The sequence below is a fragment of the Myripristis murdjan genome, chromosome 21 (genome assembly GCF_902150065.1).
Source record: "Myripristis murdjan chromosome 21, fMyrMur1.1, whole genome shotgun sequence".
Taxonomy (NCBI): Eukaryota; Metazoa; Chordata; class Actinopteri; order Holocentriformes; family Holocentridae; genus Myripristis; species Myripristis murdjan.
In genome coordinates this window covers 26,601,433-26,672,637 of record NC_044000.1, presented here as the reverse complement: position 1 = coordinate 26,672,637, position 71,205 = coordinate 26,601,433, and the positions used below count along the sequence as shown (strand labels likewise).

General features: G+C 42.4%; 7 protein-coding genes across 7 annotated transcripts; 3 read left to right on the top strand and 4 right to left on the bottom strand.

The window, feature by feature from the left end:
- Positions 1-8,766: 8,766 nt before the first annotated feature.
- Positions 8,767-10,656, bottom strand: LOC115380263 (trace amine-associated receptor 13c-like). The gene is made up of 2 exons (XM_030081356.1): positions 10,646-10,656; positions 8,767-9,586 (listed from the first exon to the last, which is right to left on the bottom strand). Exons 1-2 carry the CDS (start codon positions 10,654-10,656, stop codon positions 8,767-8,769), a joined length of 831 nt encoding a protein of 276 aa, XP_029937216.1.
- Positions 10,657-23,619: 12,963 nt separating this feature from the next.
- LOC115380076 (trace amine-associated receptor 6-like) lies at positions 23,620-24,844 on the bottom strand. The gene is made up of 2 exons (XM_030081128.1): positions 24,672-24,844; positions 23,620-24,439 (listed from the first exon to the last, which is right to left on the bottom strand). The coding sequence occupies exons 1-2, from the start codon at positions 24,842-24,844 to the stop codon at positions 23,620-23,622; spliced, it is 993 nt and encodes a 330-aa protein (XP_029936988.1).
- Positions 24,845-29,698: 4,854 nt separating this feature from the next.
- Positions 29,699-30,929, bottom strand: LOC115380260 (trace amine-associated receptor 13c-like). Its single transcript, XM_030081352.1, has 2 exons — positions 30,757-30,929; positions 29,699-30,518 (listed from the first exon to the last, which is right to left on the bottom strand). Exons 1-2 carry the CDS (start codon positions 30,927-30,929, stop codon positions 29,699-29,701), a joined length of 993 nt encoding a protein of 330 aa, XP_029937212.1.
- Positions 30,930-42,499: 11,570 nt separating this feature from the next.
- LOC115380050 (trace amine-associated receptor 1-like) lies at positions 42,500-43,726 on the bottom strand. Its single transcript, XM_030081093.1, has 2 exons — positions 43,554-43,726; positions 42,500-43,319 (listed from the first exon to the last, which is right to left on the bottom strand). Exons 1-2 carry the CDS (start codon positions 43,724-43,726, stop codon positions 42,500-42,502), a joined length of 993 nt encoding a protein of 330 aa, XP_029936953.1.
- A 2,693-nt stretch (positions 43,727-46,419) lies between these two features.
- Positions 46,420-48,714, top strand: LOC115380259 (trace amine-associated receptor 1-like). Its single transcript, XM_030081351.1, has 3 exons — positions 46,420-46,655; positions 47,548-47,661; positions 47,895-48,714. The coding sequence occupies exons 1-3, from the start codon at positions 46,420-46,422 to the stop codon at positions 48,712-48,714; spliced, it is 1,170 nt and encodes a 389-aa protein (XP_029937211.1).
- Positions 48,715-56,283: 7,569 nt separating this feature from the next.
- On the top strand, positions 56,284-57,599 carry LOC115380258 (trace amine-associated receptor 13c-like). The gene is made up of 2 exons (XM_030081349.1): positions 56,284-56,546; positions 56,780-57,599. The coding sequence occupies exons 1-2, from the start codon at positions 56,284-56,286 to the stop codon at positions 57,597-57,599; spliced, it is 1,083 nt and encodes a 360-aa protein (XP_029937209.1).
- A 10,430-nt stretch (positions 57,600-68,029) lies between these two features.
- Positions 68,030-69,231, top strand: LOC115380080 (trace amine-associated receptor 13c-like). The gene is made up of 2 exons (XM_030081131.1): positions 68,030-68,202; positions 68,412-69,231. The coding sequence occupies exons 1-2, from the start codon at positions 68,030-68,032 to the stop codon at positions 69,229-69,231; spliced, it is 993 nt and encodes a 330-aa protein (XP_029936991.1).
- The last annotated feature ends 1,974 nt before the right edge of the window (positions 69,232-71,205 follow it).

Genomic DNA, 71,205 nt, shown 5'->3' with positions numbered 1-71,205 from the left:
TGAGCTCTGGCATCTGGGCCTGGGCTGCCACATAAGCACAGAGATCTGGGGAGGCTCTGGGACTGCAGCAGCCACTCTGGCACGAGTAATTGGATGCTGAGCCACAACACTGGCTTGGGGAACAGTGACGAGACCTGCCACGCAGGCTCATGAACATAGGACTTTGGCAGCAGCACAGGCTTGAGGGACTGGAACTGAGGCAGCAGCTCAAGGAACTGGTACTGGGGCAGCAGCATGATGAACTCTGACCAGGTGGGATGATGCTGCAACATTGAAGATGAGGGCTGGTAGCTATGTTGCTGAATAGCATGCTGCAGGCTAGCTGGCTGGAGAGCAGGCTGGAAATTAACAGATGGGCTGCTAGCATACTGATGACTAGCTGAGACTGGAGCTGGGCTAGAGTTTAGGTGATATACAACAGAGTCCAGAAAGACTGCCTCTCCTCAGATCTTGGCTCTGCCATGGGGAGAGGAAAAGAAGGAGGTAACAAACCTGCAAAAACCAATAACTTTTGACATGTTGAGAGGGTGAATTGCTGGGTCCAGTTATAGTCAGTTCATTCTATTATAAGGAGCAGGCTAAAGTGGATATAAACCCAGCAGCAGAGGCAGGTTGCATTGAATACAAATTTTTAATAACAAATGGTGAGTCATGGACTTTGCCAGGGCTGCCCCTTGTCTCCAATTCTGTTCCTGATCTTCACAGACAGGATTTTAAGGCTCAGTCTAGGAGGTGGTGTAGGTTCATTATGTCCTAAGTAGATTACCACAACGTTTTCTTTTTACGGACACTTTTTTTTTCAGTCTAGGAGCCGAAGGTGTCCACTTTGGTGATGACAGGATCGCGTCCCTGCTTTTTGCAGATGATGTGATCCTTCTGGCTTCATCAGGCTGTAACGTTCAGCAGTCACTGGGGCAGTTTGCAGCTGAGTGTGAAGTGCTTGGGATGAGGATCAGTACTTCTAAGTCCGAGGCCATGGTTCTCTGCTGGAAAAAGGTGGTTTGGACTTCGTTTCCCTCTCTCCTTCGGAAGACGACTTGTTCGACTGGAATCAGGACGATCAGGCCCAGAGTTTTAATCAGCCCTTCTCCGCGGTTCCAGCACCAGACGAAAAGCATCTCTCCGCCACTTCGGTGCCCGAGACCCCGCTTCCGCCATCCAAAATCCGGTCAGTCCAGCCAACACAGTTTCCTTCATAAGTGTGCATTCCACCCAGTTCATGTCTCCTAAATATCCAAAATCATTTCAGCCCATTATCATTGTCGGACGATTCCTCCACGTCCCCAAGCCTTCCTCCTCCATTATCTCCGCCACCGCTCTCCCACTCTATCGCCCCGAAGACATCTCAAATTCCCCGCCATCGAGGAAACAGCTCTGCATCAGAACACGTAGCAAGTTGCACCGTTACCACGCTCCACGTTTGTTTGCTCCAGAAATATGGCCAGTTTCCCTCAGAAATCTCCGCTGGGACCGTAGCAGCTCTTAACAAAACACTTAAATTTAAGGAATTGCATTTCACAGAGCTGACAAAAAACAAAACAAAACTTTGTATTACTGCTCGCCTCCACAACACAAACAGCCGCCTTCCGGTTTACATCACCGCGTCCACCACGTCCCGTCCTAACGTCACCGCCCCCGCCACAGTTAAAAGAACAGTGCACCGACACCCTCCAGCTCAAAGTCAGCAGAAAGAGGCACTCCAGTAGAAAGAATACATTACAGTATATTAAAAATAAATAAATAAATTAAAATGTAATAATAATAATAACAACAACAATAATAATAATTAAAAAAAAAAAAAAAAAAAAGTCCCCTTCTTCATCCAGAAAAGATAACCACGGCATGTCGCACCCCCGGAGCCTATTCCAGCCACAGCAGCAGCTACCTCCAGCTCAGGATTCTGGCACCGAGATGCCAGGTGCCCTCCACAGCTCTATTCCAGCAACAGCAGCAGCTATCTCCAGCACATGCTTCTGGCACTGAGATGCCAGGGGCCTTCCACAGCTCTATTCCAGCAACAGCAGCAGTTCCCTCCAGCAGGGGCTTCTGGCACTGGGATGCCAGGGGCCTTCCAGATAGATAGATAGATAGATAGATAGATACTTTATTCATCCCGCAGGAAATTCGCAGTTTTTCAGCAGTATCCACAGATTACAGATTAAATAAATAAATAAATAAATAAAAAATAAAGAATAAGATCTAAGTACAACAGAATAAGATCTGAGTACAACAGAATAAGATCTAACCACAGCTCTATCCCAGCAATAGCAGCCGCTTCCTCCAGCAGGGGCTTCTGGCACTGGGACGCCAGGGCCTTCCACAGCTCTATTACAGCAACAGCAGCAGCTTCCTCCAGCAGTAGCTTCTGGCACCAGGACGCCAGGGGCCTTCCACAGCCCTATCACAGCAATAGCAGCAGCTTCTTCCAGCAGTGGCTTCTGGCACCGGGACACCAGGGTCCTTCCACAGCTCTATCACAGCAACAGCAGCAGCTTCTTCCAGCAGTGGCTTCTGGCACCGGGATGCCAGGGTCCTTCCACAGCTCTATTACAGCAACAGCAGCGGCTTCCTCCAGCAGTGGCCTCTGGCACCGGGATGCCAGGGTCCTTCCACAGCTCTATTCCAGCAACAGCAGCGGCTTCCTCCAGGAGTGGCTTCTGGCACGGGGATGCCAGGGTCCTTCCACAGTTCTATTCCAGCAACAGCAGCAGCTTCCTCTAGCACAGGTTTCCAGCACCAGGATGCCAACACCCTCCGCAGCTCTAATTCAGCAACAGCACCAGCTTCCTCCAGCACAGGCTTCTGGCACTGGGATGCCAACACCGTCTGCAGCTCTAATTCAGCAACAACAGCAGTTTCCTCCATTCAGGGCTCCTGGCACCAGGATGTCAGCACCCTCCGCAGCTCTATTCCAGCAACAGCAGCAGTTTCCTCTATTCGGGACTCCTAGCACCAGGATGCCAGCACCCTCCTCAGCTCTATTCCAGCAACAGCAGCAGTTTCCTCTATTCGGGACTCCTGGCACTGGGATGCCAGCACCCTCCGCAGCTCTAATTCAGCAACAACAGCAGTTTCCGTCATTCGGGGCTCCTGGCACCGGGATGCCAGCGCCACCTGCCACTTACATCAAGCAGTCGCGGCAACTTGCAATAGCTGAGGTTCATGGCACCATGACGCCAGGCCCCCTACTGGCTACCAGCATTCTCATGGAAGAATTCTCATGATATTCTGGAATATCACGTCCATTTTGCTTCCGACGCAGCAGCCTGACTTCATCAGTTCAACAAAGATACTGGGGCACACTTGATAAGGAAATCTATTGCCGCATCTTCGCCGCTGTGCAGCCCTTCCATGCTCCCCATGTGGAGCGCCTTCCTACCCAGCCTCCTCCTGCTCTATCCCCGCTCATCCCAAGTCATTTCATCCATTCCAGAGCCAAAGAGTCTCTGCTTTCTAATCACAAAATTACGTATCTCGTCCATCTCTTGGATGATTTCTCATAATTTCGCAACCCTCATCACCACCAGCTTTGGGTTTGGCTACACTCACTGAAGTCTTCTCTGACCTAGGAGTGCCTCCGTCTGCCGAGAAAACAGAGGGCCCCTTCACATCTCTGGAATTTCTCGGTGTCACACTGGACACAAACCAGCTGCAAGCTTCTCTTCCAGTCTCTTCCCTCCTCCTCAGCCCTCACTGCACCAAACGCCATCTTCTTTCTCTCTTAGGCCACCTCTACTTCGCCACACGTATCATTCCTCAGGGGCAAGCCTTCATCTCCCACTTGCTATCCATCGCTGCTTCTGTTCTGTCCCTGCTGGACATCTCACAGTTCCAGTCAGGCTGACCTCCGTCTGTGGCTCAATCTCCTCTCAAACTGGAATGGGATTATCTTCTTTTACGCTGACCATCTGACTCACCCTCACGACATTAACTTGTATACCGAAGCTCCATCTGCCGGTTTTGGGGGTTTGTACAATCAAAGATGGTTGGCAACAGAATGGCCCTCAGAGCTTGCTAGTGAGTGCAAGATGACATCTTCAGCGCTCTTCGAAATATACCCCATCATAGTCGCTGCAATCCTTCGGGGCCATGAATAGTCTTGCAAGTCTGTCCTCCTCTACTCCGATAACCTGGCATTCATTGACATCATCAACAAAGGTCGTTCCAATTCCTTATCTATCATGCCGTTCATGGATCATCTAAGCTGGCACTCTGTCACTCACCAGTACATCCTCCAAGCTGCTCATGTCACATCAATGCCATTGCAGACTCTGCAGTCAGCTACCCAACAACGGTCCCTCCATATTCGGCTCCAACGTTCAACCTGTAAACCCCGCCTTAATACCACTGATCATCGAATCCAGGAACTCCATCATCAACAGTCTATCACGCTCTACACTCTCACCTTATTGGACTGCTTGGAAGTGCTTCCATCTCTTCCACTATCACTACAACTCCATCATTGAATCCAGGAACTCCATCATCAGCAGTATCACTTCAATTTAATCTTCCCATCATTCGACATCGTCACCTTGACCAGTTTCATCACCATGCCCACTCCTCATTGTCATCAGAACTCTCACCATCAAAATATATCTTAGCAACATAAGCTTTTGTCCAAGCTACCAAGTGGCACCCCAGATCTAGCCTCCAGCCATCCTCAAATAGCATCCCTCTTTAGAGGCCACCGACATCAGGAGCCTGCGCAAAACTCTCATCATCTTCCCTTTTACTGCTGACCTTCTATTCATCAATATCCAGACCATTCAATCTGGATACAGTTCTCCCAACGTGGCCGAACCCTGGAAGACATGTTCTTGCTTGCCTTTTCGAGTTCCTCAGATGCTCCGAATTCACCGCCTCCTCCCAGCACTTCAACCCTCATCGCCATGCTTGCATCTCCGACTTATCGTATTTTTCAGATGACACCATAGTGTACTACATTAAGCGAACCAAAACCAATCAATCAGGACAGCTGACACCAGTCTTTTTCTTCAAAGTCCAGTCACCTCCGAATCCTTTCGAGTCTATTTTGAACTACCCGGAATTTCGTAAAGCCCAGAGCCTTTCATCATCAAATCCCCTGTTTGTACCCAAATCTGGACACATAGCCACTCGCTCCTGGTTCCACCAGCACTTTCACCAAATCCTCTCAATTCCTGGCATATCCCCAGTCCGCCACTCTGGACACTCTTCCTCAGCCTCCCGTAATGACATTCCCAAAATCTAATTCAAATCATGGTCCACTGGTCATCTCAAGCATATCACCGCTACATTCATTCAGATCTCAGATCCGCTCAATCCTGTCTCAAGTAATGAAGCTTTTTGGGGGTTCGTCGTGCCCGGGAGCTACGGCGGATTCCCTAAGAAGCTTCCCCACACGCAGCCGAACTACAAGACTGTTAATCAAGTTCACAATTCACTTCGCAATAAATCGTTCAATCGTATCTTGTTGATGGTGTGGTCCTTGCTAGTGAAATTACAATTGAGGTGAGTTCAATTGGCCAGTAGTGGTTTAGTTTTGATGGTTTGGTTTCTTGGGCACCAGTAGGGCAGTGATGCATACCTGTGGAACTCCCAGTAGATGGGATGCATACTGGGAGAGAGGTCCAGGGAACAGTCCGTTAGCACCAGTGCAGGGATACCATCATGACCCCGAGCTTTGCCTGGTTTGCACTGGCTCAGCTGCCATCACACCTCCTCCACTGTGAAGGAAGCAGGGTCTGCTGGCTCCATGATGGGCAGGGTCTCCAGTAGTGCCTTGCATTCCTCTGAGCAGACTATGGTGGAAAACTATGTTTAAAAGGTATTCAAGTCTTAAGTGATTGAGGCAGGGTCGAGTGTTCATGGTGCTAAATTCCTGTTCAAGTTCATCTTTGAGCTTGGCCTTGATGATGTCATTCTTAACTTGTCCGTACATGATTTTGAGTGAAACTCAGCCCTGCTTTTGAAATGCTGTCTGATTTTCCCTTAGCCTGTGGTTAATATGGTGGGTGGAGTATGAATATTTCTTGAAAGTCTTAACTGGTAGTTTCAAGGCAGTGCAAAACTTGTTGTAATCTGTGATAACACAAACATCCCATCTTAATTATCATCCAAATGTTCCAGTCTGTGCAGAACTCTGGCTCATGTTATAGATCTGGGACTTGTGGCCTTTCTGTATCTGTCTGTAATGTGGAAGTAGAAGGATGGTATTGTGATCAGTGAAACAAAACAGTGAATGAGCACGAGAGATGTGCACCATTAGAAATGTTTCCATAAAAAAAGTCCAGAATGGTTCACCCTCTCATCAGAATGTCCAAAAATGGCTGAAATAAAGGCAGAACACTGTCTAGCCTGCAGCTGAGAAAAATCACTAACAATAAACTTTGGGGCCTCTGGATATTTACCCTGCATGTTGTCAACACTGCTAGGCACTAGCTTGGCTTCAGTCTTGTTATTAGCACTGGGTGGGATATAAACACAGTTAATCACAACAGTGGGGAATTCCCTTGGGAGATGAAAGGGGCAAAGAGATAGGGTCAGCATCTCTAGGTTTGGAGTACACACTGCTGTTTACTCCAAACCTGCCTGATGTTTTTACACCACCTGTTATTGATCACCTGCTGACATACATGCAGACTCCCCACCCCTCTCCTTGTTAGACTCCCTCGTTCGGTCTGCCCTGTAGATGGTGAGGTTGTCGAAATGTACCTCAGCATCTAGGACAGCCTCGTGAAGCCAAGTTTTGGTCAAGGCAATGATGCAGGCCTCCTAAAAGTTCCTCTCCACCAGGCATTTTGAGTGAAGTATATCCACTTTGTTCCAGAGAGACCATACATTTGACAGGGTGTTGGAGGTGAGAGGGGCTTTGAAGGGTCACTTTCTCAACCTGGTAAGCACCCTTCCTCAAGTCCCTCCTGTCTTCAGTAGGACTTCTGATGGGAGGGCACAGGATAGTTTGATTCTGCAGAGCACATAAGACTGGGGTGTTATTGGGACTTCACAGGTGTAGGTGACTCCATCATTGCCAAGAAATTGATGCAGTAACATGCAACTATCCTAACTAGACAATAAAGAGACAGTGCACATTAGCTTAGGCAAAACCAGACTAATTGGCACAGTAATTGTGGACATGAGGGGTAGACAGGCGAGGTAGATAGGCATACAGACAGTGTTGTTGCAGCAGAGTATGCACTGTGGTCAGTACTGCCTGTGCTACATGGTTGTCTCACCCCTCCATATATTTCAGAGTTTCTCACCCCCTTCAACATCCGCCTGTATGTACTATGATAATAAGTGCCATTGGAATGTTCTCTACTTCATTTATATTGTCTTTGTATTTTATTGTTTTTGTGAAGTCCTTTGGTGCAAAAGTTGTTTTTATTTTTAAAATGCTACATAAATTAACTTGAAACTTCATGATATGCTATGTGGCTACTAATTACCTTCATCAACGTCCAGCAGGAAGTTACGCGATTGCCCCTCTTTATTGTCTGTCCATGTGTGTCTTAGCAGCATAACTCAAAAAGTACTGGATGGATTTGCACGAAATTGGATTGGAAGGTTGGTCACGGGCCAGCAAAGAAGTGATCGCCTTTTGGTCCAATTGGCTTCAAGAGGGTGTGGTGATGGGCATGGCTTAGCACAAACAGGTTCTCAGTTTCCAGTCACATCCATGTGACATCATGAAATCCTGCCAGGAGTTTGATCATGAGTCAAGACAGCAGGGACCAACTTTCCATGCTAACTGGCCAAAGGAATGTGTCCGATGATAACAACATGATGATAAAACCTGGCTGAAACCACACCAGCATTGCTGGGAGGGGACATGGCTCAGCAAAAACAGGGCTGTAAATGCTAACTGGGAACTTGGTCTTGTTAATATAATATTATTACTATCTTCATTATTTTTAGTAGTAGTAGTAGTAGTAGTAGTAGAATTAGTATTAGTATCATTATAAAATGTCACTAGCAAATCCTGAATAAGAAAAAACAGCAGATCACTGATGAAGATTGATTTCTGGGGTTTTAATTACACATTTATTGTATAAATTGCACATGTATGTGATTTTATTCTTGATGTATTTGCAGAGAGACTGATGAGCAAGTCCATTTAGACATGTAAACACAAGCTTTACATAATACAAATCAATGTAATTTGCAAAACTTAATCTTGTATGTACTTAAAATGTGACAGTGATGGTACCTTGTTTGCTTTTTGTCCAAGATTTTCAAATGCTGATTGTAAAGACACTCTATGGATTTGATTTCTGACTGGCTGGCCTGGGACCACATAGATGAACCACAGGAAAGATGTGAGAAATCACTTGACTTGTGCTTATAAATGATTAAAATAGTCAGAAACCAATTCAGAAAACTAGCACAAGACTAAAGTTCAGCAGACCAGTCGTTGCTACTCGTAAAAAGATGGAAAGGAATCACAGCAGTGGACATCGGAGGCAAGTCAATATGACTAAACACTGACTGACCATGTTTGGCCTTCTTGTAGAAACCTGGCAGGTAACTTCCATTCAAAAACAGAAAAAATGTTTTACTAACAGGTCAATCATGCTGTTGTATGTTTTACAACTCATATGAATGATACAGAATGCACAATTCATAATAATATAGTTTCATACGAATTGATGTGTGTCACCAAAATATATATATATATTTTTTTTTAATCTGTTGGAGCATGTTTGGCCTTTTGAATCCCACACATAAAATGCCTACATTTCTCTACTAATAGAAAACAAAGCTTGGTGCCGTCACTGCACAGCCTCTCTACAGTATGTTGGCCTCACAGGAGTTAGGCTGCAGGATCTTAAGTGTAAGTATGTGCTTAATACATTTTCTGAACCAGGGGTAGAAAAAGGCATAGATCAAAGGATTTACACAGGAGTTACAAAACATCAACCAAACCCCGAAGGACAAATATGAAGGACTAGCTGTGTAATCCTGGCCTGCAAGAGGGGGATAGTAATATGGAGAGAGACATATTAGAAACACAACTATGACAACACCAAGAGTCCTGGCTGCTTTCATCTCAGATTTCTTAGCAGTTCCAGTCCCTGAAGACTGCAGAGTGACAGACACAATGTGAGATCTCATGGCACGAGCCTGAGATACAGCCACCACAAACACTCTGATGTACAGAACTATGATGGCAGTAATGGGAAGAAAAAAGTTTAAGACAAAGTCAATAGTTCCTGTGATGTAGTCAATAACAACCACACACTCACCGTGACAAGACATAAATCTGTTTGGTTGCCTCAGTAAATCTTTTAGAACGTAACACGCAGAGAGAACAGAACCAATCCAACACACACAAACACAGATTTTAGCTTTGCTCTGAGTGACTTTGGTGGGGTAATGCAGAAGGTGACAAATAGCCACATAGCGGTCGACTGATATGAGCACCATGTTTCCTACTGAGGCAATGGTAACAAAAAAGGAGGTACAATAACGCAAAGCACACATGTGTTCCCCCAAAAACCAGCAGACCCATGTGATGAGGATTTTAACTGGTATGACCAGGAGGCCCACAAGGAAGTCTGAGACAGCCAGAGACAGGAGGACAAGGTTGGTGGGGTTGTGCAGCTGCCTGCAGAGAAAAAATTATATTAGCAATGACAGTCTAAAAAGTAATATTACCAGAAGGGCTAATTATAACAGAAGTCATAGCATGTTTAATGCCTGATAATCACTGATGAAATCCATTATTAAAAATTTCAATAATCATAATTCATAATAATTTAGAATATTAAAATTTCTGAATGTATTAATCAATACATCATCTATTCTAATGACATTTCTGTCAGTTAGTGAGCAATATAAAAACATTTAAGGCAAAGCTATTAGAAGCCTTTATCTCTGCCTGTAGTGGGAGATGGAGATGATGACCAGCAGGTTGAGAGCCACAGTGAGCAGAGAGATGGAGGACAGCAGGATGTAGAGTAGCATGACCTCAGAGCTTGGAGGCTTCGGCTTCCTGCAGGAGGTGTTGAGGAGTTGTGGAAAGCAGAGTTCAGCTCCTTCCAGGGTCTCCATCATCAGAGAGAGAGGAGGAGGAGAGAAGCTGCTGAGGTCTGGCAGCTCTCTGAATAAAACTCTTTGTCGTATCTCTTTCTTATCACATTTTCCAGTTTTGTTCCTCCCATCTTTTCTTTCTGTTCCTCCTTCCCTCTCTCCCAAGACACTGATATCTCTCCTCTGTCCTCTTCTGCGCATCATTGTATTCACCTGCATCACTTTTTTTTTGCTGTCCTATGTTCCTCATAATAACACAACAAAAACCAAAACCAAAACAAAACAACTACAACCACATGTACCATAAAGCTGGAATTCGGCTTAGCAAGGTAATTTCAGGGTTAACCCTGGGTTTTCTGTACCATGAAGGTGGTTTACTTTTTATCGGGGTATGTTGCCGTGGTAACATACACTGAACACCTAACCTGCTCCGGAGCAGGTTAAGTTCAGGAAAAGAGCTCAGCAGGTATAAAAGCCCCACCTACTGACCAATCAGTTCTCTTGGAAAATGGCCTGCCCATTTGATGAGAACCCAGTGGATCTAGGTGCACAACTTGTACACCTTTTCCAACATTTCATTAAACATTAAACATGTAACATAGATATACATGCAGACAGACACATTCCTTAGTACATAAGGGCCATGCTTGATCCTCAGCGTCCAGAGTTCAGAATATTTATTGCAACAGGAATGAAGCTGTTTTTAAAGCGGGTTGTTTTGGAGGCAATTGTCCTGTAGCGCCTCCCAGAGGGCAGTAGCTGGAAGGCATAGTGTGCAGGGTGAGTGGGATCAGAGATGATCTTGCGGACTCTGCATAGTGTCCTTTGCGGTGCACTGATTCGAGGGATGGTAAGGGTGAGCCAATGATTTTGGATGCTCTGTTTATGATGCGCTGTAATTTCTTTTGGGAGAGTGTGTCAAGACTGCCGAACCAAACTGTAATGGATGAGGTGAGGATGCTTTCAACGATGGCTGTGTAGAAGCAGAGCAGGAGATGTGGCCTTACTCTGAACTTCTTGAGCTGTCGGCCATGGAAAAGTCTTTGCTGAGCTTTTTTGTGGATGTGGTCTGTGTTTATTTTCCATTTGAGGTTAGGGTGACCACCTGCTAATAAGCCCAATGGGGGACAAGGGGTATGATTCTGAGGGACAATGTGGGACACCGCCCGGCGTGGCGGTGCCCCCACTCGGCGGGCAGACTCACCGATACTGGTTTACCGATTTCTAGCAGATACCACTTAACATGGTATATTAATGTTGCCCTGTTCCCCCAACATATGTAATTGCTGCTGTATGCTCATGAACAGGCCACCCCTTGTTAATGAGCCCTTAGCTTTCAATGTGTTTTTTTCTAAATAAAAGATATTCATAATATTTTAAACATTTCAATTAATTGACAGATGAACTTCCACTTAAGATTTACTTTTTATTTAAAGGGAGTGAATTGCAATGGAAAATATAAATAAAATTAAATAACTTGTAACAGTGTTAATTTCGTCGGCTATTTTTCAATTTAATTTTAGTCTTAGTCTTGTGTCAAATGCCCTTATTAGTTTTAGTCATATTTAGTCAACTTGAATTCTTTTTTGTTTAGTCACATTTTAGTCGATGAAAAGTCTTGGTATTTTAGTCTAGTTTTAGTCGAAGAAAACCCAAAGTATTTTAGTCTAATTTTAGTCGAAGAAAATCCAAAGTATTTTAGTCTAGTTTTAGTTGACTAAATTACAAAGTATTTTAGTCTAGTTTTAGTCAGTAGTCTTTTTTAGTCTTTGACCTGCATCATGTTGGCTTTTTTAATTTAACAATATGTTAATTTATTATTATTATTTTAAAAATGTAAATTGCTTATCAAATAGACCTAACAATTCAGCTACCAATGAATGAGCAGTAGTATGAATGTGATAACACAGATTGAAAAATAAGCCGAAGTGATACCGCTTCTTTGAATAGACAAGCTAAGCCAGTGTGCTGCTGTCAGCCAGTGAACATAGAGCGGAGTGGCAACTCTTCGTTTTATTACACAATCTATGTCAGTGCGCTGCTGTTTTAACTTTGCTCTCGCCACGCTACGCTTCAGACAGCGCGGTGGGTGTGTGCTCCTCAGTCACACACACACACACACACACACACACACACACACACACACACAGCAGCGCAGGAGGAGAAAAACTAACGCGCATCGCCCGATCCCCCGGGCGAATGAGCTTTTTTTTTTTTTTTTTTTTTGAGAGCAAGCATTGATTATGCGGGACATGGTCTCAATTTGCGGGACGCGTGAAATGGGCTTCAAACGCTGTACGTGCACGCGCTACGCGGGACAGGTGGTCACCCTATTTGAGGTTGTTGCTGATGTGGGTTCCAAGGAGTTTAAATGTGTCAGTGATAGAGATGGATTCACCTTTAATGATCACAGGAGTTTTGGGAGATGGCTGGTGTCTTAGGTCAACGATAAGTTCTTTTGTTTTTGTTGTGTTGAGTAAGAGATCATGGTCTGTGCACCAGGTCACTGCTTGGTTGATCTGTGCACGGTATTCAGTTTCTTGGTTGTTGGTGACGAGTCCTATGATGGTCAAATCGTCCGCATACTTGTACAGGTTGACAGAGCTGTGCTGGGATGTGAGCTGGTTTGTGTAGAGGGAGAATAGCCAGGGTGAGAGAACACAGCCTTGGGGTGCGCCTGTACTGAGGAACAGAGGGGGGGATATGTTAACAGAAGATTAGAGAACCAGTTTACAGCCTGATTAGATAAGCCAATCTTCTGGAGCCTATCTGCCAGGATGACATAGTCGACTGTGTCAAATGCCTTTGATAAGTCTATAAAAAGAGCTGCACAATATTTTCGGCCATCTAGCGCCTCTATGATGTCGTTTACCACTTTAACAGCTGCAGTTATTGTACTGTGCTGTTTACGAAAACCTGACTGATATTGTGAGAGAAGACCATGAGCATCTAAAAAGCATTTAAGTTGTTCACTGACCAACTTTTCTAAAATTTTGGAGAGAACACACAATTTGGAGATTGGCCTATAGTTATTAACTACAGAGGGATCACCACCTTTCAGCAGGGGGAAGAACATAAGCAGACTTCCATATTCTCGGAATCTTATTTTCAGAAAGAGTTCAATTAAAAATATGACACAAAGGTTCTGCTATAAAGTCTGCAGCCAACCTCAAAAAGAAAGGCTCAAGATTGTCAGGTCCGGCAGCTTTACTTAGATCCAATTGCTGTAAAGCCCTATGGACCTCGGCTACATCAAAAGGAGTCAGATCAAATCCTGGAGCCATAGCATTAATGGGTGGCGATTGATGTGAGCTTTGTGCCTCTGCATGCAGGTCAAGGTGCCTGAATCCTGCCACCAGGGACTCTTCCCTCAAATGTTGACAGTTGGCATCTGTTTGAACAAGTGTTGAGCCTTCCCATTTGTCGGGTGGGGTCAGGCCTCCCTGCACCCCTGAGTGAAGCTCCGGGTGTCAGGAGGGCTGACATTCGTGGATGTGGTTGTCACAAAAAACAATTGCGTTTACACATCTTGGGCTCCAAAACACACAAGTTCACAAATCAACTTCATGAATGCTCATTTTTAATCACAGCTATCCTGCCAAAAAACTATAATTACCACTTCTACAACTCTGTCTCTTCGCTCATCAGCCACTTATGCAAACCAGTTCAAACCACCACTAAAAACAAGACAAACCATAAGCCACCACACAATCAAAACCTGCAGTACAATTTCATTCATACCTCTGCAACATTTAGTATATAAGCATACACTGAGCTCTGCCTCGGTGGTTTTAGTACCAGGACTCTTAATTTAACTTTACATTTGGATGCAAGTATGCTTTACATTAGGATGCTAAGATCTTTGGAGGAGAGATATTTAACCTTGATCTGGGCAGAATCCTGCACTCAGACACAATCACAATTTGCAGAAAATAATGGCTTTGCTCACCTTAGAATTTGATGGCTACTGGTGTTCTGTAGTGCATGTTGGTCCCCCAGCCCTCAGGTTTCATCCTGGCTGGCTCACCGAAATGAGCTCTGTGCAGATAGGTTTATTTCTGCCAACATTCATCAACAGCAATAACCCTTGAGCAAGCCCCAGGGCTTAACCAACTTGATTGTATTGTACAGTCTCCTTCAGACTGTCTGGAAGGCTCTCCCAGCTTGTCCCATTGGGCTGGGGGATGGCTCTCCTGCTTTTCCTACTATACAGAGCTGGGTGAGAGCTGTAACACAATGCAAGCAGATATCTACAAAGTCTGCGACAGTTTGCTGACCATCACAGATAAGCTGGAGTACCTGGAGGGGCAGACCCGATGCAACAACCTCGTATTTGATGGAGAAGCAGAAACACCCGGAGAAACCTGGGCCGAGACGGAGGAGAAAATCACGAAAATCCTGGCGGAGAAACTACAACTGCAGCACAAGGTGGAGGTGGAGAGGGCACACCGTGCTAGGAAACCCAGCGGAGGTGACAGACCGAGGCCCGTAGTTGTAAAACTCCTCAGGTACAAGGACAGAGAAGCCATATTACAGCGTGCAAAGTCTCTCAGAGGAACAAAAATCTTAATGAACGAGGACTTCAGACGCGGTTAGAAGAAAAAGGAAAGAGTTTATGCCGGAGCTGAGAGCGGCCAGAGTGAGGGGGGACATTGCCTATCTGCGCAACAACAAATTGGTCGTTCATCCACGCACCAGCACGCGTAAACAACCGTAAGATACTGGACAACGGGTATGTTGAACCACAACACTTTCATATGACACTGGACACAACTTCTACACATTCTGAATCAGAACTTTCACTATGAAGAATTTACAAATTTGCACATCCTGAATTAAATACATTTAAATACACTACATATAAGCCACAGGACATTGAAAAAGATATTGATCCAGAAAACAACTTTTTCTTGAACATCAGCAACGACTGCCACTATTACACAGATGAACAGTATAACAGCACTTTCAAGACTGAAAACAAAATCTCAATAATCCACTTCAATAGTAGAAGCCTGTACACCAACTTCAATAACATGAAGGACTATTTAAACCAATTCACACAGCCTTTTAATATAATTCTAATATCGGAAACATGGATTAACAATGAAAGGGGCATGGATTTTGGACTGGAAGGATATGAGCTGATATGTATGAATAGGAGAAATAAAAATGGTGGCAGTGTAACTAAACTATATTACCAAAAGTATTCGCTCACCTGCCTTTACTCATACTATGAACTGAAGTGCCATCCCATTCCTAACCCATAGAGTTCAATATGATGTCGGTCCACCTTTTGCAGCTATTACAGCTTCAACTCTTCTGGGAAGACTGTCCACAAGGTTGAGGAGAGTGTTTATAGGAATTTTTGACCATTCTTCCAAAAGCGCATTGGTGAGGTCACACACTGATGTTGGTCGAGAAGGCCTGGCTCTCAGTCTCCGCTCTAATTCATCCCAAAGGTGTTCTATCGGGTTCAGGTCAGGACTCTGTGCAGGCCAGTCAAGTTCATCCACACCAGACTCTGTCATCCATGTCTTTATGGACCTTGCTTTGTGCACTGGTGCACAGTCATGTTGGAAGAGGAAGGGGCCCGCTCCAAACTGTTCCCACAAGGTTGGGAGCATGGAATTGTCCAAAATGTTTTGGTATCCTGAAGCATTCAAAGTTCCTTTCACTGGAACTAAGGGGCCAAGCCCAGCTCCTGAAAAACAACCCCACACCATAATTCCTCCTCCACCAAATTTCACAGTCGGCGCAATGCAGTCTGAAATGTACCGTTCTCCTGGCAACCTCCAAACCCAGACTCGTCCATCAGATTGCCAGATGGAAAAGCGTGATTCATCACTCCAGAGAACGCGTCTCCACTGCTCTAGAGGCCAGTGGCGGCGTGCTTTACACCATTGCATCCGACGCTTTGCATTGCACTTGGTGATGTGTGGCTTGGCTGCAGCTGCTCGGCCACGGAAACCCATTCCATGAAGCTCTCTGCGTACTGTACTTGGGCTAATCTGAAGGTCACATGAAGTTTGTAGCTCTGTAGCAATTGACTGTGCAGAAAGTCGGCGACCTCTTTGCACTATGCGCTTCAGCATCCACTGACCCCTCTCCGTCACTTTACGTGGCCTACCACTTCGTGGCTGAGTTGCTGTTGTTCCCAAACGCTTCCATTTTGTTATAATAGAGCTGACAGTTGACTGTGGAATATTTAGGAGCGAGGAAATTTCACGACTGGATTTGTTGCACAGGTGGCATCCTATGACAGTTCCACGCTGGAATTCACTGAGCTCCTGAGAGCGGCCCATTCTTTCACAAATGTCTTGTTTCACAGTCTGCATGCCTGAGTGCTTGATTTTATACACCTGTGGCCAGGCCAAGTGATTAGGACACCTGATTCTGATCATTTGAATGGGTGAGCGAATACTTTTGGTAATATAGTGTATGTATGTGGACGTGAATTATAATTATAAGGTGATTGAAAAAATGTCAACTGTGGTAGACAATGTGCTTGAATGTATAACAATAGAAATAAGTAGAGCAAAAAAGAAAAACATCATTGTAAGTTGTATATCTAGAACACCAGGTTCAAATATAGACGCATTTAAAAACTGGATACTTTACAATTACAAATAATAAAGTCATGTTTATTGGCGGGGATATCAATATAGATTTGTTAAATCCAAATAAACATAGGATGACTGATGAATTTATCAACACTCTATACACAGTATTGGCCTATATCCAAAAATGACCAGACCCAGCCAAATCACATCTCATTGTGCAACTTTAATTGATAACATATTTACAAATGAAATGGATAACAATACAGTAAGTGGACTATTAGTAAATGATATCAGTGACCACCTTCCAGTTCTTACAGTCTATAATGATAACCACCTGAAAACCAAACAGGACAAGATACCATTGTACAGAAGGGCTAGGACAGAGGAATCCATGTATGCACTGAAAAGTGAGTTACTGCAACATAATTGGGATTTGATATATAAAGAAAATTATACTGATAAAGCATATGATGAATTTCTAAGGGTATTTAAAATGATATATGATTAAAAAAAAAAGTCCAATTAAACAATACTGTAGAAAACAAAAGTATAAAGGTAATCAATGGATGTCAAGGGTACTGCAGAATGCTTGTAAAAAGAAAAACACATTATATAGAGAATTCATAAAACACAGGACTAAGGAAGCAGAAGATAAATATAAGAAGTATCAAAATAAGTTCAGTAATATCATGAGAAATTGTAAGAAAGATTATTATATTAAATTACTAGAGAATAATAAATATAATATAAAAGGCATATGGAATATATTAGACAGTATAATTAGAAATAAATCTAAATTTACTGCTGTCTATGTTCGAAATAAAGATCTCAATCAGTCAAACCTTTGTTTCTGGCTAGTCCATCTAAAAATTCTTGATTACTTAGGTTATACATTACTTTTGCTGCTATTTATGACTCTAAACTGCTGAGCAGCTGCAACAGCCAATAAGTGTACTTGTACCTCTCAGTGTATATCGGCGTTATGGCCTTGCAGGAAATCATTCCTGCCACAAGCCATCACATGATACAATAACTCACATCTGTCTGACAGAGACTCACAACTCTCTGCTGTTTAGTTTTTGTTCAAACACTGGTCCTCCACTATTCAGCACCTTAACTGCTTATTTATTATTTATATTATTTATATCTTAGTTTTAATATACATTCATTGTTTTAGCTATTGCAACATCTGTATATTTCATATACCATATTTCATATTTACCATCTGTATATTTCATATTGTTGGATGTTTGTATTTTTTACTGTATATAGTCTTTATTTTATATATTTTTGCATTTATTCTATTTATTGTAATCTATCTATCTATCTATCTATCTACTTGAATACCAGTTTAGGTGTAAGTAACATTATTAATTGATTTCCGGCCACTTATCCAGGACCGGGTTGCAGTGGCAGTGGGCTGACGAGGTCCGCATAGGCAGTCTTTTACATAGCCACATCCACCACCCCAGTGAGGGTTGGAACAAAGATTGACCAGTAAATCGAGAGCCTTGCCTTCTGACTTAACTCCTTCACCACAACGTTCCAGTATAGTAACTGCAACTGCATAACTGCTGTCGCTGCCCCGATCTGCCTGTTGATTTCCTGCTCTACTCTACCCTCACTTGTGAACAAGTGAACTTGAACTCCTCCATTTGAGGCAGTAACTCTTCTCCCCACTCGGAGAGGGCAAACCACCTTTTTCCATCAGAGAACCATGGCCTTGGACTTGCTGATCTTCAACGCAACTTCTTCACACTAAGCTGCAAACCACCCCCAGTGCATGCTGAGGCCAGCATGACCAGATCATCTGCAAAAAGCAGGGACGCCGTCCTGTGGTCATCAATCTGGACACCCTGTACACCTTGAAATCTTGTCTATGAGGATCGCAAACAGAATTGGGGACAAGTAGTAGCCCTGGCGGGGTCCAACACCCAACGGAAACAAGCTCAACCCAGTGCCAAGAACAACAGTGAGATGTTGGCAGGTTCAACCTCTTGTGAGATTTGGCAGGAGTCTTTACAACTGGGATAAAATCTCTCTGCTCCTCTAATGGGGTGATCTCAGCAGGAGAAGGTAAGGGGAAGGACATTGTATATGGATAACTGGGGGTTTCACAAAGAGGTTGACATACTTGATTTCAGAATCAGAATCGGAAATAAATCCCAGAGGGGAAATTGGGTCTTTTGTAAACTTTGGTAAACTTGGAGGATTCAATGTGTACATTTCTTTGTATAGGAATGTCATAATCTTAATCAGAATTGCTCTGAGGTGGGATGTTGGTGAACTGTCAATAGGAAGACCAAAAGCCAAATCTAATGGACAAGGAAATTATCCCAGAGTGCTTTGGCAATGGTGCGAGCCGTTTGATTTGGGGTGGGTGTGGCAACTGCATTTGTAAAATGGTCGTTGATAACCATTATATCCTTAGTGTTGCTCCAATCTGGCTCAAGATACAATAAGTTCATGCAAACCAACTCCAATGGTCAGCTGGTTAGGATGATAACTAATGGAGCAGCTCTCTCTGTGTGAGTTTTGCAGTGTACACAGCTGTTGCACGTTTGTATTTTCTTCTCAACCAAGGTTGCCATTTTGGGCCAAAAGAAGTGAGCTTTTACAAGGTCAAGTATACATTCAACTCCCATAGGTCCCATGTCATCATGGAGATTTTGTGATTCAGTGACTGGCAATAAATGGTAGTCATAGTTTACATCAGCCACAATAGTGTTACAGACCAAATGCTTATTATACACAGATCGAACATTAGACTCAGACAAGTGATGTGAAGCGAACTGAAATTCTTCTATTTTCCTTTTGGGGTACCTGGTCATCAGCAAGGTCAACATGGGGATGTCGTGATAAGGTATCAGCATCCACATTCCGTGTACCTGCACGATACTGCTGTTAACATGTGTAGGTGGAAAGAGCAGATAGCCATCGGTGGCTTGTGGCACACAGTTTAGCTGTTGTCAGGATGTAGGTGAGTGGATTATTGTTGGTGCCAACTGTGAAAGGAGTAAGTTGTCACTGAATTTATCAGTGAAAGCCAACTTTCACTTCTATGATGAAAAACTCTGACTTGTGTGCTCGATACTTGGACTCACTGTGAGATACTCCTCAGATGGTAAAAGCAATAGCAGTCTTAGGTGGTAGTGTTATGCGCCCGCGCTACCCGCTATACATTATGCCGACTCCGTTATTTGCGCCTGGAGGTGTGCCCGTGGGCGTGTTTTATGTGCTATCCCTAAAATTGCTATCTTGAGCACACACTTTAGGAAAGCGGATAGCGGGTGGTTAACAAGAGTGCGCCCAGGCGGCTTCAATGTGCGCCCCGACGTTGCCATGCCACGCAGGGGTCGGACTGAGACTGGGTTGCTGTCGGAATGGACTGAGTATATTAATCATATAGACTGTGTAGAGGAAAGACTGTTTTAACTTGGACACTTATCAGTGTGTTTTATTGTTTTATCATAAGCCAGCAGCTGTGCTATATTTTTATTCTTAATATTTTATTTGCCCAATCTACCTTGTCAATAAATTAGTTTACACATAGTTTCACCTCTGCCTCTTGTGTCTGTGTGGTGTGACCCGGGGATTTTACTCAATCAGTACAACCTTGTGACACGTCCACTTGGATACATGTGGCTCCACCTCCCAAAGTAACTCGCCTATAATATAATATATAATATATATATATAAAAAGCCACCTTGCTTTAGCCTCAGTTGAACCCTTGAGTAAATCTACCTCCCTCTCTCCATCACGGGTTTCGGTTTTAGGATTTAGGATAGCGCAGCCTGCCCTTAAAGACAATGGCACCTGGCACACTGATTGGTTTAACTGGCGTAACGCCCAAAACACACCTATGCATAATATAGCGGGTAGCGCAAGTGTTTTATGGATAACGGCAGGTGCGCAAGATAGCAACTTTTGCGGGGGAACGCCTCTTACTCAATGCTAAATCCCCAAATAACGGGTTTAAGGAGTCTGGCGCAAGATAGGGCCCCAAGTGTATTAATGTCGCTCAGTACCCATTCTCCAGCATGAGCAAAGATTAGGAACAACCAAGGCAAGAGTGGAAAATTCAATTTCATTTCCTACATAGTCCTTTGGAAATGTTATACTTAGTTCAACATCACCAAGATAAGGAACTTCTTGTCCATTTGCCCCTTCTATCTCTGGAAGAGTGGTTAAAGGTTTGTTTGGCTGATCAGCCAAGAACTGTATCAACAGACAAAATAATTTATCCAACTTGAGATCCAGTGTCAAGTAAGCAAGATGTTGGTTTTCCTTAAATATTGATCTGTGCAGTATTTTTGGTCCCACAAGCTCTTTGAAGAGTCTAGAAGGGTGATCATTTGCTTTGGTTTCTTTCAATACCGCCCGCTTTGCAGTGGGACTCCCTCAGCAGATGCTGATTTCAGTTGAAATAGCTGGAAGATTGTGGTGATTTCATCTGTCGTCCTCTCTTTCCCCCCGTTTCACTTTAAATGCCACCAAAGACAGATTTGGGGCTTGATCACAAATTGGTGCAATATGACCATCTTCTCCACATTTAAAGTAGTATCCTGGGTGAAGCTGGGTACTTTGTTTGTCGTATGCGTTTGCGACTGCTTTCCAGACTGTACAGTTGCCTTTCAGGACTTGGCTTTATCTGAAGGGCTGCTATTGCTCATTGGTTTACTCTTTTAGCCTTGATAGTTGATTATGGTCAACTTTGCCAGTTGGTGTTGAATTTGAGTGACCATTTTCTTCAATTTTTCACCTGATATTCAGATTTAGGATTGTCAATGTGCAACACACGACTGGTGGATCCAAACGTTGCCAGGTACTTTCCAAGTGACGTATGTTCAACTCCTGGCTAGCTAGCCATGTTTTAAGTAGGGTTGGGAATCTCTGGCATGAAGCCGATTCGAAACATATCTAGATACACGGGTTACGATTCGATTCAGAAACGATATATTTTTAATAGAGAACGATTCGGTACGATTCAATACAGTTTAAGAACGATACGATTCGATACGATTCGATACGGTTTAAGAACGATACGATTCGATACAACCCTAAAAACAATATGATAGTTAACATTTGTTGATGTAGACTGGGCATCACCAAATGATGGACCGCGGTCCGGGCACGGAACCAGTGGCGGTTCTGTCCAGACCCATGACAACAAGAGAGCACTGTTTACTTCAGATCTTTTGTAGCACAGAGGAAATATGCTTCTCAAACACTCGCTATTTAGTGTTAGTGTATGATTATGAGTTGTAGAACATAATAAATTATCTTGAAGGAGTAGATGTTTACCAGTAAGTTTGACTCCAATAATTTAACAGTATGTTAAATAATTTAACAATATGTTAAATTATTATTTGTTTTAAAAATGTAAATTACTTATCAAACAGACCTAACAATTCAACAATGAATGAGCAGGAGCATTCCTGTGATAACATAGATTGAATATGAAAAATAAGCCAAAGTGATACCTCTTCTCTGAATAGACAAGCTGAGCCAGTGTGCTGCTGTTAGCCAGTGAAAATACAGCAGAGTGGCACCTCTTCGCTTTGTTACACAATCTATGTCAGTGCGCTCCTGTAGCCCGGAAAGTTTCTCTGCCTTTTGGACTCGTACGGTGCCGGTGCAGTTGTTGTAAATTTTTTTCTTGGTGGTGCAGGTGCAGGTGAAACGACTGGAGGGGTTGTGCCACCCAGATTTGACCTCACAGGGCGCCAACCAGCTCCGCGCTGCGCCCTTCTCGGTGCGGACCGGTGCGCCCTCGCGTCCCGCGATCACATACACAATGAACGGCTGCGGTGGCCGAGGTCTGTGCCGAGCACGCACTATGTGAAAGCCCCTTAACGTTACGGAGCATGCGGGAGAGTCCCTTTCGTGAGCTCTCGCGTTGTTTAGAGATGAAAACTGTAAAGCCTCAGGCAACCGATTCATAGTCTCGCGATATCCGATCCACAACTCTACAATCGATTCATCTAAGGATTCATGGAGGATTTCGTATCGACTGAGGAGTCTGCTACCGATACAGCCGTATCTCTCGCCCGTAAAATCGGTTATCCGGTCGTATCGGTGTATCGTACCCAACCCTAGTTTTATGTAGCACTTATGATGAAACATTTTAAATATATATAATTATAATACAGCATGAAGTAGTTCACCAACTGTACAGGGCGAGTAGAGGTTCGGCTCTGGAGTTGGACAAAAATAAATGAAACACACAGACACGTAACTGAATTTAGTGGTTGTATTGAAAAAAAAAAATTTGAGTCAAGGCATAAAACCAGCAAAAATTAGTAAGGCCTTTCCGTTGAAATACTACTATCAGTTAATTTCCTTGTTAAATCAGTTCATCTATTAATGTATACATAGATCTCAATAATTATTTCAAATCAAAGAATCTGATCGACCAACATTTACATAATAATAATAATATCCTGTTAAACACACTTCAATATGATTATTAGTGTAGGTGTACGTAAAATCAGTATATCTTTAAACTAAAATTGTGCAGCTTGAAAAAAATGTTGGGAGCAAAGTTCATTAGAGTACTGATATCACAATAAAGGGAAAAGAGAAAAACGTATGTCACGTTAAATGATTAATTAAGGTTAATTGGCACAGTATGCATTCCTACCACACCAGGAGGCAATAGGCCAAGGACAGCCAGGCTTGAGGCCTGCATGCAAAGTGGACTGTGAACTGTCTTAGATGAAGATTCCTTCCTCTAGCTCGCCATCCATTTAAGAGGCAAAAAATGGACCATAGGCATCAAATATTTAATTAACTGTTCACATCTCCTTTCCATCAAGTCATTCACTGGATTATCCAAACTGACATGGCTCACCACTGTTCAGAAGCATGTCTGTCATTCCAGTGCAGCATCACATCATGATGGGTTGCAGGCAGCACACACTGTTGGGTAGCTGTATGTGTAGATAGGGTTTTAATTGGGAAATGAATTCAGCCACATGGCTTGATAGCATTAGCACAGCTGTGGTTTTGTAGTGGGATTCACTCACCAGTCACTGCACAGCCTCTCTACAGTATGTTGGCCTCACTGGAGTCAGGCTGCAGGATCTGAAGTGTAACTATGTGTTTAATACATTTTCTGAACCAGGGGTAGAAAAAGGCATAGATCAAAGGATTTACACAGGAGTTACAAAACAGCAGCCAAACCCCGAAGGACAAATATGAAGGACCAACTGTGTAATCCTGGCCTGCAAGAGAGGGATAGTAATATGGACAGAGACATATCAGAAACACAACTACGACAACACCAAGAGTCCTGGCTGCTTTCAGCTCCAATTTCTTAGCAGTTCCAGTCCCTGAAGGCTGCAGAGTGACAGACACAATGTGGGATCTCATGGCATGAGCCTGAGACACAGCCACCACAAACACTCTGATGTACAGAATTATGATGGCAGTAATGGGAAGAGTAAAGTTTATAAAAAAGTCAGTAGTTCCTGTGATGTAGTCAATAACAACCACACACTCACCATGACAAGACATAAATCTGTTTGGTTGCCTCAGTAAATCCTTTAGAATGTAACATGTAGAGAGAACAGAACCAACCCAACACACACAAACACAGATTTTAGCTTTGCTCTGAGTGACTTTGGTGGGGTAATGCAGAGGGTGACAAATAGCCACATAGCGGTCGACTGATATGAGTACCATGTTTCCTACTGAGGCAGAGGTAACAATAAAGGAGGTACAGTAACAGAAAACACACATATGTTCACCCAGAAACCAGCAGACCCCTGTGAGGATGATTTCAATTGGTATAAGCAGGAGGCCCACAAGGAAGTCTGAGACAGCCAGAGACAGGAGGACGAGGTTGGTGGGGGTGTGGAGCTGCCTGCAGAGAAAAAAAATTATATTAGCAATGGCAGTCTAAAAAGCAGTATTACCAGAAGGGCTAGTAATAACAGAAGTCATTGCGTGTTTAATTCCTGATAATCACTCATAAAATACATTGTTAAAATTTCTGTGTATTAATCAATGTATCTTGTATTCTAAAGCCATTTCTGTCTGTTAGTGAGCAATACAAAAACATTTAAGGCAAAGCTATTAGAAGCCTGTATCTGTGCCTGTAGTGGGAGATGGAGATGATGACCAGCAGGTTGAGAGCCACAGTGAGCACAGAGATGAAGGTCATCAGGATGTAGAGCAGCACGACCTCAGAGCTTGGAGGCTTCGGCTTCCTGCAGGAGGTGTTGAGGAGGTGTGGAAAGCAGAATTCAGCTCCTTCCAGGGTCTCCATCATCAGAGAGAGAGGAGGAGAGGAGAAGCTGCTGAGGTCTGGCAGCTCTCTGAACAAAATTCTCTGTCGTATCTCTTTCTTATCACTTTGGTCCCTTTTCGTCCCTCCCTTCTTCTCTTCCTGTTTTCCTCCTACCCAAGACACTGATGTCCCTCCTCTGTCCCCTTCTCTGCATTACTGTATTCTTAGTACAATTCAACCCTAACCCTAATCAAGACAACAATCTTCAAATAAAAAAGTTATATAATAAAACAATAAGTTAATTAAAAGCAAGTCAAAACAGTTACAGCTTAAGCCAATCAGAGTTTTGAGTAGATTTCTGAATTGACCCAGTGGAATCAATCTATCTGTACCTGTGCTGTTGTTTAAATCATTGTGGATTATTGTGTGTTGTTTTATGTATGAACAGAGCTGACTCTGTGTATGAGCCTCTGAAATGTTTTTTTTAGACAGCTGATGGAGCTCAGGATTTATCAGGGGAATGGCTGATTCACTCCAAACAATTTATCAGGATTAACCTGGACTGTGTGTGTGTGACCTTTTTGGATGTGTAGAGGAACACAGACCATTAATGAACATTACAGTGCAAATCCATCCAGTACTTTTTGAGTTGTGCTGCAAACACACACAGACGGATGGACAGACAATGGACAATCACATAACTTCCTGCTGGAAGTTGGTGAAGGTAATTAGCAACCACCCAGGATATCATCAACATCCATTCCATGTACAATGTCCATTTCTGTTGGCATGTCTGGAGATTTAAATAAATAATGAAGTGACACTGCTGTGCCTCGTGTAAATATACACAGTATCCTTGATGCCTGTGGACAGAACTGCAATCTGTGCATCACTATTACAGGGGACTGTTAGGAGGTTTAGCATGTAATTAACCATTGAAATTACTACTATTATTATTATTATTATTATTATTATTATTATTATTATCATTTTTCTAAGTGGAAATGAGGTTTTGGATCGGGTTGGAACTACTGCCATACGTTGGGCTTGGGTCGGGCTTGGACAGATTTTATCCGGGCTCAGGTCAGGTTAGAGATCTATAGAGTGGGGCCAGAAATTCAGACCAAACCCAACCCGAGTCCCATAAAAATCGGTGTAAAATCTTTGTACTGTCCAATGAGCAGGAACAGAAGATTCCTGCATCTTAACACTTGCAGTAAACTTTAATGTAAAGGACAAACATTTTGGTCATTAGACCTTCATGGGAATCTTGCCTATTGGGACCTTCCTCTTACACACCTGTCAACAAGAAGCTGCAGGTGTGCATGAGCCCGCATAGTCAAGTAATGTCTATTGAGACATGTTTTGTGAAGAGGCCAAGGAAGCTTGGGAGAAAGCTTTTGCCACCTGCAGGCAGATAGAAGAAAAAAAACCCACTGATGGCAAAATGGGCGTGGCCAGACTGACCAAACAAGCTCCTGTTGAGGTACCAGCACATAGTGAGATGATCCTCTGGGCTCAGGTACTGGAAACTTCAAAACCCACCAGCTCTTGTGTTCTGGTAGAGGGAATAAGTGATGAGGAGCAGTGGCATGTGGCTAGGACACTAGCTGTTATCAAAAATGGGAAAGTTCCTATCCGCATTAAGAATGTTAATCCTTTCCCTGTTGTTGTGCCACAGCGTCATCCTCTTGCCTCTGTGTACCAGGTTCTTCCCAGTGACATCCATGGAGAGAAGGAACTGGTACTACGTGCCAACCAACCAGGCACAGTGGAGGTGGACGTCCAGAACATCCAGCAGTCGGCTGAGGGGGACCACCCAGTCTTCACTCTGAGAGGCGAAGGGTTGACCTCGGATGAACAGCAGGAAATGGACCAGCTCCTCCATCGGTGGAGTAAGGTATTTGCAGCCCATGAAGAAGATTATGGTTGTACGGATACAGTGCAACACCAGATTCCCACGGGCACTGCCCCTCTTAGTCGGGAGAGGTATCAGCCAATTCCACCTGCACTCTTCTCAGAGCTGAGGAAGCTTCTCCAAGGTATGTTTGATAGCGGAGTGGTTAGTGAGAGTTCAAGTCCATGGGCAGCCCCCATTGTCCTGGTGAAAAAGAAGGACAATACTTGTGTTGATTACCGAAAGCTGAATGCCTTGACTCACAAAGATGCTTTTCCACTCCCTAGGATCGAAGAGTCCCTTACCTGCCTTAAACAGTCCAGGTTCTCCACGCTAGATATGGCCAGTGGATATTGGCAGGTGGAGGTAGACCCCAAGGACCGCCAAAAGACAGCCTTCACAACACCACTAGGTCTGTATGAATTTCACCGGATGCCCTTTGGGTTGTGTAACGCTCCGGCAACCTTCCAGAGGTTGATGCAACGGTGCCTGGGAAGCCTGGTGAATGACACTTTGCTCATCTACCTTGATGATATCATCATTTTTTCGCCTGACTTCCACAGCCACATCAAACATCTGGAACAGGTGTTTGAGAGGCTCTGGAGGCATGGCCTAAAGTTGCAGCCCTACAAATGCAGGCTCTTCCAATCCAAGATTTTGTGGTGTTTAAGTTTCAGAAATATTTGCTCCGTAAAAAACTCAGTTGATTTTGTTATTTGTTTAAAATCGTGTTTTTATGTGTTTTTACATTTTATAATGATTGTATTGTATCAAAATTAAAACATTCTTCTTTGACATATTCAAAAATCAGTAAAATACCTAAATAATACCTCTGTTTTTCTCTTTAAAACAAGAACTAACATTTTTGTCCTTTGGTGTGTGTTAGGTGCCGCCTCCTCCTGTCCCTGTCTGTGTGTGTTTTTTCCTCTGTTTCCCCTCCCCTTTGTGTTGTCCTTTTGCTTTGTAGGCTGGGCGTGGCAGGCTCACCTCCCTCACCTGTTCCACTCACGCACCTGGTTCTCATCCTGTCATCATCCCATCAATTACCGCCTTTATATTCCTGGTCCAGACCTCCACTCATCGCCAGTTCGTCGTTTACCAAAGCGTGGTAACTACTCGGCTCTCTTGCTAGCGTTTGCTATTTCATCTTCAGCATATTTTGTGATTCTTGGATTCCCTGTTTTCCTCAGACCCTGCCTCTCCGTGCCTTGCCTGCCTCTCCGTGCCCTGCCTGCCTCTCCGTGCCCTGCCTGCTCCTCCTTGCCCTGCCTGCCTCGTCCAGCCTCGCTGGTGGATCTCCCGTGTTCTTTTGTTCTTGTTTTTGTCCACTAGTCCCTTATTAAACTGTGTTCCTTTTTCCGCACTCCGCCTTGTGGGTCCAGTTTTTCCGGTGCTTCAAGCCTAACAGTGTGACATAAAGTCCTATAGTGTGACACACATAAAAGAGCCAAAAATTGGTTATTATGTCAAAATAACTTAAAAAAATAGTTCAGTATTGCATTAGGGGAGATATAATCATCAGTCATTGACTCAATTGGAATAATTTTTAACAGCTTTGACAGGATGACAGCAAAGTTTGACTTGTGTTTACTGTAAAAGTCCAAAACGTCAAGGAGAAAAAGCAGTGTTGTTCATAATTTCATATTAAATAAATAACACTATATGAAAATAAATATCTAATAATATAAAATAAATCTCTGTCATGCTATTTGTATATTACAATCATTATTATTATTAATTTTAGTTGGAATTTTAGTAATTCTTTTTTATGTCACACCATAGGACACATTTATGGCACAGATCAGAGAAAATGTCCAAAAAAACTGTGAAAAAACTGAAAAAGTTAGTGACCCCTTATATTTTTTTAAAACATCAGTTTTCATACTACATAAAAAATGTCTCTTTTCTTAAAAAAATGTGTTTTTTTAAAAAAGCTTTTTTTTTTACTGCCTATTTGTCAACTACCCAGGTACTTTCCAAGTGACGTATGTTCAACTCCTGGCTAGCTAGCCATGTTTTATGTAGCACTTATGATGAAACATTTTAAAAATATATAATTATAATACAGCATGAAGTAGTTCACCAATAGTACAGGGTGAGTAGAGGTTCAGCTCTGGAGTTGGACAAAAATAAATGAAACACACAGACACATAACTGAATTTACTGGTTGTATTGAAAAAAACTTGAATCAAGGCATGAAACAGCAAAAATTAGTAGGGCCTTTCTGTTGAAATACTACTATCAGTTAATTTCCTTGTTAAATCAGTTCATCTATTAATGTATACATAGATCTCAATAATTATTTCAAATAAAAGAATTTGATCGACCAACATTTACATAATAATAATAATATCCTGTTAAACACACTTCAATATGATTATCAATGTAGGTGTACATAAAATCAGTATATCTTTAAACTAAAATTGTGCAGCTTGAAAAAAATGTTGGGAGCAAAGTTCATTAGAGTACTGATATCACAATAAAGGGAAAAGAGAAAAACGTATGTCACGTTAAATGATTAATTAAGGTTAATTGGCACAGTATGCATTCCTACCACACCAGGAGGCAATAGGCCAAGGACAGCCAGGCTTGAGGCCTGCATGCAAAGTGGACTGTGAACTGTCTTAGATGAAGATTCCTTCCTCTAGCTCGCTATCCATTTTTTTCCAGTGATACAACCTGACCTGTTCAGGTAAAGAGGCAAAAAATGAACCATAGGCATCAAATATTTAATTAACTGTTCACATCTCCTTTCTATCAAATCATTCACTGGATTGTCCAAACTGACATGGCTCACCACTGTTCAGCAGCATGTCTGTCATTCCAATGCAGCATCACATCATGATGGGTTGCAGGCAGCACACACTGTTGGGTAGCTGTATGTGTGGTTAGGGTTTTAATTGGGAAATGAATTCAGCCACATGGCTTGATAGCATGATGATAGCGCAGCTGTGGTTTTGTAGTGGGATTCACTCACCAGTCACTGCACAGCCTCTCTACAGTATGCTTGCCTCACAGGAGTCAGGCTGCAGGATCTGAAGTGTAACTATGTGTTTAATACATTTTCTGAACCAGGGGTAGAAAAAGGCATAGATCAAAGGATTTACACAGGAGTTACAAAACAGCAGCCAAATCCCAAAGGACAAATATGAAGGACCAACTGTGTAATCCCGGCCTGCAAGAGAGGGAGAGTAATATGGACAGAGACATGTCAGAAACACAACTACGACAACACCAAGAGTCCTGGCTGCTTTCAGCTCCAATTTCTTAGCAGTTCCAGTCCCTGAAGGCTGCAGAGTGACAGACACAATGTGGGATCTCATGGCACGAGCCTGAGACACAGCCACCACAAACACCCTGATGTACAGAACTATGATGGCAGTAATGGGAAGAATAAAGTTTATAATAAAGTCAGCAGTTCCTGTGATGTAGTCAATAACAACCACACACTCACCATGACAAGACATATATCTGTTTGGTTGCCTCAGTAAATCTTTTAGAATGTAACATGTAGAGAGAACAGAACCAATCCAACACACACAAACACAGACTTTAGCTTTGCTCTGAGTGACTTTGGTGGGGTAATGCAGAGGGTGACAAATAGCCACATAGCGGTCGACTGATATGAGCACCATGTTTCCTACTGAGGCAGAGGTAACAATAAATGAGGTACATGAACAGAAAACACACATATGTTCCCCCAGAAACCAGCAGACCCCTGTGAGGATGATTTCAGTTGGTATAAGCAGGAGGCCCACAAGGAAGTCTGAGACAGCCAGAGACAGGAGGACGAGGTTGGTGGGGGTGTGGAGCTGCCTGCAGAGAAAAAATTATATTAACAATGACAGTCTAAAAAGTAGTATTACCAGAAGGGCTAATAATAACAGAAGTCATAGCATGTTTAATGGCTGATAATCACTCATAAAATACATTGTTAAAATTTCTGTGTATTAATGTATTAATCAGTGCATCTTGTATTCTAAAGCCATTTCTGTCTGTTAGTGAGCAGTAAAAAAACATTTAAGGCGAAGCTATTAGAAGCCTTTATCTGTGCCTGTAGTGGGAGATGGAGATGATGACCAGCAGGTTGAGAGCCACAGTGAGCGGAGAGATGAAGGTCATCAGGATGTAGAGCAGCACGACCTCAGAGCTTGGAGGCTTCGGCTTCCTGCAGGAGGTGTTGAGGAGTTGTGGAAAGCAGAGTTCAGCTCCTTCCAGGCTCTCCATCATCAGAGAGAGAGGAGGAGGAGAGAAGCTGCTGAGGTCTGGCAGCTCTCTGAATAAAACTCTCTGTTGTATCTCTTTCTTATCACATTTTCCAGTTTTGTTCCTCCCATCTTTTCTTCCTGTTCCTCCTTCCCTCTCTCCCAAGACACTGATATCTCTCCTCTGTCCTCTTCTGCGCATCATTGTATTCACCTGCATCACTTTTTTTGCTGTCCTATGTTCCTCATAATAACACAACAAAAACCAAAACCAAAACAAAACAACTACAACAACTACAACTACTACTACCTTTGCCATTCTTTGGCCCACGTCAATATAGTCTATCATCAGAGGCCTGTACCATAAAGCTGGACTTCGGCTTAGCGAGGTAATTTCAGGGTTAACCCTGGGTTTTCTGTACCATGAAGGTGGTTTACTTTTTATCGGGGTATGTTGCCGTGGTAACATACACTGAACACCTAACGTGCTCCGGAGCAGGTTAAGTTCAGGATAAGAGCTCAGCAGGTATAAAAGCCCCACCTACTGACCAATCAGTTCTCTTGGAAAATGGCCTGCCCATTTGATGAGAACCCAGTGGATCGAGGTGCACAACTTGTACACCTTTTTCCGAGTTAGGCTGCGTATTTTTTTCCCTTTCTTCTTCTTCTTTTATAAAATTAATACATTTTACTTAGACTTCTTATTTTAATTTTGTTTGTTTTTCTTTCACTTTTTTCAAGTTTGAAGAGAAGAAGAAGGAATTCTTGTTGTTGTTTTTTTTTGTTTTTTTTTTTTACTCATGACCCTACACTGTCCAACCAGAAATTGATCTTGTAGACTGATTGATTGATTGATTGATTGATTCTTTTAATGATCACATAGCCAGGCTGGTGGAATTTATTTCCAGTACAGCTCCTTGGTACAGGTTCCAACATTTCATTAAACATTAAACATGTAACATAGATATACATGCAGACAGACACATTCCTTAGTACATAAGGGCCATGGTTGATCCTCAGCGTCCAGAGTTCAGAATATTTATTGCAACAGGAATGAAGCTGTTTTTAAAGCGGGTTGTTTTGGATGCAATTGTCCTGTAGCGCCTCCCAGAGGGCAGTAGCTGGAAGGCATAGTGTCCAGGGTGAGTGGGATCAGAGATGATCTTGCGGACTCTGCATAGTGTCCATTTGCGGTGCACTGATTCGAGGGATGGTAAGGGTGAGCCAATGATTTTGGATGCTCTGTTTATGATGCGCTGTAATTTCTTTTGGGAGAGTGTGTCAAGACTGCCGAACCAAACTGTAATGGATGAGGTGAGGATGCTTTCAACGATGGCTGTGTAGAAGCAGAGCAGGAGATGTGGCCTTACTCTGAACTTCTTGAGCTGTCGGCCATGGAAAAGTCTTTGCTGAGCTTTTTTGTGGATGTGGTCTGTGTTTATTTTCCATATGAGGTTAGGGTGACCACCTGCTAATAAGCCCAATGGGGGACAAGGGGTATGATTCTGAGGGACAATGTGGGACACCGCCCGGCGTGGCGGTGCCCCCACTCGGCGGGCAGACTCACCGATACTGGTTTACCGATTTCTAGCAGATACCACTTTACATGGTATATTAATGTTGCCCTGTTCCCCTAACATATGTAATTGCTGCTGTATGCTCATGAATAGGTCACCCTTGTTAATGAGCCCTTAGCTTTCAATGTGTTTTTTTCTAAATAAAAGATATTCATAATATTTTAAACATTTCAATTAATTGACAGATGAACTTCCACTTAAGATTTACTTTTTATTTAAAGGGAGTGAATTGCAACGGAAAATATAAATAAAATTAAATAACTTATAACAGTGTTAATTTCGTCGGCTATTTTTCAATTTAATTTTAGTCTTAGTCTTGTGTCAAATGCCCTTATTAGTTTTAGTCATATTTAGTCAACTTGAATTCTTTTTTGTTTAGTCACATTTTAGTCGATGAAAAGTCTTGGCATTTTAGTCTAGTTTTAGTCGAAGAAAATCCAAAGTATTTTAGTCTAGTTTTAGTTGACTAAATTATAAAGTATTTTAGTCTAGTTTTAGTCAATAGTCTTTTTTAGTCTTTGACCTGCATCATGTTGGCTTTTTTAATTTAACAATATGTTAATTTATTATTTTAAAAATGTAAATTGCTTATCAAATAGACCTAACAATTCAGCTACCAATGAATGAGCAGTAGCATGAATGTGATAACATAGATTGAAAAATAAGCCGAAGTGATACCGCTTCTTTGAATAGACAAGCTAAGCCAGTGTGCTGCTGTCAGCCAGTGAACATAGTGCGGAGTGGCAACTCTTCGTTTTATTACACAATCTGTCAGTGCGCTGCTGTTTTAACTTTGTTCTCGCCGTGCTACGCTTCAGACAGCGCGGTGGGTGTGTGCTCCTCAGTCACACACACACACACACAAACACACACAAACACACACACCTGGCATGAGCACACAGCAGCGCAGGAGGAGAAAAACTAACCCGCCCGATCCCCCGGGCGAACGAGCTTTTTTTTTTTTTTTTTTTTTGAGAGCAAGCATTGATTATGCGGGACATGGTCTCAATTTGCGGGACGCGTGAAATGGGCTTCAAACGCTGTACGTGCACGCGCTACGCGGGACAGGTGGTCACCCTATTTGAGGTTGTTGCTGATGTGGGTTCCAAGGAGTTTAAATGTGTCAGTGATAGAGATGGATTCACCTTTAATGATCACAGGAGTTTTGGGAGATGGCTGGTGTCTTAGGTCAACGATGAGTTCTTTTGTTTTTGTTGTGTTGAGTAAGAGATCATGGTCTGTGCACCAGGTCACTGCTTGGTTGATCTGTGCACGGTATTCAGTTTCTTGGTTGTTGGTGATGAGTCCTATGATGGTCGAATCGTCTGCATACTTGTACAGGTTGACAGAGCTGTGGTGGGATGTGAGCTGGTTTGTGTAGAGGGAGAATAGCCAGGGTGAGGGGAGTAGGGGAGTATGTTAGATGTAGTGATTTTTAAAAATATTTTTGAAAAAAAATGAGGGGAATTTAATTCAGAGGGTTAAATAAAAGCCTGATAAAATACACGCCACGCTCCTTTAGGTTTCCTCTAGTTTGCTCATATTTAGTATGGGTATGCCAAATGTTTTACATTTGGCATCAAATTATAGGTAATATTATAATCCCACTAATTTACACATTGACGCAGTCAGCAAATTTTTGCCAGCATTCCTTGTGGCTCTTGGCAGCTGCAACTGTGTTGCTTTTTGCCTGGATGATGGATTTATACTCCTCATATTTATTTCAGATTATTGTCTGCTCCTCTGTCATAAAGTATGCAGCTCGGGTGGATTTTTCCATGTCTGCGATTGGTCGTATGCAGCAAACACCGCCCTTTTTATGTCAACACGCACAGATCTAGATTCGAAAAGCCTGGGTTGAGTTACACTGATTCTTGGGAAACTGGATAAATCATGTCTCACTAAGAAAAATACTATTTCTGTTGGAAATTTACAACATTTCAATGAATAAAAAGAATCAAGGGCATAATCAGGGGGTCCTTTGCACATTTGTAAGGTTCTTTTATAGGTTTATTTTTAATTTTTATTAATTTAATGATTATATGTTCGCCCATGGCCTATAAAACCAGTTGTCCTCGGACAGGAGATAATCATTTCAACTTGATTAAAACAACAAAAAGTAATAATTTCATTGAATAATATATTTACCACATGCAAGAGTACATCATAATATGTATTAAAAACTACAAACGATGAGTTTTGAACAATATTTACTATTATTTTGTGCTCAAAATGTGTCCCACATATTCGTCAACATCATTAGATATTTATTTAAAAAACAAAAAACTCTACAAACACAAGGTCAGTTGCATTCCCGAGGACCCCTTTTCAAACCTTCAGCTCTACTGCATGCTTCAAGACTACTCAGGCTCCTGGAGGTTTGCTATTTTCTCTTAAATCTCCTCATATTTTCAGACACTGCTACTGTCACAACCATAACATGTCAACACCGTCACTTCTGTATAAAAAATATTAGATTAGATTATGGCATAAATGTATACTTTTTAAGAAGAGGTCTGACGCAGATAGCAACAGGGGGGAAACAATATGGCTAATGTGAACAACTCATGCTTATCATGTGAAAGAGTAGGTTTTTGTCATCACCGTCAGGTTTTCTGACGGTGATGACTGAAGTCTGAAAAATGCTTATAACAGTGCTCAGGATTCTTATTTTTGTACCAAATAGTTAAATAAAGTTGTTAAGCAAGAAGCAGTTACAGTCACACCAGACTGTAACTGCCATGGCCTTACTTCAATACCCTACCACATAGCTGTGTTCTGCAGACAAATATTAATGGGCTATTTGTCATTGGCCATGTTTTAATAATAGCCTATTAAGGTAAATACAGGATTACTGCAAGTGTTGTAACATAGAAATAATTGCATGGACATGTGATAAACCAGCAGCCCTATGCTGTTTGTAGGTTGTGTAGTGTTGTTGTTCCTGCCCAGGTGGGGAATTGAACCCTGGTCTCCTGCATGGCAGGCAGAGACACTAACCACTGTGCCACTGGGGCTTGTGTGGCCTGAGTTAGAAATGAGGCTCTATAAAGCACACAGCATGAGTGACAGTCGCGCTTGGGAGAAAATCGCATGAAAATTGTGGTCAGACAAATACTTTTTTCTCAATGACAGTAAAAAATCCCTGAGATTCGGTGAGTTGAAAAAGTGTGTGTTTCTCCTTCTCTCCCCAGCTTGTGGGTTCCAGATATAATGGGAGTCAATGGGGGAGAGAGCTGGCACTCTTGCCTCGTTAAGTGTCAGCGTTTAAAAAGTTGAAGCTACTTTGCTTTTGTATTTACATTTTTCAAAGCAAAACTAGTTTTCCTACTACTTTATCCTGAATTTATGCATGTGGAGTGAAAACTGTCTCTCTTTTTCTATCCATCTCATCTGTCTGAACGCTGAACTGAGCAGAAGACAGAAACCCCGCCAGCACTATCAACGCTCCTTAGTGAGTGACTGAGTCACGTCACCGGCCGCAGGCAGGCCAGGGTCGCCAGATACTGCGACAGATACCCCCCCACAATCTGACTTGTTTCCTTCACTGTAAAATCGGGATATTAGTGGGAGAAATTACTGACCGGGAGCATTGCGGGAGATAGGGTTAAAAATCGGGAGTCTCCCGCGTGAATCGGGAGAGTTGGCAAGTATGCAGCTGCCTACAGGCGCCTCCGTTTGTGTGACTGCTTTGTGCGTTCACAAAGGAAAAGAGGGAAGGGAGGGGCATGCCGCACTTTCGTGCCTTGGGCACGTGTGTGTGTGTGTGTGTGTGTGTGTGTGTGTGTGTAGGGGGGTGTCTGGCAAAATTACAACGGGGGCATTATTATTACACGCATTTAATCGAGAATTGATCGATGTCACCATTGCGCCACATACAGTGGCTTTACTGTTAAAAAAAAAAAAAAGAACTTAAAAAAACTCAAAAGGGCACTTGCTGGTTGAGAACAGGGCAAGGGCAGGTGTTCTAGCACAACCTAGTGTCTATCTGTGCACGTCCCTGTGGTCTTTGATTTATCTGCATTCAGCGCTAACTTGAGCTGAGTCAAACGGGACTGAACAGTGTCAAAGGCTGCCTGCAACAACTCAAGGGATTTTAAAGCTGAAGAAGATGAACAATAAATTATTGGATCATCAGCATAAAAATGGGACACAGCATCAGACAAATGATCACAAAGATTATTCACATAAATTGTGAACAATAATGGCCCTAATATAGATCCTTGAGGCACGCCCTTTAGAACAGGGAGGAAAGAGGAGAAAGACCCAGCGGCTTGGATGCACTGTGTTCTACCTGATAAATAATTAGAGAACCAGTTTACAGCCTGATTAGATAAGCCAATCTTCTGGAGCCTATCTGCCAGGATGACATGGTCGACTGTGTCAAATGCCTTTGATAAGTCTATAAAAAGAGCTGCACAATATTTTCGGCCATCTAGCGCCTCTATGATGTCGTTTACCACTTTAACAGCTGCAGTTATTGTACTGTGCTGTTTACGAAAACCTGACTGATATTGTGAGAGAAGACCATGAGCATCTAAAAAACATTTAAGTTGTTCACTGACCAACTTTTCTAAAATTTTGGAGAGAACACACAATTTGGAGATCGGCCTATAGTTATTAACTACAGAGGGATCACCACCTTTCAGCAGGGAAAGAACATAAGCAGACTTCCATATTCTCGGAATCTTATTTTCAGAAAGAGTTCAATTAAAAATATGACACAAAGGTTCTGCTATAAAGTCTGCAGCCAACCTCAAAAAGAAAGGCTCAAGATTGTCAGGTCCGGCAGATTTACTTAGATCCAATTGCTGTAAAGCCCTATGGACCTCGGCTACATCAAAAGGAGTCAGATCAAATCCTGGAGCCATAGCATTAATGGGTGGCGATTGATGTGAGCTTTGTGCCTCCGCATGCAGGTCAAGGTGCCTGAATCCTGCCACCAGGGACTCTTCCCTCAAATGTTGACAGTTGGCATCTGTTTGAACAAGTGTTGAGCCTTCCCATTTGTCGGGTGGGGTCAGGCCTCCCTGCACCCCTGAGTGAAGCTCCGGGTGTCAGGAGGGCTGACATTCGTGGATGTGGTTGTCACAAAAAACAATTGCGTTTGCACATCTTGGGCTCCAAAACACACAAGTTCACAAATCAACTTCATGAATGCTCATTTTTAATCACAGCTATCCTGCCAAAAAAACTATAATTAGCACTTCTACAACTCTGTCTCTTCGCTCATCAGCCACTTATGCAAACCAGTTCAAACCACCACTAAAAACAAGACAAACCATAAGCCACCACACAATCAAAACCTGCAGTACAATTTCATTCATACCTCTGCAACATTTAGCATATAAGCATACACTGAGCTCTGCCTCAGTGGTTTTAGTACCAGGACTCTTAACAGAAATCTTCATGAACGAGGACTTCACAGTCGCGGTTAGAAGAAAAAGGAAAGAGTTTATGCCGAAGCTGAGAGCGGCCAGAGCAAGGGGGGACATTGCCTATCTGCGCAACAACAAATTGGTCGTTCATCCATGCACCAGCACGCCTAAACAACCGTAAGATACTGGACAATGGGTATGTTGAACCACAACGCTTTCATATGACACTGGACATAACTTCTACACATTCTGAATCAGAACTTTCACTACGAAGAATTGACGAATTTGCACATCCTGAATTAAATACATTTAAATACACTACATATAAGCCACAGGACATTGAAAAAGATATTGATCCAGAAAACAACTTTTTCTTGAACATCAGCCACGACTGCCACTATTACACAGATGAACAGTATAACAGCACTTTCAAGACTGAAAACAAAATCTCAATAATCCACTTCAATAGTAGAAGCCTGTACACCAACTTCAATAACATAAAGGACTATTTAAACCAATTCACACAGCCTTTTAATATAATTCTAATATCGGAAACATGGATTAACAATGAAAGGGGCATGGATTTTGGACTGGAAGGATATGAGCTGATATGTATGAATAGGAGAAATAAAAATGGTGGCGGTGTAGCTATGTATGTGGACATGAGTTATAATTATAAGGTGGTTGAAAAAATGTCAACTGTGGTAGACAATGTGCTTGAATGTATAACAATAGAAATAAGTAGAGTAAAAAAGAAAAACATCATTGTAAGTTGTATATATAGAACACCAGGTTCAAATATAGACACATTTAAAAACTGGATACTTTATAATTACAAATAATAAAGTCATGTTTATTGGCGGGGATATCAATATAGATTTGTTAAATCCAAATAAACATAGGATGACCAATGAATTTATCAACACTCTATACACAGTATTGGCCTATATCCAAAAATGACCAGACCCAGCCAAATCACATCTCATTGTGCAACTTTAATTGATAACATATTTACAAATGAAATGGATAACAATACAGTAAGTGGACTATTAGTAAATGATATCAGTGACCACCTTCCAGTTTTTACAGTCTATAATGATAACCACATGAAAACCAAACAGGACAAGATACCATTGTACAGAAGGGTTAGGACAAAGGAATCCATGTATGCACTGAAAAGTGAGTTACTGCAACATAATTGGGATTTGATATATAAAGAAAATGATACTGATAAATCATATGATGAATTTCTAAGGGTATTTGAAATAATATATGATAAAAATTGTCCAATTAAACAATACTGTAGAAAACAAAAGTATAAAGGTAATCAATGGATGTCAAGGGGACTGCCGAATGCTTGTAAAAAGAAAAACACATTATATAGAGAATTCATAAAACACAGAACTAAGGATGCAGAAGATAAATATAAGAAGTATAAAAATAATTACAACTGGGATAAAATCTCTATGCTCCTCTAATGGGGTGACCAGTAGCAGTTTTAGGCACGGGCGAAGCGGGCAGCCGCCCGGGGCGGCATATTTTCATGTCACGTGGGGGGGCGGCATGAGCGCAAAAAAAAAAAAAAAAAAAAAAAAAAAAAAATCATCCTCGCTGCAAAGCAGTTTTCTATTAAGGTATTTGTGCAGGTGTTGGCGCCCCTGCTCTGGGAGGGGCGCGTGTAGCCGCCAGAGGGGCACCGGTAGCGGCCGTTATCGCTTGGAAGAACTTGGAGGATTTAATGTGTACATTTCATAGGCGGAGTTTGCGGGGGGTGGGGGGGGGGTGGGGTGGGGGGGGGGGGGATATGTCACTCCTGACTCCATTTAGTGAATGATTTCCCGAATAGAAGGGTCTGATCTGTTTCTCCCGCAAATCAAATTCACTTAGATGAGACATGATAGGGAGACTGCTTTGGTATTCATCAAAGAGAGTCTAAGGAACAGCATCAGACTTACAAGAAAGCGATTCAGTGACTGGGAATAAATGGTAGCCATAGTTTACATCAGCCACAATAGTGTTACAGACCAAATGCTTATTATACACAGCCTGAACATGAGACTCAGACGTGATGTGAAGCAAACTGAAATTCTTCTATTCTCCTTTTGAGACACATGATCATCAGCAAGGTCAACATGGGACGTCGTGATAAGGTATCAGCATCCACATTCCATGTACCTGCGCGATACTGCTGCTAACATGTGTAGGTGGAAAGAGCAGATAACCATCGGTGGCTTGTGGCACACAGTTTAGCTGTTGTCAGGATGTAGGTGAGTGGATTGTTGTTGGTGCCAACTGTGAAAGGAGTAAGGTGTCACTGAATTTATCAGTGAAAGCCAAATTTCAGTTCTATGATGAAAAACTCTGACTTGTGTGCTCGATACTTGGACTCACTGCAAGATACTCCTCAGATGGTAAAAGCAATAGGAGTCTTAGGTGGTAGTGTTATGTCATGTCCAATTTCATTGTGCAAAATCACTGTCGACTGTTTGGGCTTGTGGGCAAGGTGATGAGACAACTAGTCACCTGTACCCCACATGGCAAAACAGAATCTGATGGGGGTCCATTTCTCTGAGTGGGAAGCACAGTTGTTGACTATGCCCTCTAAAACTACAGCACCATAGACAGGAATCACTTCAGGGTCTGGCCTTGGTGTTTTATCAGACCAAGATTACCATCTTGAGAACACGGGTGCCTCAGTTCCAAGATTTTTAGGACAGCACAATAACCATGTTGTGTTGGGAGGAAACCAGTTTTGTGCAAACAATAGTCAGGCAATAGAGGAGAGAAGATCAAGTGTATTAATGCCGCTCAGTACCCATTCTCCAGCATGAACAAAGATTAGGAACAACCAAGGCAAGAGTGGAAAATTCATTTCATTTCCTACATAGTCCTTTGGAAATGTTATACTTACTTCAACATAACCAAGATAAGGAACTTATTGTCCATTTGCCTCTTCTGTCTCTGGAAGAGTGGTTAAAGGTTTGTTTGGCTGATCAACCAAGAACTGTATCAACAGACAAAATAATTTTTGCAAGTTGAGATCCAGTGTCAAGTAAGCAAGATGTTGGTTTTCCTTAAATATTGATCTGGGCAGTAGTTTTGGTCCCACAAGCTCGTTGGAGAGTCTAGATGGGTGATCATTTGCTTTGGTTTCTTACAATACCGCCCACTTTGCAGTGGGACTCCCTCAGCAGATGCTGATTTCAGTTGAAATAGCTGGAAGATTGTGGTGATTTCATCTGTCGTCCTCTCTTTCCCCCCTGTCTCACTTTTAATGCCACCAAATAAGGATTTGGGGCTTGATCACAAATTGGTGCAATATGACCATCTTCTCCACATTTAAAGCAGTATCCCGGGTGAAGCTGGGTACTTTGTTTGTCGTATGCGTTTGCGACTGCTTTCCAGACTGTGCAGTTGCCTTTCAGGACTTTATCTGAAGGGCTGCTATTGCTCATTGGTTTACTCTTTTAGCCTTGCTAGTTGATTATGGTCAACTTTGCCAGTTGGTGTTGAATTTGAGTGACCATTTTCTTCAATTTTTCACCTGATATTCAGATTTAGGATTGTCAATGTGCAACACACGACTGGTGGATCCAAACGTTGCCAGGTACTTTCCAAGTGACGTATGTTCAACTGCTGGCTAGCTAGCCATGTTTTATGTAGCACTTATGATGAAACATTTTAAAATATATAATTATAATACAGCATGAAGTAGTTCACCAATTGTACAGGGCGAGTCTAGGTTTGGCTCTGGAGTTGGACAAAAATAAATGAAACACACCGACACATAACTGAATTTACTGGTTGTATTGGAAAAAAAAACTTTGAGTGAATCAAGGCATAAAACCAGCAAAAATTAGTAAGGCCTTTCTGTTGAAATACTACTATCAGTTAATTTCCTTGTTAAATCAGTTCATCTATTAATGTATACATAGATCTCAATAATTATTTCAAATCAAAGAATTTGATCGATCAACATTTACATAATAATAATAATATCCTGTTAAACACACTTCAATATGATTATCAATGTAGGTGTACATAAAATCAGTATATCTTTAAACTAAAATTGTGCAGCTTGAAAAAAATGTTGGGAGCAAAGTTCATTAGAGTACTGATATCACAATAAAGGGAAAAGAGAAAAACGTATGTCACGTTAAATGATTAATTAAGGTTAATTGACACAGTATGCGTTCCTACCACACCAGGAGGCAATAGGCCAAGGACAGCCAGGCTTGAGGCCTGCATGCAAAGTGGACTGTAAACTGTCTTAGATGAAGATTCCTTCTTCTAGCTCGCCATCCATTTATTTCTAATGATAAAACCTGACCTGTTCAGGTAAAGAGGCAAAAAATGGACCATAGGCATTAAATATTTAATTAACTGTTCACATCTCCTTTCCATCAAATCATTCACTGGATTATCCAAACCGACATGGCTCACCACTGTTCAGGATCATGTCTGTCATTCCAGTGCAGCATCACATCATGATGGGTTGCAGGCGGCACACACTGTTGGGCAGCTGTATGTGTAGTTAGGGTTTTAATTGGGAAATGAATTCAGCCACATGGCTTAATAGCATTAGCACAGCTGTGGTTTTGTAGTGGGATTCACTCACCAGTCACTGCACAGCCTCTCTACAGTATGCTGGCCTCACAGGAGTCAGGCTGCAGGATCTGAAGTGTAACTATGTGTTTAATACATTTTCTGAACCAGGGGTAGAAAAAGGCATAGATCAAAGGATTTACACAGGAGTTACAAAACAGCAGCCAAATCCCAAAGGACAAATATGAGGGACCAACTGTGTAATCCTGGCCTGCAAGAGAGGGAGAGTAATATGGACAGAGACATATCAGAAACACAACTACGACAACACCAAGAGTCCTGGCTGCTTTCAGCTCTGATTTCTTAGCAGTTCCAGTCCCTGAAGGCTGCAGAGTGACAGACACAATGTGGGATCTCATGGCACGAGCCTGAGATACAGCAACCACAAACACTCTGATGTACAGAATTATGATGGCAGTAATGGGAAGAATAAAGTTTATAAAAAAGTCAGCAGTTCCTGTGATGTAGTCAATAACAACCACACACTCACCATGACAAGACATATATCTGTTTGGTTGCCTCAGTAAATCCTTTAGAATGTAACATGTACAGAGAACAGAACCAATCCAACACAGACAAACACAGATTTTAGCTTTGCTCTGAGTGACTTTAGAGGGGTAATGCAGAGGGTGACAAATAGCCACATAGCGGTCGACTGATATGAGCACCATGTTTCCTACTGAGGCAGAGGTAACAATAAATGAGGTACAGTAACAGAAGACACATATATGTTCCCCCAGAAACCAGCAGACCCCTGTGAGGATGATTTCAATTGGTATAAGCAGGAGGCCCACAAGGAAGTCTGAGACAGCCAGAGACAAGAGGACGAGGTTGGTGGGGGTGTGGAGCTGCCTGCAGAGAAAAAATCATATTAGCAATGACAGTCTAAAAAGTAGTATTACCAGAAGGGCTAGTAATAACAGAAGTCATAGCATGTTTAATGGCTGATAATCATTCATAAAATACATTGTTAAAATTTCTGTGTATTAATGTATTAATCAGTGCATCTTGTATTCTAAAGCCATTTCTGTCTGTGAGCAGTACAAAAACATTTAAGGTGAAGCTATTAGAAGCCTTTATCTGTGCCTGTAGTGGGAGATGGAGATGATGACCAGCAGGTTGAGAGCCACAGTGAGCACAGAGATGAAGGTCATCAGGATGTAAAGCAGCACGACCTCAGAGCTTGGAGGCTTCGGCTTCCTGCAGGAAGTGTTGAGGAGTTGTGGAAAGCAGAGTTCAGCTCCTTCCAGGCTCTCCATCATCAGAGAGAGAGGAGGAGAGGAGAAGCTGCTGAGGTCTGGCAGCTCTCTGAACAAAATTCTCTGTCGTATCTCTTTCTTATCACTTTGGTCCCTTTTCGTCCCTCCCTTCTTCTCTTCCTGTTTTCCTCCTACCCAAGACACTGATGTCCCTCCTCTGTCCCCTTCTGTGCATCACTGTATTCTTAGTACAATTCAACCCTAACCCTAATCAAGACAAAAATCTTCAAATAAAAAAGTAATATAATAAAACAATAAGTTAATTAAAAACAAGTCAAAACAGTTACAGCTTAAGCCAATCACAGTTTTGAGTAGATTTCTGAATTGACCCAGTGGAATCAATCTACCTGTACCTGTGCTGTTGTTTAAATCATTGTGGATTATTGTGTGTTGTTTTATGTATGAACAGAGCTGACTCTGTGTATGAGCCTCTGAAATGTTTTTTTAGACAGCTGATGGAGCTCAGGATTTATCAGGGGAATGGCTGATTCACTCCAAACAATTTATCAGGATTAACCTGGACTGTGTGTGTGTGACCTTTTTGGATGTGTATAAGAACACAGACCATTAATGAACATTACAGTGCAAATCCATGCAGTACTTTTTGAGTTGTGCTGCAAACACACACACAGACGGATGGACAGACAAATATACAAACAGGGGCAATCGCATAACTTCCTGCTGGAGGTTGGTGAAGGTAATTAGCAACCACCCAGGATATCATCAACATCCATTCCATGTCCAATGTCCATTTCTGTTGGCATGTTTGGAGATTTAAATAAATAATGAAGTTACACTGCTGCGCCTCGTGTAAATATACACAGTATCCTTGATGCCTGTGGACAGAACTGCAATCTGTGCATCACTATTACAGGGGACTGTCAGGAGGTTTAGCATGTAATTAACCATTGAAATTACTATTATATTATTATTATTATTATTATTATTATTGTTATTATTATTATTATTATCATTATTATTTTTCTAAGTGGAAATGAGGTTTTGGATCGGGTTGGAACTACTGCCATATGTTGGGCTTGGGTCGGGCTTGGACAGATTTTATCCGGGCTCAGGTCAGGTTAGAGATCTCTAGAGGGGGCTCAGAAATTCAGACCAAACCCAACCCGAGTCCCATAAAAATCTGTGTAAAATCTTTGTACTGTCCAATGAGCAGGAACAGAAGATTCCTGCGTCTTAACACTTGCAGTAAACTTTAATGTAAAGGACAAACATTTTGGTCATTAGACCTTCATGGGAATCTTGCCTATTGGGACCTTCCTCTTACACACCTGTCAACAAGAAGCTGCAGGTGTGCATGAGCCCTCATAGTCAAGTAATGTCTATCGAGACATGTTTTGTGAAGAATGGCAGTAGAAATTAATAAGCTTGCCCTTTATTTTATGAAGTGGAGAGACTGATGCCAAAAAAAAAAAAAAGAGTTTATTGCGAGCAGTTGTGACTGTCTTAGCTGGTGCTGGTTGATGTAGCTGGGTGGTGAAGAGATACAGAAAAACCAGGGAGAATCCAGGTGAGTGTGAGGAAATAGGTCCAGGATCCAGTGAAGTGGTGGCAGGGAAAAAACAGGAATGGATGACTAGAAAAAATAGAACAAACAATATCAGGCAACAAGACCGAGAATTTCAAAGAGAATTTTCAAAAATACAGTTAGCCAAGGTGCCCTCCACAGAAGTTAGCAAACAATCTGGCGAGAAGTGGAGAGCTGAACCAGACTTTTATGCAGAGTGAGGCTTGATTGCAGAGGACTGGCAGGTGTGTACAGGGGCCCTGGACTTTGACTAAGCCCGGCCCAAAACAACGGATGCATTGCTTTGCTTTGTTACACAATCTATGTCAGTGCGCTCTGCCTTTTGGACTCGTACGGTGCCGGTGCAGTTGTTGGAATATTTTTTCTTGGTGGTGCAGGTGCAGGTGAAACGACAAACATTTATTTTGCTCAAATTGAGTGGGGTACACAATTTAAAAAGACAACGGTGGGCCTGTTCAAAACTAATTTACACATTTTTTTGTTATGTAATAATGTTATAATTATCATGGTATTTTTTTTATTATCAACCTTAATTTTTGCACTGTGCGTTGTCTGCGTATAGGGAGTGGCGGCCCTGATGGTCTCTCTCTAGTCATCTTAACTTGCACACACTACAAGTATCTTTGACACGGCTGAGTGGCGGGTAAGCCTGCGTATCTAAGGGCCTACTGGCGCATTGTTGCCACCTGTCGGTCTGGACATTGAACAACAGTAGATTACAAGCAAAAAGGGGAGGAAAAAAAAAAAAAAAAGACCGGCTGGCTGGCAGCACCAGCCATTCTGGTATTCTCCAGAATGTCCAGATGGCCAGTCCGCCCCTGGGTGTGTAGGTGGGTGTGATGCAGCTCCAGACAGACAGACATAGAGAGACAGGGAAAACCCAATACAAAAGGGGGAGGAAACACTAGGATCAGATGGCGCCATGACAAGGTGCTCAGGTGCACATGAAGGTAGATCTGGGAGGACGGCTGCAGTTCCCCTAGGTTGTCCAGACAACCCTGAGACCAGATCTGGTGCTGTGGTCTAAAGAGGCAAAGCAGATCATTCTCATCGAACTTACAATCCCATGGGAAGAAGGGTGAGATGAAGCCTTTCACTGAAAGAGTGCCAAATACCAGGACCTTTTTGATGACTGCCAGGGGAAAGGATGGCAGGCATGGCTATTTCTAGTCAAGGTCAGCTGCAGAGGATTCCCTGCCCAATCGGTATGGAGAATGCTCCCAGCCATGGAAATAACAAGGAAGGAGAGAAAGACAGCAGTTTGCAGGATGGGGGAGGCAGCAGAGAGAGCCTATTGCTGGCTATGGAGCAGGAGAGAAGAGCTGAGCTGGAAGCCAGGAGGAGGAGATGGGCAGTGACTTGGCCACCACTGCCGACCCACCAGTGCGAGGGTGTCACAGTTAAGGGTTGAAACACCCAATGACCGCAGGACACCGTCTAATGACATCAAATCCTCCTGGCCAGGCTCCGTTTACTTAAGGTGAATGAAAAGGAAACATCTCTGGATGCAATCAAAAGCTACAAATTTAAAACTTCCCCCCTGTTAGAAAACAGCGAGTGTTTTATGTCTCAGCAATAATTAGTCCAGTCAATACCTAATTTGGGTGCTGGTAACATACAGTGCTGAGGGGGTCTGTGCAAAATCAAGAGATCTACCCTTATGCTCCGTTTGGCCGTGAGCGGCCGTGAGCGGCTGCAGCTGGCTTTGAGAGCATCTAACAGACTCAATTTTGAAGCCACAGGAAAGACACAGCTATTATAAACTACACAACTAACAAAATCCAATACCATGCTTGATATTCAGCAAGCGGGTTAAATCTCATTAAAAATAACACTAAATTCTGACCTGTACATTACTGCATGACATTTTGTCTCTCCTCAAGGCTGTTATCACTGCTGGTTCAACTCAATTCAGTTCAATTAAAACAACTTTATTTATCCCGCTAGGGGCAATTTGTATGGAGCACTATGTTCATAAAATGCAAGTAAAACACAATGACATACAGACAGCAATAAATTCTGCATAAAAACTAAATGATGCACAAGGGGAAAGAGGAGGGACATCAGTGTCTTGGGAAGGAGGGAAGGAGGAACAGGAAGAGAGGAAGGGAGGGACAAAAAGGAACATGAGTGATAAGAAAGAGATATGACAGAGGGTTTTGTTCAGAGAGCTGCCAGACCTCAGCAGCTTCTCCTCTCCTCCTCTCTCTCTGATGATGGAGACCCTGGAAGGAGCTGAACTCTGCTTTCCAAAACTCCTCAACACCTCCTGCAGGAAGCCGAAGCCTCCTGACTCCGAGACCATGATCCTTCACATCCTGCTGTCCTCCATCTCTCTGCTCACTGTGGCTCTCAACCTGATGGTCATCATCTCCATCTCCCACTACAGGCACAGATACAGGCTTCTAATAGCTTCACCTTAAATGTTTTTGTAGTGCTCACTAACAGACAGAAATGGCTTTAGAATACAAGATGCATGGATCAATACATTCAAGAATTATTAAAAATGAATTTTATGAATGATTATCATGCATTAAACATGCTATGACGTCTGTTATTATTAGGACCACTGATGATACAACTTTTTAGATTGTCATTGGTAATATGATTTTTTCTCTGCAGGCAGCTCCACACCCCCACAAACCTTGTCCTCCTGTCTCTGGCTGTCTCAGACTTCCTTGTGGGCCTCCTGCTCATACCAGTTAAAATCCTCCTCACATGGGTCTGCTGGTTTTGGGGGGAACACATGTGTGCTGTGCGTTACTGTACTTCCTTTATTGTTACCTCTGCCTCAGTAGGAAACATGGCGCTCATATCAGTCGACCGCTATGTGGCTATTTGTCACCCTCTGCATTACCCCACCAAAGTCACTCAGAGCAAAGCTAAAGTCTGTGTTTGTGTGTGTTGGATTGGCTCTGTTCTCTCTACAAGTTATCTTCTAAAAGATTTACTTAGGCAACCAAACAGATTTATGTCTTGTCATGGAGAGTGTGTGATTATTATTGACTACATCACAGGAACTGCTGACTTTGTCTTAAACTTTTTCCTTCCCATTACTGCCATCATAGTTCTGTACATCAGAGTGTTTGTGGTCGCTGTGTCTCAGGCTCGTGCCATGAGATTCCACATTGTGTCTGTCACTCTGCAGCCTTCAGGGACTGGAACTGCTAAGAAATCGGAGCTGAAAGCAGCCAGGACTCTTGGTATTGTCGTAGTTGTGTTTCTGATATGTCTCTTTCCATATTACTCTCCCTCTCTTGCAGGCCAGGATTACACAGTTGGTCCTTCATATTTGTCCTTCGGGATTTGGTTGATGTTTTGTAACTCCTGTGTAAATCCTTTGATCTATGCCTTTTTCTACCCCTGGTTCAGAAAATGTATTAAACACATAGTTACACTTCAGATCCTGCAGCCTGACTCCTGTGAGGCCAACATACTGTAGAGAGGCTGTGCAGTGATTGCACTAAGCTTTGTTTTCTATTAGTAGAGAAATGTAGTTATTTTATATTGTAACTATGTGTGGGATTCAAAAGGCCAAACATGCTCCAACAGATTCAAGAAATTCTAGTTATGCCAAACATGGTCAGTCAGTGTTTAATCATACCGACTTGCCCCTAATCTCCACTGCTGTGATTCCTTTCCATCTCTTTGCAATTAGCAATGACTTGCCTGCTGTGCTTTCGTGTTGTATTAGTTTTCTGAAATCGTTTCTTGCCTTGCTGTTTTCATTATCTAAAAGCACTAGCCAAGTGATTTTTCATATCTTTCCTGTGGTTTATCTCCCTGATGCCCAGGCCAGCCAGTCAGTAATCAAATCCATAGTGTCTTTGCAATCGCCATTTGAAAATCTTGGACAAAAAGCAAACAATATACCCTCTCTGTCACATTTTAAGAAAATACAAGATTTGGGACTCACATGCAGAGGAAAATGCACAACTCCAAAAACAGTTTGTAATAAAGAAATCTTTACTTGGCAGTACAGGAGTCATACACGGAAAGGCTGTCAGTGAGGGCAGCAAAATCCACACAGGGAAATCACACAAAAACTAAAGTCCAGAAATCCAGGCAGAGTCAAACAGGGGTGCCACCAGGGATTTTGGGCCCCATGAAAAGAAATATTATTTATTTAATATTAAATATTATTGGGCCCTTGTATAGCTGGCCAATAGGCAAACCTTTTTATTTCAGGCCTTCCGAGGGCCCCCTCTCCCATTGTGGCCCTGGGTAATCAGTCACGCTTTTCCCCCCACTACGACGCCCCTGGAGTCAAACACCAGGAAAGAAAGCGTGAGAAAAAAAGAATGTTGGCAAGCATGTGCACACCAGGGAGACAATGACAATCTGGCAGCTAAACAGGGGAAACACTGGGCTTTAACTCCACAAGAACTGCTTGCAAACAGGACACAGGTGAAATAAGATGCAATCAACAACACGTGAAGAGAAATTAACAAAAAACACAAGGATAAGACATTAAACAAATGAAACAGGAACTGTAAACAAAACACATGAAACTGGACAGAACACATTTGCATTATGTAAAGCTCGTATTACAATAAACATGAAATTAAAAACCTTAGAAATCAGCCTTCATCAGTGATCTGCTGTTTGTTGTTGTCAGGACTTGCCAGTAACATTTTATAATGATACTAATTCTACTAGTACTACTACAATTATTATTATTAGTAGTAGTAGTAGTAGTAGTAGTAGTGGTAGTAGTAGTAGTAGTAGTAGTAGTAGTAGTAGTGTTATTATTTTTAACAAGATTGCTCTCATTACAGACCAAGTTCCCAGCTAGCATTTACAGGCCTGTTTTTGCTGAGCCATGTAACCTCCCAGCAATGCTGGTGTGGTTTCAGCCAGGTTTTGTCATCATGTTTTTATCATAGGACTTGTCCAGTTAGCATGGAAAGTTGTTCCCTGCTGTCTTGACTCATTATCAAACTCCTGGCAAGATTTCATGATGTCACATGGATGTGATTGGAAACTGAGAGCCTGTTTGTGCTAAGCCACGCCTCTTGAAGCCGATTGAACCAAAGGCGATCACTTCTTTGCTGGCCCGTGACCAACCTTCCAACCCAGTTGAGTGCAAATCCATTAAGTACTTTTTGAGTTAAACTACAAAAACACACAGAGGGATGGACAGAGAAATATATAAACAGGGGCAATCGCATAAATTTCTCTTGGAGGTTGGTGAAGGTAATTAGCAACCACTCAGGATATCATCAACATCCATTCCATGTCCTATGTCCATTTCTGTTCGGCATGTCTGTAGATTTAAATAATCAATGATGTTACACTGCTGTGCCTCATGTGTAAATACACACAGCCTCTCTCTCATTGGAGGAGGTCAATTATCATTTCTGCTGTGGGAATCTTTTCATGCCTGCAACCCATCTGCTGTAAATCAGTGTAAATGTATATGACCTGAACTGTCTGATCTGTGGAGTTTTCTTGATGCCTGTGGACAGAACTGCAATCGGTGCATCATTATTACAGGTGACTGTTGGGAGGTTTAGCATGTAATAAACCATTGAAATTATTATCATCATTGTTATTATTATTATTATTATTATTATTATTATTATCATCATCATCATTATTATATTCTGAGCTGAAATTAGGATTTGGACAGGGTTCGGGCATAAAATGGCTGCCATACATTGGGCTTGGGTTGGGCTTGGACAGATTTTATCCGGGGTCAGGTCGGGGGGTTGGGTTGGGTCCAAAGCTCTACTAGAGCTTTGATAGATCTATACACTTGCAATAAACTTTAATGTAAAGGACAAACATTTTGGTCATTAGACCTTCATGGGAATCTTGCCTATTGGGACCTTCCTCTTACAAACCTTGAAAACAAGAAGCTGCAGGTGTGCATGAGTCCTCATAGTCAATTAATGTCTATTGAGACATGTTTTGTGAAGAATGTCAGTAGAAATGAAGAGTCTTGCCCATTATTTTATGAAGTGGAGAGATTTCAAATCATCCATGTAATTCTGAAACCAAGTTTGACAGAGGAGGGGGGAGGAGCAGGAAAAAAAAAGTTCAGAGGAAAATGAGAGAAAGTAGTGAGGAAAAGTCAGATGGGAGGAGTGGGTGAGAGCCAAAAGATAGGTAAGATCCCTGCTGTCATCATGAGAAATCTCCTCGTTGGGTTTCATGCTGTCCATCAGAACACCCTCTTGAGGCCAATTGGCCTAAAAGGTGATCACTTCTTTAAATAATCAATGAAGTTACACTGCTGTACCTCATGTGTATGGAAATGGACAACGAGAAGATTCTCAGGTCTTGCACATGTGGCTGGTCGAAAAAAATAACACTCAGAGGGTTGAGAATTCATCATGGAAAAAAGACAAGTCCCAGGACACACTGTATGCAACCTTGCACTGCCCAGGCAGGTGACACAAGAAGGGCACAGTGCCAGGTTGAGCACCACAGCGCTACATAGCCCTCCGTTGCTGCGGGTTCCATTCCAACAGAACCCCTGGAATCTAACTCGCAGGTGGCCTCCCAACCACAGGAAAGGATCCCAGAACCTGAGGGTGGAAGGAGGGAAAAAGACCCAGGCAGGAAGAAGATGATCTTGTGGTCAAGAGCAAACAACATGGAAGTGTGGAGAAATTTGGACAATGACTTGGCAGATATTCTGAAGAACTCCCTCAGAGGTGCAGTAGAAAGCTGAGCCAGTCTTTGCAGTGAGAGAATCTACAATGAGAGTCTCGATAGTTTTGGCCCAGTAAGGAAGAAAGAGCACAGACCCAAAGCCAAGAGTAGAAGAGAGGAGGAGATCCAGCAGCTCTTGAAGGAACAAAGAGCACTCTGAAAAGCTTTGAGGAAGGCACCAGATCATGAGAAGGAAGGCCTCGAGTCTGTATGGGATCAAGTCAGGAAACACCTAGCAGCACTCAGGAGGGCAGAGCACATCAGGAAGAGAAGAAGAAGGAAGGAGAGCAAGCGTGCAAAATTCCTGAGCAATCCATTCAAAACTGCCAGAATTCTGCTGGATTAAAAGAAGATCGGCACACTGACTATGGCAAAGGAAGACTTAGAGGACCACATAAGGAATCAGATTTCACGTCTCCTCCTGGGATCCCCAGGCCATGTACCACAGCCAACTGCTCCTCCTAATCTGGGATCAGATCCAGTCTGCCAGAAGAGAAAAGAGAGACCTCCGTGTCGTATGGCTGAACTATGAAAATGCTTATGGGTCGGTCCCACACCAGCTCATAAATTTTGTCTTGAACTTCTACTACATACCGGCATGTGTCACAAAAATCATTGAGAGCTATTTTGCGGACTTAAAGGTATGCCACTCTCTCCAGGATTACACCACAGCATGGCAGCAACTGGGCAGAGGAATTGCAATGGTGTGTTCCATCTCACCCATCCTATTCACAGTTTCCTTTGAAGTCATCTTGACTGGTGCAAGAGTAATGGCCAGAGGAGTGCCAAACAGTGCAGGCCAGAGGTTGCCACCTCTTCGGTGTTTCATGGATGACATCACATGCCTGTTGCAGACAGCACCATGCACAGCTTGACTCCTCAACAGGTTACAAGAGCTATTGACCTGGGCCAGGATAAAAATTAAGTCTGCCAAATCCCGGAGCTTCAGTGTTTTCATGGATGCTAAGATCCAGACAGGGAGAGCATGGAGTGCAGAAGCCTGCGTCGACAATGCCATCACCAGGCTGAAACACCAAGAGCTGTTGGGAGAAGTCTAGCAGCGTAAGCAAGGTCTGGGCTGGGGAGAGATGCAGAGGTTCTGGTCCAAGGCATCCATCAAGGAGCAGAAAACGTTGGTGGTCACTGAGGTGGTATGGATGGAGGAGGATGGGCTTTTACTAAAATCTGTCAGCCAGCAGCAGCAAGGCCAGTGGACAAAGTGGGAGGACATTCTCCCAAGGCAAGTGGGTTGGAAGGACCTCTGGAAGATCCCTAAAACAAGGCTGAGCTACCTAGTCAGAGCCACCTACCGAGCCCAGCCAACCTGGCATACTGGTTCGGCTCCGAGGAAAACTGCAGCCTGTGCAGAGGAACCAACACGAATCTCCACCAAAACCTGTGTGGCTGTAAGACCACCTTGGCCCGGGGTCGGTACAGGTGACGGCACGACCAAGTGCTAAGGAAGTTGGCTGAGCTCACAGAATTCATGAGAACCGCAGCGAACACAAGGCAACACTTCCCCCACACAGGAGAGAACATCTGGCTTGGCCCCTGCTGACGACTGGTTAATGCTGGCTGACCTGGGCAAGCAGCTACAGTTCCCTCCAAACATCACCACCACCACTCTGAGACCGGACATTGTTCTGTGGTTGGACACTGCCAAGCAGGCCTTGGAATTGACGGTTCCATGGGAGGACAGCAAACCGGAAGGAAGCGTACAAACAGAAGTAGTCACGGTGTGCCAACCTCGTGGCAGAGTGCCAAGCACATGGCGGGAAAGCAACATTTTTCCCAGTGGAGGTTAGGTGCCGTGGCTTCGTAGTTCTCTCCACCCGTTGCTTCCTGAGGGACATAGGCCACATCCCGGCAGGAGTGAAGAAAGCCTTGAAAGACCTCTCTGAGGATGCAGAGAAAGGAGGCTTCTGGCTGTGGCTGCAGAGGAAGGACAGGATCTGGGGAAGCCAAGTAGCCACATAGAGACTACCTGAGAAACATCCAAGTCCAGCTGCTGGGAGCGACTGAGAGATGTCCCCGATCGCTGCCCCATCATCCTGAGATGTTCTGGTGATTAAAGGGTCGAAACATCAGAGAAGGATGGTTCCCAGCTGAGGACCCAGCAGCTGGCACCCAGGCACCGGTTGAGGTGTGACAGGCAGAAATGCCCTGCAGGAACTACCACCTACAGTGCTGTGAAAAAGTATTTTCCCCCTTCCTGATTTCTTATTTTTTTGCACATTTGTCACACTTAAATGTTACAGATCATCAAAAAAAACTTAATAGTAGACAAAGATAACCAGAGTAAATACAAAATACAGTTTTTAAATGATGATTTTTATTTATTAATTGAAAAAAGCTATCCAAACCTACCTGGCCCTATGTGAAAAAGTAATTGCCCCCCTAACCCTAATAACTGGTTGTGTCACCCTTGGCTGAACAATTGCAATCAAGCATTTGCGATAACTGGCAATGAGTCTTTTACATCGCTGTGGAGGAAATTTGGCTCACTCTTCTTTACAGAAATGTTTTAATTCAGCCAAATTGGAGGGTTTTGGGCATGAAAGGCCTGTTTAAGGTCATGCCACAGTATCTAAATTGGATTTAAGTCTGGACTTTGACTAGGCCACTCCAAAACCTTCATTTTGTTTTTTTAAGCAATTCAGAGGTGGACTGGCTGGTGTATTTTGGATCATTGTCCTGCTGCATAACACAAGTGTGCTTGAGTTTGAGGTCATGAAGTGATAGCCGGACATTGTCCTTCAGGATTTTCTGGTAGAGAGCAGAATTCATGGTTCCATCAATTATGGCAAATCGTCCAGGTCCTGAAGCAGCAAAGCAGCCCCAGACTATCACACTACCACCACCATGTTTGACTGTTGGTATGATGTTATTTTCATGAAATGCTGTGTTAGTTTTATGCCAGATGTAACGGGATTCACACCTTCCAAAGTTCAACCTTTGTCTTGTCAGTCCACAGAATATTTTCCCAAAAGTCTTGGGGATCATCAAGATGTTTTTTGGCAAATGTGAGATGAGCCTTTGCGTTCTTTTTGGTCAGCAGTGGTTTTTGCCTTGGAACTCTCCCATGGATGCCATTTTTGCCCAGTCTCGTTCTTATTGTTGAATCATGGACACTGACCTTCACTGAGGCAAGTGAGGCCTGCAGTTCTTTAGATGTTGTTCTAGCTTCTTTTGTGACCTCTTGGATGAGTCGTCGATGCACTCTTAGAGTATTTTTGGTAGGCCAGCCACTCCTGGGAAGGTTCACCACTGTTCAAAGTTTTCTCCATTTGTGGATAATGGCTCTCACTGTCGTTAACTGGAGTCAAAAAGCCTTAGAAGTGGCTTTGTAACCCTTCCCAGACTGATAGATGTCAATTACTTTGTTTCTCATCTGTTCTTAAATTTCTTTAGATCGCAGCATGATGTGTTGCAATTACTTTTTCACATAGGGCCAGGTAGGTTTTTCCCTTAATAAATGAAATCATCATTTAAAAACTGTATTTTATATTTACTCGGGTTATCTTTGTCTAATATCAACATTTGTTTGATGATATGAAACATTTAAGTGTGACAAATATGCAAAAAAAAAAAAGAAAAAAAAAAGAAATCAGGAAGGGGGCAAATACTTTTTCACAGCACTGTATCTGTCTAAAAACCATGCTAGCCCATGACCGTTTCCATTCAGTCTCATGCAAAACCATCCAGTACTTTTTGAATTATCCTGCCAATGCACACAGAGGGATGGACAGACAGATAGGCAGGGGTACATAACCTCCTTCTGGAGGTTGGTGGTAATTAGTAACCACCTGGTTTATGTCAATGTATGGACCCTCAAGCAAAAATGTTATCAAAAGAATTTTGATTCGACAAAATATGTGAAAACTACAAATTTAAAACTTCATCCGTTACAAAACAGCGAGTGTTTTATATCTCAGCAACAATTAGTCCTGTTAACACCAAATTCAGGTCCTGGTAACATACAGTGCTGAGGGGGTCTGCTCAAAATCAAGAGATCAACCCTTAGCTCCGTTTGGCCGTCAGTGGCCTATATACTATATACTAATTTGACATGTAGTGTCATCACACCTTTGTCTCTCCTCAAGGCCGTTATCACTGCTGGTTCAACTCAATTCAGTTCAATTAAAACAACTTTATTTATCTCGCTAGGGGCAATTTGTATGGAGCAGCATGTTCATAAAATACATAAGTAAAACACAATGACATACAGACAGCAATAAATTCTGCATAAAAACTAAATGAACGCACACAGGGGGACAGAGGAGGGACATCAGTGTCTTGGGAAGGAGGGAAGGAGGAACAGGAAGAGAGGAAGGGAGGGACAAAAAGGAACATGAGTGATAAGAAAGAGATACGACAGAGGGTTTTGTTCAGAGAGCTGCCAGACCTCAGCAGCTTCTCCTCTCCTCCTCACTCTCTGATGATGGAGACCCCGGAAGGAGCTGAACTCTGCTTTCCACAACTCCTCAACACCTCCTGCGGGAAGCCGAAGCCTCCTGAGTCCGAGGCCATGATCATTCACATCCTGATGTCCTTCATCGCTTTGCTCACTGTGGCTCTCAACCTGCTGGTCATCATCTCCATCTCCCACTACAGGCACAGATACAGGCTTCTAATAGCTTTGCCTTAAATGTTTTGGTAGTGCTCACTAACAGACAGAAATGGCTTTAGAATACAAGATGCATGGATCAATACATTCAAGAATTATTGAAAATGTATTTTATGAGTGATTATCAGGAATTAAACATGCTATGACTTCTGTTATTACTAGCCCTTCTGGTAATAGTACTTTTTAGACTGTCATTGCTAATATGATTTTATCTCTGCAGGCAGCTCCACACCCCCACCAACCTCGTCCTCCTGTCTCTGGCTGTCTCAGACTTCCTTGTGGGCCTCCTGCTCATACCAATTAAAATCCTCCTCACATGGGTCTGCTGGTTTCTGGGGGAACACATGTGTGCTGTGCGTTACTGTACTTCCTTTATTGTCACCATTGCCTCAGTAGGAAACATGGTGCTCATATCAGTTGACCGCTATGTGGCTATTTGTCACCCTCTGCATTACCCCACCAAAGTCACTCAGAGCAAAGCTAAAGTCTGTGTTTGTGTGTGTTGGATTGGTTCTGTTCTCTCTACAAGTTACCTTCTAAAAGATTTACTGAGACAACCAAACAGATATATGTCTTGTCATGGAGAGTGTGTGATTGTTATTGACCTCATCACTGGAACTGCTGACTTTGTTATGAACTTTTTCCTTCCCATTACTGCCATCATAGTTCTGTACATCAGAGTGTTTGTGGTGGCTGTGTCTCAGGCTCGTGCCATGAGATCCCACATTGTGTCTGTCACTCTGCAGCCTTCAGGGACTGGAACTGCTAAGAAATCAGAGCTGAAAGCAGCCAGGACTCTTGGTGTTGTTGTATTTGTGTTTCTGATATGTCTCTTTCCATATTACTCTCCCTCTCTTGCAGGCCAGGATTACACAGTTGGTCCCTCATATTTGTCCTTCGGGATTTGGTTGATGTTTTGTAACTCCTGTGTAAATCCTTTGATCTATGCCTTTTTCTACCCCTGGTTCAGAAAATGTATTAAGCACATAGTTACACTTCAGATCCTGCAGCCTGACTCCTGTGAGGCCAACATACTGTAAAGAGGCTGTGCAGTGACGGCACCAAGCTTTGTTTTCTATTAGTAGAGAAATGTGGTCATTTTATATTGTTACTGTGTGTGGGATTCAAAAGGCCAAACATACTCCAACTGATTCAAGAAATTCTAGTTATGCCAAACATGATCAGTCAGTGTTTAGTCATACTGACTTTCCATGTCTTTGCAATTAGCAATGACTGGTCTGCTGCGCTTTAGTGTTGTATTAGTTTTCTGTAATTGTTTCTTGCCTTGCTGTTTTAATCATTAAGCAAAAGCCAAGAGATTTTTCATATCTTTCCTGTGGTTTATCTCCCTGGTCCCAGGCCAGCCACTCAGTAATCAAATCCATTGTGTTGTTACAGTCAGCATTTGAAAATCTTGGACAAAAAGCAAACAATATACCCTCTCTGTCAAATTTTAAGTAAATACAAGATTTGGGACTCATATGCAGAGGAAAATGCACAACTCCAAAAACAGTGGGTAATAAAGAAATCTTTACTTGGCAGTACAGGGGTCATACACGGAAAGGCAGTCACTGAGGGCAGCAAAATCCACACAGGGAAATCACACAAAAACTAAAGTCCAGAAATCCAGGCAGAGTCAAACATCAGGAAAGTAAGCATAAGAAAAAAAAATGTTGGCGAGCATGTGCACATCAGGGAGACAATGACAATCTGGCAGCTAAACAGGGGAAATACTGGGCTTTAACTCCACAGGAACTGCTTGCAAACAGGACACAGGTGAAACACAATGCAATCAACAACACAGGAAGTGAAATTTACAAAAAACACAAGGATAAAACAATAAGAAATAAAAACTGGAAACAAAACACATGAAACTTGACAGTACACATTTGCATGATGTAAAGCTTGTATTACAATAAACATGAAATTAAAACCCTAGAAATCAGCCTTCATCAGTGATCTGCTGTTTGTTGTTGTCAGGACTTGCCAGTGACATTTTATAATGATACTAATTCTACTAGTACTACTACCATTATTATTATTAGTAGTAGTAGTAGTTGTATCAGTATTATTATTATTATTATTATTATTATTATTATTAACAAGATTGCTCTCATTACAGACCAAGTTCCCAGCTAGAATTTACAGGCCTGTTTTTGCTGAGTCATGTCCCCTCCCAGCAATGCTGGTGTGGTTTGAGCCAAGTTTTGTCATCATGTTTATATCATAGGACTCCTTTGGCCAGTTAGCATGGAAAGTTGGTCCCTGCTGTCTTGACTCATGATCAAACTCCTGGCAGGACTTCACGATGTCACATAGGTGTGATTGGAAACTGAGAACCCATTTGTGCTAAGCCACACCTCTTGAAGCCAATTGGACCAAAAGCTTTTTTGCTGGCCCATGATCAATCTTCGCCCCAAATTTAGTGCAAATCCATCCAGTACCTTTTGAGTTATGCTGCCAACACACACACACACACACACACACACACACACACACCATGTAATGGTCTCTGGCAGGCTGTTCCAGAGCCAAGGGGCCGCTACAGACAAAGCTCTAACTCCTGCCTTTGTTAAACGTGAACAAGAGATGAACAATGATCTGCAGTTGGATGACCTAAAGGACCTGGCAGTGTTGTAGGGCCACGGTTCTCAAAGTGGGGTCCGCGGACCCCTGGGGGTCCGCGACGCATAGCCAGGGGGTCCGCGAAAATTTCATGGAAATGTATTTTTTTTATTATTATTAATTTAAAAAAAAAAATAAAAAAAAAACTTTTTGGGGCGGAGGGGCGTTAAACTGTGAAATAAACACTGTGTTCGTTTTTAAGTGTCTTCCATGATTGATTTGGGGAGCTTACTCATGTGATTACACATCAGGCAATCTGGTATGATACCGCACAGGCGCTCACACCGCTCGCAGAGCTTCACAAATAACAGCGACAACAAACACTCAAGTCCGTCAGTGTCTCGTCAATTGTTATGGTACACAAAGGGTTAACAGCCGGTCTCCGCTAGAAGTCCCGCCTCTAACCTAATATCGCTCATCGATTGGTTCTGCTGTTTCTTGCTAATGCGTGATTGGCCATCCCCGCTGTCACTCCATGTGGTTTTAAAAAGCACCGGAGGACGCGCACAGCAGGGTTTGTTTGGCTGGTTGGCCAGCAGCTACGCACACGGACTGATTTCTTCACTGTTTATTTCGTCAGGTGGCAGTTAGAACAATAGTTCAGCATGTTTCTTTGAAATGAGAGCTTTTATCAGGCACATGGGCCTGTTGTCTCTAGGGAAGCAGGAATTATCCATTTTTACTAACCATGTTTTAAAATGTCAAGTTTATAGAACTGTAGAGCCTCAACAACAGAGATTTTATTTATTTATTTATTTATTTTCAAATAAGAGCAAGGCAATGGACACGAATCTGTTTGTATTTAGGTAGTGTCAGACATTTATTTTATTTATGTTTCTGTATGTTGTTGTTGATGTACAGTGTGATGCACAGTTGCACTAAAGACAAGAACTCAGTTAAATTGCCTGCTTGTCTTTCTTTAGTTGCCTTTAACTTACAACATTACAGAATTATTTAATACTTGTAGTCAGTATAGATATTCATATATGCAGTATAAACATTAATGTCAATCCCTTACTAGTTTTTATTTTTTCTGATTATGATCGTTTGCTTGTTTATTTGATCAGCTCTACATGACATGAAATTGCAGTCATAAATGCAAAAAACATCAACTTTCAGGGGCGCCGCCTTGGAGCGCTTTTACGTCCCCTCCCAACCAAACCTACGCCCTTGGATGCTGGATGGTTTGCTAATGCTGCTAAACAACTAGCTAAGAGTACAAATGTGGTTATAAGTATAATGTTTATCGGCGTTGCGAGTGTCAGGGGGTCCCCGGAAAATTTTGACCCCTCCAGGGGGTCTCTGGGCCAAAAAGGTTTGAGAACCCCTGTTGTAGGGGGTGAGAAACTCAGAAGTATAGGGAGGGGTGAGACAACCATGTAGCACAGGCAGTATTGACCACAGTTCATGCTCTGCTGCAATGACACTGTTTGTCTCAGTTAATGTACACTGTCTAGTTATTGTCTTGTTAGTATTGTCTGTTGCTGTGATCGAAGTGCACAAAGCAATCTGGATTGTACTCATTATCGTATGGATCATCACAAGAGATAGTTTATTGGCATGTTACTGCCTCAGTTTTACAGCAACGATGGAATCACCTACACCCAGGAAGACCTGCAAGAACTGTGGTCTTCCTTGCTCTGCATTATAAAACCATCCTGTGCCCTCTCATCAGAAGTGATACTGAAGAAAAGAGGTCCTAAATGCTGAGGTACATTTCGACAACCTCACCATCTATAGGACAGACCGAACGACTGAGTCTAACAAGGAGAGGGCTGGGGGGTCTGCATGTATGTCAACAGGTGGTCAACAACATGTGGTATAAAAGCATCAGAAATGCTGACCCTATCTCTTTGCCCCTTTCATCTCCCATGAGAATTCCCCACTGTTGTGATTAACTACGTTTATATCCCACCCAGTACTAATACCAAGACTGCAGCCAAGCTAGTGCCTAGCAGTGTTGACAACATGCAGGGTAAATATCCAGAGGCCCCAGTGTTTATTGCTGGTGATTTTAAGAGCTGTGGGCTAGACAGTGTCCTGCCTTTATTTCAGCCATTCGTAGACATTTTGATGAGAGGGGGAATCATTCTGGGCCTTTGTTATGGAAACAGTTCTCATGGTGCACATCTCTTGTGGTCATCTGCCATTTGGTTTCACCGATCACAATACCATCCTCCTACTTCCACATTACAGAAAGATACTGAAAGGTCACAAGTCCCAGACCTGTAAGGTGAGCCAGTGGTCTGCAAAGACTGGGACATTTTGAATGGTAATTTAGATGGGAATGTTTGTGTTATCACAGATTATAACAAGTTTTGCCCTGCCTTGAACCTACCAGTTAAGACTTTCAAGAAATATTCATACTCCACCCATCATATTAACCACAGGCTAAGGGCAAACCAGACAGCATTTCAAAAGCAGGGCTGGGTTTCACTCAAAAAAGTTAAGAATGACATCATCAAGGCCAAGCTCAAAGATGAAATTGGACAGAAATTTAGCACCATGTACACTCAACCCTGCCTCAATCACTTAAGACTTGAATACCTTTTACACATAGTTTTCCACCGTAGTCTGCTCAGAGGAATGCAAGGCACTACTGGAGACCCTGCCCATCATGGAGCCAGCAGACCCTGCTCCCTTCACAGTGGAGGAGGTGTAATGGCAGCTGAGCCAGTGCAAACCAGGCAATGCTCAGGGGCCTGATGGTATCCCTGCACTGGTGCTAAAGGACTGTGCCCTGGAGCTCTCTCCTATTACGCATTCCATCTTCTGGGAGTTCCACTGGAATGCATCCCCACCCTTCTGGTACTCAAGAAACCCAGACCATCAGAACCACTACTGGCCAGTTAAACTCACCTCAATTGTTATGAAATGCCTACAAAAACTGGTGCTTAACATCATCCTCCCAGTTGCTGGACTCCATTTGAATCCCATCAGTTTGTCCTAAATGGCTGAAGGGGGTTGGAGGACGCTGTGGCATGCACTCTCCTACACTGTCCAGAATCACCCAGTAACTTAGTCAGATTCCTCTTCATCAACATTGTTTCTGCTTTCAACACCATCCAACACCACCAGATGATCAGGAAACTTGACCACCACAATCCACTGGGTACACAGCTTTCTCAGTGACATCTTCAAACATGATCACCAACATCAGAGCCCACAAGGTTGTGTCCTGAGCCCCTTCCTGTTTACCTTCTACACCAATGACTGTACCAGCACTTCTCTCATCACCACATACTTCAAATATTCCGACAACACTGCCACACTTGCACTACTTAATGACAATAACCCTGCTCTTGTTCAAATCCATCTAAAATACAGAAAGCAGTAAACTCCACAAAAACAACATTCCTCTCTGTACAGCTTTTTACAAATGTTTTGTTGCAGCCAGCCACCTCTTTAAAGAGAAACATATGGGATTAGCCAACTCTGCCACTATATTCATTACCAATGATGGCTCCATAGGGCCTCCTCTCATTAACACTGGTAATTGTGTACACACACTAAACTACTTCCTTCAGTTTGCCTTCCATCCGCGATTGAAGCATTACTAAAAAAAAATGAGAGTGAAGCTTTTTATACTGAAACCATCGTGTTTCCCTCTGTCTTGTAGACAGGAAGTTGTGGAAATAATCTTTCGGTCAGTAATAGATTATGGTGATGTGATTTACAGACATGCAGCAACATCCGCTGTTACTCCTTTAAATGCCATTCAGCTCTTGGATTTACAACAGGGGACATCAATGCAACTCATCACAGTATGTTTTTTTATTATGAAAAAGTGTGTTGGTCTTCTCTCTCCCTTTATTGTTATTTATTTATAAAGAGCTTCTCCAAAAATTGCCTTTATATTTGACAGTGGTTATTGGTTGGACAGTTGGGACACATGACACCCGCTGACCAGACCCGTGTTCCACCCTGATCATCAGCTGGGCCCGCCCTGAATGAAAAGCGACATGCTGTTTTTTTTTTTGTTTTTTTTTTTTGTTTTTTTTTGACACGAAACGCTGTACTACTGTCTCTTTAAGTTAAATCGGTAACACTTTCCAATAAGAGTACAACAATTAACGTTAGTTAATGATTATTATGGCATTTACTAATGTTAATAATATCTACAATAACCCTTAAATAACATGTAAATTAATACCTTAGCATGAACAGCATTAAGCCCTCGATGGACTGGCGACCTGTCCAGGGTGTTTCACTGCCTTCGCCCTATGAGTGCTGGGATAGGCTCCAGCACCCCCCCCCGCGACCCTACTGAGGATAAGCGGTTTAGAAGATGAATGAATGAATGAATGAACAGCATTAATAAATGATTCTTAGACACATTAGTTAACGGTTAGTTAACTGTTACTTAATGTTTATTACCTGTTACTTAATGTTTTTTACAGCATTAACTAAAGTTAATTGTTGTACTCTTATTGTAAAGTGTTACTGTTAAATTGTCTCTCTCTCTCTCTCTCTCTCTCTCCCTCTCAAATTCAAATTCAAATTCAAATGAGCTTTATTGGCATGACAGATCAGAAGCCTATATTGCCAAAGCTATATTGCTCTCTCTCTCTCTCTCTCTCTCTCTCTCCCTCGCTCTCCCTCTCTCTCTAAGTTAAATCTCCATCACATTAAATCTCTGTGATGACTCCCGGGCTATTCTGCATCTTACTGGCTTACCTGATATTACTTTAACCAATATTTAACCAATCCCAACCAAGGAACGCGTCGTTCATGTTTGCTTGCTGCGTGAGGGAGGGGAGCGAGTGAGGGACAGAGACTTAACATTAGTCTGTTAAAAAAAAAATTGGTCGGAATGAATTAATTACAAATCTGGATGCCAAACATTTTTAAAATTATTTTAGCAAGAACAATGCTGGCCGCTTAGCTGTGAGTAAGCCCTAAAAAGGCAGGAATAACACTTGAAGTTGGCTGGCTATAACACAAGATTACGGTGACCTGGACTTCCTTTTCTCTCTCTCTCTCTTCCCCTCTCCCTCTCCCTCTCTCTCTCTCTCTCTCTCTCTCTTTCTCTCTCTCTCTCATGGTTGATCAATTTGTCGTTTCATTCAAACGGTCGAATACACAGGATAGAAATAACTGGTTGTGTGCAAGTTTAGAAATGGATATTTTGTTGATTGTATTGTTCATAATTGTTCTTTATTTTTCAAATGCTGCAAATCCTGTGTTGTTGAGAGATACAGGTGAATCTATTGATCAGCATGACATGACTGTTGAGTAAATCCTGTTGAGATGCAGCAGGTGAATGTGAATCACTATGTCTTACATGATACATACATGGTGTGATCACTGTTTTTATTATTTGCAATAATGCGATTATACAATTATTACCAGCAAAATAAAATGTATAATCAAAATGTATCCATACTGAGGGCATTTCGCTCTCAAAATATAAAAGTTTTTTGCTAGTATTCTCTCTGTTTCAGCGGAAAACATGAGATCTGACGTTAACTAGTCCTTGTCAGCCAGCAAATTTAAGCTTATCATGTTTTCTAGACATGTGATTCCCCAAAATTGAATAAATACCACACATAGCAACACAACACAACACAAACTGCTTTGCTAGCTCAATCATGTTGTAACTGGAATATCCACTGGAAAAAATATTTTTTTCATGGACTGATTGTTGTACTTCTGCCGACTTCTCAGTCATTTTTAATCTAACAGGTGCTGTGACAACGACTCAGCAGCACAGCTGATCTTTATCTACAACCAACTTATATTAACAGTTATATTTAAATATAGGCTACTGCTTTCCAGTGTCGGCACCAGAACAAACATCTATCTTTTCGTAAACTCACTGGCAGATGTTTTATTTCAACTGGGGGGGTGTCACTCCAATTTAATGTCGGCTCCGATAATGTGGCTAAGCAGCAAAAGAAACAGAGGAACAGAGTTATATAATTTCAACCATACCTTTCAGGTGTTTTTGCTAATCACCTTTTCAGGCTATTATCAATTTACCTCTGAAATCAAGATGACAGTTTTCACAGATGATTTATTAAATGTTCATTTCAATGTACAGATGCAAACAAATTGACTAATTAATTAAACCAATGGCATAGGAAACTCATAAAGACTAAACAAATTAATAACAAGGTACTGTCTGTGGTGCTGAATCTGCCTCAGCAGGAACTGTCCATGGTGCTGACTCTGCCTCTGCGGGTACTGTCCGTGGTGCTGAATCTTCTGAGGCATTTCGTTCTCTTTATTACAGAAATTAAAGCTCCATAAAATTCACGGAGGATCTTGTTTAGCTCTTCTTTACTTTAAGGTGAGAAATCAGCTGTTTGTCCAGTGTTTTTCAGGTAGTCTTGTAGACATTTGACAGCCCAAGATGTTGACCGGCCATACTGCCTTCATCTCCTGACCTCTCCAGCTGATCCAGCTCTTCACTCGTCACTCTCGCGTATCTCTCCTTGTTCTGTTCTGTCTTGGCTTCTTCGATCAGCCATTTATCCAAACTTAGGTCACCAAATAAATCAAAATTGACAACAAAACGGTCCATTATGCAGACTAACAAAGTTGACAGCGGCTTTTGATGCGGGTTTCAGTGAAACCCGTAGCAATTTGAGTTCTGCTGTGTTTATTGACCCTTGGTCATGCCAAGGACCCCACCGCACGTTACTGTCTGTCTTTCTATCTATCTATCTATCTAGCTATCTATCTATCTATCTATCTATCTATCCATCTGTACAGACAAACAGGCAGACAGACAGACAGACAGACAGACAGATTTATGTCAAAAACACAGAGGTAGGTGTGGTGAGAACCCCCCCCCCCCCCCCCCCCCCCCCGTCATTTCTGTCTGGATACGGATCTGTCGCTGACAAGACTGGCTGGAGCTGCAGGTTCATAGAATGAACACAAATCTGGAAAGATTGTTTAGATTTTTCATCCCACGCATTTGGAATGAACTGCGGTGTAACTGTGAAGCCTGAGACTCACTGGGTCAATTCAGAAATCTGCTCTGAATGACTCAAGATGTGACTGTGTTGACTTGTTTTTGATTAACTTATCATTATTATATTACTTTTATTATTTTATGATTTTTTTTTTACTTTATTATTTCTAAATTTGTGTATGTATGATTATTTTAACATTATTGTTTAATTGTTCCACTTTGAATCTGTCAGTATTTAAGTATAACATCTAAACAATTTAACATGTAGCCTCGAACTTTTCAAGCCTATGGACTTGGCCCTGCCTATAGGCTAGAGCTAAGAAGATTGTAGAGAGCAGGGAGGGAGAGGCTATCGCGTCTGTTAGAAAACATTCTGAAATGTTAACGTTATTGTTCAGTGATTCTCAAATTTCAAATTTAAGCACAACTCTTGTAATAAAATTGGATTCCAGTCGTAAGAAAACGACAAGAAAAGAGGGCACGCCTGTATTGCTTTGACTGTCGAGGCGAGCTGCATGCAAGAAACAGCAAACAGAAGTAGACAAAGAGTTGCAATGGACGGGTAAATTTAGTCTAGATTGTAATGCTGGTCGATGCATTTTGGGATAGTCGTATAACCACACTTTAACACACAGAACTCATTTAACCCGCTGCCTTGCACATTGATTTATGCTATTCCCAGTGCGATGTAACGTTAGCTAACTGAGAGACGCAATGCCACACTCACATTTACACATAATAAATAAGCATTTATACATGTTTATTTTATTTACTCAGACATGGATAAAACATGAAAGCAGTCCACCACCAAGATAACGATGACAGTGAAAAAAGTTTTCTCCTCAATTAAACAGGGGTATATTGATGCGCTGTATATGAACGATTTTATGTGTCCCATTTTAACCTAATTACTTGGGTACTCGAGTAGGCTAGGTTACTCGGTTATAAAATTAATCGAAATGCGCATCCCTAGTGTATGCTGACAAACACCTTGTGTTTTGTTTTAAAAGGTAATAATCAGTACATATGTTACAATACACCAATGCAATCCTTGTGTTTTGTGTTTAGTAGTGTTATTATACTATTTTCAAAGAAACTAGGTTCTGGTGCACTTTGAGAAACAATCCAATTTATTGTCTGCCAATGTGGTGTTCATGGTGCTAAAGGTGCTTGGCCAAGTGATGAAAGATTTGTTCCCCTGATGGCAACTGCATAAGCACATACAGTGCATGCATGAGCATAAGGTGCACTTAAAGGTCCTGGGTTGGGGGTCTGGGGGTCAACCTATGTTGGCTAGCTAGTTACCTCATTCATTCTAAATGCAAGCCGGGGGGCAAACAAGCTTAATGCAAGCTAACAGTACCTGACATTATTGAGCAAGACAACATTTCCAATGGTGTCTTCCAATGAACACCCCCCTCTTTTGGGGACATCTCTTGGACCCTCAGTTCACAGTGTCTCAGCAAGCTGCTAAATAATAGCCTAAAGCACGAGAAGCCTATAGACAAATCTTAGTTCAGTTGATAGCATGTGTGAGTGTGATAGTTTGCTAACGACCAATGAGTTTGATGTTGCTCAACAATCTCAGTCTTCCTTTTGTTATACAAGACACAAGGAAATACACAAAAAGGAAATGGCACAATGCTGACAACAGATTGACTTGTATTTCTTTTTTCTGTTTTGTGATTCTCCAAGAGGAGAAACAGAGGACAGCAAAAAAGTGATGAAGATGAAAAGGATATTGCAAAGACAGGAAGAGAGGAGGGACATTATTGTGTAAGAACGAGGGAATGAGAAAGAGAGGGAGGCAGAAAGGGAGGGATGGAAGAGGAAAAAAAGAGATAAATCATCTGTATGACAGAGAGTTTGTTCAGAGAGCTGCCAGACCTCAGCAGCTTCTCCTCTCCTCCTCTCTCTCTGATGATGGAGACCGTGGAAGGAGCTGAACTCTGCTTTCCACAACTCCTCAACACCTCCTGCAGGAAGCCGATGCTTTCCTACACTGAGAGCATGACCATCTACATCCTGCTGTTCCCCATCTCTGTGCTCACTGTGGCTCTCAACCTGCTGGTCATCATCTCCATCTCCCACTACAGGCTGGCATAGATTTTATCAGTAAACCTTTTATAACACTGATAGACTTAGAAAAAGAGCTGTTTCACTCACTAGAACAGGGATGTTGTCATAAATTGGGCCTTGATAAGAAGGCGAAGTTGCTGAATTTGTTTTTGATAACTGATATCTGCTGTTCCTGGTGACATTTGTGTTACTACCATATTAATGTAATACTCATGTTTCTCTTCAGGCAGCTGCACACCCCCACCAACCTCGTCCTCCTCTCTCTGGCTGCCTCAGACTTTCTTGTGGGCCTTCTGGTGATGCCGGCTGAAATCCTCCTCATAGGAGCCTGCTGGCTACTGGGTGACTTCATGTGTGTTGCATATTATGTTGTAAACTTTACCATCATCTCTTCCTCAGTAGGACACATGGTTCTCATATCAGTCGACCGCTATGTGGCTATTTGTGACCCTCTGTGTTACCCCACCAAAGTCACTCTGAGGAGAGTCAAAATCTGTGTTTGTCTGTGTTGGATCTGCTCTGCTTTCTACAGCTGTATAATTTTAAATGATACACTGAGGCAACCAAGCAGGTATAATTCTTGTTATGGAGAGTGTATGGTTGTCCTCAGTTATGTCATGGGAACTGTTGACTTTGTTTTCACCTTCATCGGTCCCATTACTGTGCTCATAGTTCTGTATATGAGAGTGTTTGTGGTGGCTGTGTCTCAGGCTCGTGCCATGAGATCCCACATTGTGTCTGTCACTCTGCAGCCTTCAGGGAGTGGAACTGCTAAGAAATCGGAGCTGAAAGCAGCCAGGACTCTTGGTGTTGTCATAGCTGTGTTTCTTGCATGTCTTTTTCCATATTACTGTATATCTCTTACAGGTCAAGAAACCATGATCAATGCCTCATTTGTGTCCTTTGAGATCTGGCTGTTCAATATTAACTCCTGTTTAAACCCTGTGATCTACGCCTTCTTCTACCCCTGGTTTAGAAAAACTATCAAGCTCATAGTTACACTTCAGATCCTGCAGCCTGACTCCTGTGAGGCCCACATACTGTAGAGAGTGTGTGACGTCACTGAAACAAGGCCTTTCCTATGAAGAGACAAATGTCTTTTTAGATGTTGTTACTGAGTCAGTGAATACAAAAGGCCTAATGTGTGGAAAGATCAGCTCATGGTATGAGAAATTTAAGATTCAGAGAAGTCTATTTCTCCGTCAGGAGGGAGCATATAACATATAATTCACTTTAAAACACTACACTAAAAACAAAATTTAAAACGTCCTATCAGACTAGATCTAGGACCATATTGGGTCTGTCCCAGTCTGTCGGCTCTGCCAAGTCTGGTTGTCAGCTGTTTTAGAGTCTGTCACACGTCGACACAAAGCTTGATACAGCTCTTTTTGTTCTTCGTGGCAGTGATTTGTTCCTGCAGCAGGAGGGGATATTTCCTCTTCAGAACTGATGTGACATGCTCTTATCTGTACCTGTACAAACGGGTAGCATGGATTTAAAGACACTGTTTTATTTTTCACCTTGATCTTGAACTGCTATGATAAATATGTAGTGATAGATTGTGTGTCTCAAATTCTGCTTTCAAACAGAGAAGAAATTCGAATTTTAGTGGCACTACAGTAACATGTTATTTGTCATATCATGTTTTATTTGCAGTCATAAATATCTTGAAACGTTTTTAGATCAGTTTTTAGATTAACAATATGAGAAAAATGTTACCATCACTTAAATATTGTTATAGAAGGTAATAAATATTAATTATAATTGAAATGATAAAAGAAGTGTAACAGCATGAGAAAAATGTTACCATCATATCAGAAGATACCTTTGATTTGAATTAGAATATGAAGTCATGATTTGTTTATTGTTTGTTTATTGTCTTGTTTATGAATTGTTCAATATTACTGAGACATTTAAAAAAAAATACAAAATGTCTTATCTGAGGGGAATTGTATTGGTTTAATTACATTGGAAAATGCTCTTTACATAATGAAGACTGATAAAAAAAAAAAAAAAAATATATATATATATATATATATATATATATATATATATATATATATATATATATATATATATACATATCATGGAGTGAGCTTGGGATCCTCTTGTTTTCTACTGAATCATTTACCATCCTAAACATGAGAGCCAGTATTTCTCCATAGAATGCACTGTACAATTAGCAGCCAAAGCCACCTGGGCCTGCTGCTTTTCCAGGAAAAGATCAATAAAAAGATAAGTCTGCAGTAGATAACCCAAAGTAGTCAGATTGCTTCGACCCTTACACCAGTAGATTCAGCACTTATCATTTTTGGTATATAAGATATGTGAGTTTGTTTCTACATGTGGATGTGAATGCCCGAAAACATGGAGAATTTGCTAGGAAATGTTGAAAACCAGTATATTTTAGAGTTTTACAGATATTCGTCTGACCCACCTGACTAGCAGAGTCCTTCTTTTTTTTTTTTTTTTCTACACTCCAGTAGTCCTGAATGTCCTGCCACATACAGGTTTGAAATGTAGTGTTACAGTGAAATGGGAAGGACTGTATAACTTGACTGGGTTATAATAATTGTGGCCACCAGGGGGCATCAGTCAAAATGTATCATAGCCAAGATGTTCCTCTGGTTGTTTATTATACAGCAAAGAGTATGTGGAAACAGATATAATAAAATAATGAGTAAGAGTCTATAATTTTATATGCCAACATGTGGGAATGTAGGAACAAGGAGACTTGTAGACAAGTTGTCAAGCAGTTAAGGTGCTGAGAAGAAGGAGTATGTGCATTATAGTGCAGTCAGTGCAGTCTTGGAGTGTGTGGTCTACTGGGAGCAGTGCTTGTTGTAGAGTCTGACGGCTGCAGGAAGGAAGGACCTGCGATAGCGTTCCTTCGCACACTTTGGGTGAAGCAGTCTATCGCTGAAGGAGCTCTCCAGTGTAGTTAAAGTGTCCTGCAGGGGGTGGGAGTTGTTCTCAATCATGGATGACAGCTTAGCCATCATCCTCCTCTCGCCTACCAC

Bases quoted from the DNA above. Each gene is read 5' to 3' on its own strand.
- LOC115380076 (XM_030081128.1), bottom strand. From the start codon at position 24,844: ATGGAGACCCTGGAAGGAGCTGAATTCTGCTTTCCACACCTCCTCAAC. The intron at 24,440-24,671 runs GCACAGATACAG...TTTTCTCTGCAG, and splicing joins ATCTCCATCTCCCACTACAG to GCAGCTCCACACCCCCACCA.
- LOC115380260 (XM_030081352.1), bottom strand. From the start codon at position 30,929: ATGGAGAGCCTGGAAGGAGCTGAACTCTGCTTTCCACAACTCCTCAAC. The intron at 30,519-30,756 runs GCACAGATAAAG...TTTTCTCTGCAG, and splicing joins ATCTCCATCTCCCACTACAG to GCAGCTCCACACCCCCACCA.
- LOC115380050 (XM_030081093.1), bottom strand. From the start codon at position 43,726: ATGGAGAGCCTGGAAGGAGCTGAACTCTGCTTTCCACAACTCCTCAAC. The intron at 43,320-43,553 runs GCACAGATAAAG...TTTTCTCTGCAG, and splicing joins ATCTCCATCTCCCACTACAG to GCAGCTCCACACCCCCACCA.
- LOC115380259 (XM_030081351.1), top strand. From the start codon at position 46,420: ATGGCAGGCATGGCTATTTCTAGTCAAGGTCAGCTGCAGAGGATTCCC. The intron at 46,656-47,547 runs GTGCGAGGGTGT...CACCTCCTGCAG, and splicing joins CCACCACTGCCGACCCACCA to GAAGCCGAAGCCTCCTGACT. The intron at 47,662-47,894 runs GCACAGATACAG...TTTTCTCTGCAG, and splicing joins ATCTCCATCTCCCACTACAG to GCAGCTCCACACCCCCACAA.
- LOC115380258 (XM_030081349.1), top strand. From the start codon at position 56,284: ATGAGTGATAAGAAAGAGATACGACAGAGGGTTTTGTTCAGAGAGCTG. The intron at 56,547-56,779 runs GCACAGATACAG...TTATCTCTGCAG, and splicing joins ATCTCCATCTCCCACTACAG to GCAGCTCCACACCCCCACCA.
- LOC115380080 (XM_030081131.1), top strand. From the start codon at position 68,030: ATGGAGACCGTGGAAGGAGCTGAACTCTGCTTTCCACAACTCCTCAAC. The intron at 68,203-68,411 runs GCTGGCATAGAT...GTTTCTCTTCAG, and splicing joins ATCTCCATCTCCCACTACAG to GCAGCTGCACACCCCCACCA.